Below are 72,089 nucleotides of genomic sequence, written 5' to 3'. Positions count from 1 at the left end.
TTCTCCAGCCTGCTGAATGGCAGTGAATGCACAACACCAGGAGAAGGAGAACCCGATTCCCCAATCGATGACGATGGAGCAGACGTTCCATTACCCGACCATGAAGAAGTTCGAATAGCAATTGCCCGCCTGAAGAACAACAAAGCGGCAGGGGCCGACGGATTGCTGGCCGAGCTATTCAAACACGGCGGCGAAGAACTGATAAGGAGCATGCATCAGCTTCTTTGTAAAATATGGTCGGACGAAAGCATGCCCAACGATTGGAATTTAAGTGTGCTATGCCCAATCCATAAAAAAGGAGACCCCACAATCTGCGCCAACTACTGTGGGATTAGCCTCCTCAACATCGCATATAAGGTTCTATCGAGCGTATTGTGTAAAAGATTAAAGCCCACCGTCAACAAACTGATTGGACCTTATCAGTGTGGCTTTAGACCTGGCAAATCAACAACCGACCAGATATTCATCATGCGCCAAATCTTGGAAAAGACCCGTGAAAGGAGAATCGACACACCACCTCTTCGTCGATTTCAAAGCTGCTTTCGACAGCACGAAAAGGAGCTGCCTTTATGCCGCGATGTCTGAATTTGGTATCCCCGCAAAACTAATACGGCTGTGTAAACTGACGTTGAGTAACACCAAAAGCTCCGTCAGGATCGGAAAGGACCTCTCCGAGCCGTTCGATACCAAACGAGGTTTCAGACAAGGCGATTCCCTATCGTGCGACTTTTTCAACCTGCTTTTGGAGAAAATAGTTCGAGCCGCAGAACTAAATAGAGAAGGTACCATCTTCTAAGAGTGTACAGCTGTTGTATGCCGATGATATTGATATCATCGGCCTCAACACCCGCGCCGTTAGTTCTGCTTTCTCCAGGCTGGACAAGGAAGCACAGAAAATGGGTCTGGCAGTGAACGAGGGCAAGACGAAATATCTCCTGTCATCAAACAAACAGTCGTCGCATTCGCGACTTGGCTCTCACGTCACTGTTGACAGTCATAACTTTGAAGTCGTAGATAATTTCGTCTATCTTGGAACCAGCGTAAACACCACCAACAATGTCAGCCTAGAAATCCAACGCAGGATAACTCTTGCCTACAGGTGCTACTTCGGACTGAGTAGGCAATTGAGAAGCAAAGTCCTCTCTCGACAAAGAAAAACCAAACTCTATAAGTCACTCATAATTCCCGTCCTGCTGTATGGTGCAGAGTCTTGGACGATGTCAACAACGGATGAGTCGACGTTACGAGTTTTCGAGAGAAAAGTTCTGCGAAAGATTTATGGTCCTTTGCGCGTTAGCCACGGCGAATATCGCATTCGATGGAACGATGAGCTGTACGAGATATACGACGACATCGACATAGTTCAGCAAATTAAAAGACAGCGGCTACGCTGGCTAGGTCATGTTGTCCGGATGGACGAAAACACTCCAGCTCTGAAAATATTCGACGCAGTACCCGCCGGGGGAAGCGGAGGAAGAGGAAGACCTCCACTCCGTTGGAAGGACCAAGTGGGGCGCCACGTAGCGAAAAGAAGAAACGACTGGCGCGCTGTTGTTAACTCGGCTATAATCGCTTAAGCGGTTTCTACGCCAATTAAGAAGAAGAAGCTTTATTTAATTTACTCCTCTTAGAGGTGGTGTCTTAATAATTGGCATTAATTTTAAAATTTGTTTATAATTATATAGAAAAATGCATATAAATAATTAAAAAAAAATACAATATAAGCAATACTTGCCAGCTCTATAACTCACTTAACTTCTGAATAATTATAGATATAAGTTGTTAGTATACTTTTAGGCTAAGGCACCATAAGTAATCTTGTATGGCGCAAAACAAGTTTTCAAAATAGCCAATTGTTTTTTCCTCTGTGTCCACCAAAAGATGATACTGGTGAAATAAGAAACTTTCCAAACCATATTATAGCAGGAACAGCGAAAAACGCTACTACCTTCCTCAGCTGCCGTCCATAGAATGCATAATGTGTCAAAAGTTTAGCCCGTAGAAATCAGAACAATGTTGCCATTGCTCAATACGCATATATAGTTTTGTACACATCTAAGTTTTTAATTACAACTTTTCATAATATAAAATATCAAAACTGAAAACAAACTATTTAAAATAGTTTATATATTTATAAATAATAGCATTCAACTCTGATTTTGAGTTAGTTTAAGAAAATTTCAAACATATTGAAGGCAATTTTTATAATTACTATAGTACCTATATCGAGACTGGCAACCCTACGTTGTGAGAGAGCAATCAGCTGACACGTTTCTACGGCAAAAATCCAAGTACCGTGGAAATCTACGGTATCCTACGGTAAAGCGGAAGGTAGAAGCGGTGTTTGCTGATCATTTACATTGCGCTCCCATAAGATGGGTCATATCAGCTGATTCGGGCCACGGGTTTACGGAATTCGCTGTTTGCGCTCTTAGTCAGTGGTTGTAATATGGTGAACAGTGTACTGCAAATGGCGTCGTGAAGCTTCCACATGAACATTTGTAAGACGGCATCTTCGGTTTGATGAACAGATTTTGTTAACTTTTTGCCCTTTTTCAAAAAAATTATTTAATTTTTATAGCACGCACAATTATGTACTCACTCTTTTATCAAGCAGAGTTGAGGAATAAATAAAATTCTAAGATCATCTACCTGTAAATGAATTTTATTATTTACAGTCTTATTACTTTATATGCACTAATTGATTTAATTTCCAGTGTTAGCAATTTTATCAGAAGCATTATTTATTTTAGGAAGATGGTTTTGCTAATTTATAAATTCGTCTGTGAATAAGTACCATTTAGATCCCCTTATTTGACATGGTTGCTTATTAGCACCTAACGTTTTTATGCTTATTTATTAATTTACCACAGTTAAAAAGATAATATATTAAAATAAACAGATTTTATTATAAAAGTATATTAACCAATATCTTTTGGACAACCTTTCCATAAATTTTAAGAAAATAACCAAATGTAACCATTTCCGGTCATCTTGGATGGGCACCATTCAGCTGTGTCTTTGTGTACACCTTATCAGCAGATAGTTTCTCTACTCCCCCTTGACGATAGTAAAATTACTGTAGTCATATTGGATCGATATAAAACATAATTTTTATTAAGATATTAAATTTTCCTGCTTGCTTCCGCAAATAAAACATTCATTTGCATTAGTCATCATCAGATACTTTCCATTTGTGAAGGCACAAGCTAAAACATTTGATAATATATGTATGTATATTCATACATAATATTTGCTATAAAATTCCTTAAATCTACAAATAGTTTCTTTGTCCGTTCCGGAAAGACATTTAAAAAAATATTTGAAATGCTGTAATAAATTTAGTATACATACATATGTAATATTATTAAGAGGAAGAGCTTCCCTCCTCGCCACTCCAAATTAACTATAGTTCGCCATTAAATCAATCGAAGCAACGAAAGAAGGACACCATCCACACTTCCTTAATGACCCTTCGCCTAGATTCACTTATAGTATGTATAATCAATATACTTGTACAAATTTACCATCGCATCAACACTGGCCCTCGTTTTTAACTGCGTTTTCACAGCCAGCAGTTGTTTTGCTGAAGACACGGGAATTTCGGATGAAGTTTTAATTTTTTTCTGGTATTTGAAATACTAAAAAATTTTGCATACTACAGTCGAGTCGCGATAATTCGTACCGTACGCTAATTCAAAATTCTCAATAATTCGTAAAAATTTCTGTTCCCTTGAAGAAAATTCGATATTCGAACTCCTTACGTTAATTCGTAATATTTTTCTCAACGCAAAGAATATTAAATCTCTTATAAATCGTAATTTTGTTCGTAACCTCTTATAATTCGTAATGCAATGTAAAATTTTTGGCAGTTAAGTCACCGTTAGGTTTTGTAGACATTATGCCGCCTTTATGTCGCTATACATGCTGAATTTAGTGCTGTCTCTCATTTTTCTGATTTTTTTTATTGATTTTTTCCCAAGCGTAACAGCGATGCGTTAAAATGTCGGAAAAACGTATGAACAACACATTATCATTCGCGAAAAATTAGAGATTATTTCAGCCGTTGATAATGGACCAAAAAAAATTGAAGTGGCAAAACAATTTAATAACGCTCCATCAGTTCTACATAAAAAAGATCTTATTATACAAGCTTCCTCTCATAGTAAACAGAAACGTCAGAAACAAGCTGAATACCCGAATATAGAGAAGTCTCTACTCTTGTGGCTTACACAATGCCGTCAAAGTAATGTTTCCATTGGAGGCGGGTTATTAAAAGAAAAGGCTTTGTTTTTGCTAAAGCTAAGAACATAATGGATTTTAAGGCAAGCAGTGGTGGCACGATATCACAGTTAACAAGTAAGGAAGGGCTAAGTTCGGGTGTCACCGAACATTTTATACTCTCGCATGGTAAAGTGATAATCGAGATTTCATTATTCGTCATTTAAATATTTTTCAAATACCGTATTTTTGTAAAGTTTTATTCCGCTATCATCATTGGTTCCTAATGTTTATACTCGTATTATACAGAGAAGGCATCAGATGGAATTCAAAATAGCTTTATATTAGAAGAAGGCGTGGTTGTGAACCGATTTCACCCATATTTCGTACATGTCATCAGGGTGTTAAGAAAACATTATATACCGAATTTCATTGAAATCGGTCTAGTAGTTCCTGAGATATGGTTCTTGGTCCATAAGTGGGCGGCGCCACGCCCATTTTCAATTTTTAAAAAAAGCCTGGATGCAGCTTCCTTCTGCCACTTCTTCCGTAAAATTTAGTGTTTCTGACGTTTTTTATGAGTCGGTTAACGCACTTTTAGTGATTTTCAACATAACCTTTGTATGGGAGGTGGGCGTGGTTATTATCCGATTTCTTCCATTTTTGAACTGTATATGGAAATGCCTTAAAAAAACGGCTCTGTAGAGTTTGGTTGACATAGCTATAGTAGTTTCCGAGATATGTACAAAAAACTTAGTAGGGGGCGGGGCCACGCCCACTTTTCCAAAACAATTGCGTCCAAATATGCCCCTCCCTAATGCGATCCTTTGTGCCAAATTTCACTTTAATATCTTTATTTATGGCTTAGTTATGACACTTTATAGGTTTTCGGTTTCCGCCATTTTGTGGGCGTGGCAGTGGGTCGATTTGGCCCATCTTCGAACTTAACCTTCTTATGGAGCCAAGGAATACGTGTACCAAGTTTCATCATGATATCTCAATTTTTACTCAAGTTACAGCTTGCACGGACGGACGGACAGACGGACGGACGGACGGACAGACGGACGGACAGACAGACATCCGGATTTCGACTCTACTCGTCGCCCTGATCACTTTGGTATATATAACCCTATATCTGACTCTTTTAGTTTTAGGACTTACAAACAACCGTTATGTGAACAAAACTATAATACTCACGTTAGCAACATTGTTGCGAGAGTATAAAAATATGTGCGGCGAAAGTTCTTCTGTGAGTGAAGGCGTCTGCTGTGAATGGAAGGAAAAGTTGAGTGATCGGATTAAAGATTACGAACCTAAGGATATATTTAATGCTCATGAAACTGGGTTGTTTTATAAATGTTTGCCAGACCTAACCTATTGCTTTTAAATTGAAAAGTAATGGGGGGTAAGCACAGTAAAGATTGAGTGACCATTTTTTTGCTGTAAACATGGATGGCACTGAAAAACTTAAGCTTAATCGGAAAGTCAGCAAAGCCAAGGTGCTTAAAAAATATATGTATGCGTGGATGACAACAACATTATTTAACAAATGGCTTCAAATGTTAAATGACACCTTGGCAGCCGATAATCGAATGATATTGCTATTCATAGACAATTGTACGGCGCATAATGGCTTCCCTCATCTTAGCCACTTAAAAATTGAGTTATTGCCACCCAACACTACATCTAAGCTGCAACGCCTTGACATGGGTATTATAAAAGATTTTAAGTCATTATACTGTAAGGAAATGGATATTAAACTGGCTAATAGCATTAATTGAACAATATTATCAGCTACAGAAATTTCTTATAAAGCTTGCGAAAATATTAGCACATTGTGTATACAAAATTGCTTCCATGCTTGCGGTTTCATTAAAACATTAAACAATAATTTATTGGAATATAGTCATTGACTATCTTTGTGAAACTATTTCTTTGAGCTCTGAAAATTCTATCACTTTCGATGAATACGTAAATGTTGAAATTGACGGTGCTGTAGCCGGTATTTTGACAGGTAACGATATTTTGGAAGAAGTTTCGCCTAACAATAATGAAAGTGACAAAGATGATAGCGCCGAAGAAGAAGAAATTTGAACGAACTTACAAGTTAATACCACAACTAAGACATTATTTTTCAACCCATGATGTTCCAAATAATGTCTTCGACAACCTAATACATATGTTTAGAAAACTCAGTAGAAAAAATAATAGAAAAAAACATGAAGCAACCCCAAATTACAAATTACTTAAAAACTTGAATTTTTGCTATTTTACTTTGATGTTTCTAATCAATTGGCTTAGTTTTTTGTTATTATAATTTTACGTTACTGTTTAGTTCGTATTTAATATATAAAATGTACGAATGAATGTTCGTAACTATGTATGTCGATTTGTTGAGTCCAACAATAAAGAAAGATATGGAAACATTATCTATGTAAAAGCCCCGTTAATTCGAATTTTTCTTTGTTGAGTCTCGTTAAATGGAAATTTCGGTAAGTCGAAGTCCCGCGCAATTCGTAAAAAATATGATCCCCGTGCTATTACGAATTATCGCGACTCGACTGTATTAATTATTAAAAGCTTTGTCAAACTAGAATTAAAGATTAGGTAAGGATCTTTTCAATTATTTTGAGACGTGGGTTAATTTTTATTACCTTTTTATCATCACAAATAGCTAACAGAAATATTCCATATCATGATGAACCATTGTCTCTTCAAAAAATATATTATATTTGACTAAAAATTTTAATACAATTGATTACCTTAAAGATCGGCGGAGCTAAATTCATTACCCGACATCTCATCAAAAATACTTTCCATTTTTCCTATAATCTAAATATATCACTTAAAAGTTGATATTGAAGAAATACTTAATACTATACCGGATGCGAAAATACATATGTTTAACCCTAGACACCCAACCCTCTTCTTCTTCTTTACTGGCGTAGACACCACTTCCGTGATAATAGCCGAGTTAACAACACAGCGCCAGTCGTTTTTTCTCTTCGCTATTGTGGCGCCAATTGGAGTTTCCAAGCGAATCCAGGTCCTTCTTCACCTGGTCTGTCCCTGAATGGAGGTCTTCCTCTGCTTCCCCCGGCGGGTACTGTATCGAAAACTTTCGGAGCTGGAGTGTTTTCGTCCGTTTGGATAACAAGACCTAGCCAGCGTAGCCGCTGTCTTTTAACTTGCTGAACTACATATGTATGTCAATGTCGTCGTATATCTCATACAGCTCACCGTTCCATCGAATGCGATGGTCGCCGTGGCCAACGCGAAAAAGACCATAAATCTTTCGCAGAACCTTTCTCTCGTATCGTCAAGTCATCAGATGTTGTTATCGTCTATGTCTGTCCACCATATAGCAGGACGGTAATAATGATTGACTTAGAGAGTTGGATTTTTGTTCGCCGAGAGAAGACTTTACTTCTGAATTGCAAACTCAGTCCGAAGTTGCATCTGTTGGCAAGAGTTATTCTGCGTTGGATTTGATACTGGTTCCAAGATAGGCGAAATTATCTACGACTTCAAAGCTATGACTGTCAACCGTGAGGTGAGAGCCATGTCGCGAGTGCGACGACTGTTTGTTTGATGACAGGAGATATTTCGTCTTGCCCTCGTTCACTGCCAGACCCATTTTCTGTGCTTCCTTCTCCAGCCTGGGGAGGCAGAATTAACGGCGCGGGTGTTGAGGCCGATGATATCAATATTATCGGCGTGCGCCAGCAGCTGTACACTCTAATAGAAGATTGTACTTACTCGATTAAGTTCTGCAGCTCCAATTATTTTCTCCAGTAGCAGATTGAAGAAGTCGCACGATAAGAAGACGCTTTGTCTGAAACCTCGTTTGGTATCAAACGGCTCGGAGAGGTCTTTCCCGATCCGAAAAAAGCGTTTGGTATTGCTCAACGTCAGCTTACACAACCGTATTAGTTTTGCGGAGATACCAAATTCAGACATCGCGGTATAAAGGCAGCTTCTTTTCGTGCTATCGAAAGCAGCTTTGAAATTGACGAAAAGGTGGGGTGTGTCGATTCTCTTTTCACGGGTCTTTTGCAAAATTTGGCGCATGTTGAAGGTGTGGTCGGTTGTTGATTTTCCAGGTCTAAAGCCACACTGATAAGTGTTGTTGACGGTGGGTTAATACGTTCGATAGAACCTTATATGCGATATTTAGGAGACTGGTCCAAAGGTAGTTAACACAGGTTGTGGGGTCTCTCTTTTTATGGACTGGGCAGAGCGTACTTAAATTCCAATTTACAAAGAATCTTATGCATAACCTTTGTCAGTTTTTCGCCGCCGTGTTTGAATAACTCCCCCGACAATCCATCGACCCTCGCCGCTTTGCTGTCCTTCAGAGAGGTAATTGCTATCCGAACTTCTTCATGGTCGAGCAATGCAACGTTTGCTCCATCGTCATCGACTGGAGAATATGGTTCACCTTGCCCTGTCGTTATGTTTTCACTACCATTCAGCAGGTTGGAGAAGTGTCCCCCCCATAATTTTAGTATGCTCTGGGCATCGGTTACTAGATCATCTCCATGGGTTCTGTAAGAGTACATTTCGGTCTGGAAACATTCTGTTAGTCGCCGCATTTTTTGTAGAACTTTCGGGCATAACCCCTGTCCGCCATCTTGTCAAGCTCTTCGTACTCAAGCATTTCGGCCTCTTTCTTTTTCTGTTTGCAAATGCGGCTCGCTTTTCTCTTCAACTCTCGGTATCTATCCCATCCCGGGCATGCTGTGGTCGGTCTTAACGTTGCGAGAAAAACAGTCTGTTTTCTCTTCACTGCGACACGACACTCCTCATCGTACCCGCTGTTCTTTTGCTTTTTCCGAAAACCAATGGTTTCGGTTGCAGCTGTGTGTAAGGGGCTTGAAATGCCGTCCAACAGTTCCCTTATACCGAGTTGTTGATGAATGCTCTCAGAGAGCAGGAGTGCAAGTCGAATAGAAAATCGCTCGGCTGTCTGTTGTGATTGCAGCTTCTAGACGTCGAACCTTCCTTGTGGTTGTTGACATGCGTGGTCCGAGTCGATTTTAGAATCTCGGAGCGTACGCACCTCTAGAACAATGGAGACGTGCCTTTTGTCTAACACAACATCATCGATCTGATTGGTGGCTTTTCGATCCGGAGACAGCCAGGTAGCTTGATGAATCTTCTTATGCTGGAATCTAGTACTACAGATAACCATATTTCGGGCCCCAGCGAAGTCGATCAGCCTCAACTCATTTGCGGATGTTTCCTAGAGGTGGCTGAATTTACCGACTATTGTGCCAAAAATACCTGCCTTGCCCACCGCCAAGCTCGATTTTGACATCGTGGCGGGGGCAGCCTTCATAAGTGCGCTCCAAGCACTCATAAAAGGCATCTTTGGTCACATCGTCCTTCTCTTCCGTCGGGGCGTGGGCACAAATCAGCGATATGTTGAAGAACTTCGCTTTGATTCGGATTGTGTATAGCCGTTCATCCATCGGGATGAATGACAGTACTCGGCGACGGAGTTTCTTTCCCATCACGAATCCCATACCGAATTTGCGCTACTTTATATGGCCACTGTAGTAAATGCCACAAAGACCTACTCGCCTTAGTCCTTGCTCCATCTATCGTATTTCTTGGACGGAGGTGATGTCAGCCTTCACTCTAATGAGGATTTCAGTGAGATCAGTAACTTTTTCATTACACCTAAATCTACAAAGTGCATGGATTCCAAAGGAAACTTGCTGATTCCAATAAAGATTTCCGTTCTCTATATTCTACTTTATGGTATTGTTCGTCTCGTCTATTTACATATGTATATATTTACGCTGCAGTTACAAGATCAGAAACTTGTTTTAAGTAGTTCGCGCAAACTACTCGTCTCCACAAACTTCATTGGTAGTTTGCGTGGTATTCTTCCCATATTTTTTTTAAGAATTTCAAAATATAGTGAATTTCTTCATTATTTTCACTCTTTTTTGAACAGCTGTAACTTATTTTCAACTCCCCCGAATTAAATTTTGGTATGACACAATGTGATTGGTAGCACTGGAGATATAAGACTGCAACGATTCTGATTTTGTTATATCATTGTCACGCATCATTGTCTCACGACAGCAACGAATAAACATACATATGTATCTATGTAAGAAGTTATAGAAGATTTAAATTTTTGAAAAACAAAATATTTACATATCAGTTGAAAATAAATGTCATTTACCTCAAACAGCTCTTTCGGCGTGAAATACAAATACTTCGAAATAAATGAAATCATTCGGCTTGTAAAAACGAAATCACAACAATTTCATTTGGTTTCTGGAACATGCTTGAATATCTTCTAGTCGAGAATTTTTTAGGTTTCAAAATTATTATCTTTTAATTCCCAACATTCGATTTTTTATACTATGTATAACGGTAGGTATATGCCCCTTACACATAATTAACATTTACTTATTTCATTTACATTCACATAATAACTTATCCAACAAACTGTTTAAATAGTAACTGAGTACCAGAGAGCTGCAACAAGTATGATAAAATCAGAACAAACAGTCGTGCCAAAAACAGAGTCAAATCAATTCAGTTCAGCATAAACAACATTGTTAATCAATTCGTGTATCTGCCAGCGTCAACTGACCTGATGCAACACGAACAATCTGTTCGTCGGCAATCACGATCGTGTAAACGTATGGCTGGCTTCGGTTGCAATCGTATCATATGATACTGATTTGAATCATGTGTCACTGATTTGAATCATGTGTGGCAAAAAATGTATCAGCTTTGAAAATGTGCGCGTGTTACAAATTTTCGAAGCGTAAACAATGAAAATTGCATCGAATACGTACATATGGATGTACATACATATATACATACATTTGTTGTATGTATGTATGTAATCGATGGAATTTCCATTTTACATATAACATATATACATTCATACATACATGTGTATACAAACATACATACATATGTAGTTGAAATAGAACAGAAGTGCACTAGAGAAAATCAGTGTCTAGGGGATGATATACAAACCGAACGCTGTCGATCATTTCAATCATTGAAGCATGAGTTTGCATCACTTTGGGTATTTTCTGCTGATACGAATGTTCATAAACAAATCAGATATAAGCCGATCGCTAGTGATACAAAGTTGTTCTCTATCGCTGATTTGAAGACAAACAGTTCGCTTCGTGTACATGAACTGAACTGAAAGAATCAGACAGAGTAACGGATCAGTACTTAAGTATACACAAAAATTTATTACTCGTTGCAGTTCTCTGATACATAGTACATTTACATTTGTTTCAGCCTCACATCTCTAAAAAGTCTTCATTTACAAACTTTCGATTTTCATTCTTTAGAAATATGATGATGTTATGGAATTAAACGAAGTTTGCCGATTCTCATTGTAGATTTTAGATGGGGTTATAAACATACAGGGTTTTAATCCGGAAAGTAATAGGACTGAGTCAATTTAAAAAAAATTATTGAACCAATCGTTATAATTCTTTAAAATCTTTCAAAATAGGCTCCTTCCGCATCGATACAGCGCTGCCATTGCGATTTCCAAGTATTAAAGGCATCACGGAAGACATTCTCTGGAATAGCCTTGAGAGCCGAGGGGCATGCTGCTTGGATCCCCTCTGTCATCCCAAAATTTTTGCCTTTCATTGGCCTTTTCAAGAAAGGAAAAAAAAGAACGGGGTGCCACATCTGGGAAACGTTGGGATGCCGTTGGTTAGGTAGCAGTTCACAAGACAGGCGGTGTGAGCCGGGGCGTTGTCGTGGTGCAACTTCCAATCGGCTGCGATGTCTTGTCGAACCCGATTGACCCTTCGTTTGAGTTTTGGACGAGGAGACGCCGGCGTGCGCCACTCGGAAGATTGTCTCTCCAGTCGGTGCCGGATAGCCGGATAAAAACCCTTAAAAAAAAGTGCTACAAAACTTTACGTTATTCCAAGGTATATCCAAAAAGTATCCGAATAGCCGAACTGACAAAAATTGCAAATGTTTTCTTTATTTGTACTTTATTAGTGAGTTTAGTTCAATGCTATTATATGTATGGTGCCAAAACGCTTAACAAATCTGTTGCAAAATTACCAAATTTGTTTATCATCAAAATATGGCGTTTTATTTCACTCCACAATTAAAAAAATAGGTAGCATATTCAGGTATCCTTTTTTAAATTTGATGTTTTAAAATAACAAATAATATTGTTAACAAAACGATTCATATCAAAGATTTTATGTTTGAACAAAAAAAGTTTAAGTTTAAAAGTTTAAACATATTAATATTTGACCCATATATTTTTATTTCAGTTTCAATTATTGCTAGATCTTTAATTTTCCCCATGTTGAGCAAATGTTGGCCGTTTGTGGCTATTTACTGTGAATAGTAAGCAAGAAAGCATGAAATTTTAATCGAATAAATCTTAAGATAAACTTGCATTGTACACACCACACTACTATTTAAAACTAAAATCATTAAAGTCCGAAATTTAAAAGATCATAACAAAAATGCCTAAGGTCGTTAAAATATAATTAAAAAAACGTTGCGTATAAAGATAAATGTTGCACCACCCATGAATTCAATAGATTAATTAGGTTTGGGCCTATTAACCATGTATTAAAATAATCCATTGGATCAATTTACCTAATTTGATTACATGATGTTTTGATATCAATATCATCGGCATACGCCAGCAGCTGTACACTTTATAGAAGATGGTACCTTCTCTATTTAGTTCTGCAGCTCGAACTATTTGCTCGAAAAGCAGGTTGAAAAAGTCGCAAGATAGGGAATCGCCTTGCCTGAAACCTCGCTTGGTATCGAACGGCTCGGAGAGGTCTTTCCCGATTCTGACGGAGCTTTTCGTGTTGCTCAACGTCAGCTTACACAGCCGTACTAGTTTTGCGGGGACACCAAATTCAGACATCGCGGCATAAAGGCAGCTCCGAAGAGGTGGTGGGTGTCGATTCTTGTTTCATGGATCTTTTTCAAGATTTGGCGCATGGTGAATATCTGGTCGGTTGTTGATTTGCCAGGTCTAAAGCCACACTGATAAGGTCCAATCAGTTTGTTGACGGTGGGCATGCTTTCGTCCGACCATATTTTACAAAGAAGCTGATGCATGCTCCTTATCAGTTCATCGCCGCCGTGTTTGAATAGCTCGGCCGGCAATCCGTCTGCCCCTGCCGCTTTGTTGTTCTTCAGGCGGGCAATTGCTATTCGAACTTCTTCATAGTCGGATAATGGAACGTCTGCTCAATCGTCATCGATTGGGGAATCGGGTTCTCCTTCTCCTGGTGTTGTGCGTTCACTGCCATTCAGCAGGCTGGAGAAGTGTTCCCTCAATAATTTAAGAATGCTCTGGGCATCAGTGACTAGATAACCCTTGGGGGTTCTACAAGAGTATGCTCCGGCCTTGAAAGCTTCTGTAAACCGCCGCATTTTTTCGTAGAATTTTCGAGCATTACCCCTGTCGGCCAGCTTATCAAGCTCTTTGTACTCACGCATTTCGGCCTCTTTCTTCTTCTGTCTACAAATGCGTCTCGCTTCCCTCTTCAACTCTCGGTATCTATCCCATCGATCGTAACGTTGCGAGGTAGGCAGCCTGTTTTCTCTCCGCTGCGACACGGCACTCCTCGTCGTACCAGCTCTTCTTTTGCACTTGCCGAAAACCAATGGTTTCGGTTGCAGCTGTACGTAAGGAGTTTGAAATGCCGTCCCACAGTTCCCTTATACCGAGTTGTTGACGAGTGCTCTCAGAGAGCAGGAGTGCAAGCTGAGTAGAAAATCGTTCGGCTGTCTGTTGTGATTGCAGCTTCTCGACGTCGAACCTTCCTTGTGTTTGGTGGCGCGCGTTTTTTGCTGCACAGAGGCGGGTGCGAATCTTAGCTGCAACAAGATAGTGGTTCGAGTCGATGTTAGGACCTCGCAGCGCACGCACATCTAAAACACTGGAGACGTGTCTTCGGTCTATCACAACATGATCGATCTGGTTGGTAGTTTTTCGATCCGGAGACAGCCAGGTAGCTTGATGAATCTTCTTATGCTGGAATCTAGTACTACAGATAACCATATTTCGGGCCCCGGCGAAGTCAATCAGCCCCAACCCATTTGAGGATGTTTCGTCGTGGAGGCTGAATTTACCGACCGTAGTGCCAAAGATACCTTTTTTGCCCACCCTGGCGTTAAAGTCACCAAGCACGATTTTGACATCGTGGCGGGGGCATCTCTCATAAGTGCGCTCCAAGCACTCATAAAAGGCATCTTTGGTCACAACGTCTTTCTCTTCCGTCGGGGCGTGGGCGCAGATCAGCGATACTTTGAAGAACCTCGCTTTGATGCAGATTGTGGCTAGACGTTCATTCACCGCAGTGAATGATAGTACTCGGCGACGGAGTCTCTCTCCCACCATGAATCCTACACCAAACTTGCGCTCCTCGTCTCTGTCCTTGTCCCGTCCATCGCATTTCTTGGACGGCGGTGATGTCAGCCTTTGTTTTTACGAGGACATCAACCAGCTGGGCAGCGGCACCTTCCCAATTAAGGAACCGGACATTGCAGGTCCATACCCTCAATTCGTAGTCCTTATTTCGTTTGCCATGGTCGTCATCAAAAGGGGGGTCTCTCATCCGAGGCTGGTTATAGCTATTCACTGGGGGTGTTTTTTTACTTGGCGGGTCCCAAACCCAGCGCACAACCCTATGTAGAGGATGGTTCGCCTTCTCACTTTAGCTCGCCTTCGAACGGATGTTCTTAGGCTACCCAGAGGATACTTGATCAAAGACCGGAAGTAGTAAGCTGCATTAGCCCTGTGTAAAAGAATCGTTTCTGGCCACTCCCAAGTGAATGGCGATCAGAGAACTTTCCTCACTTGCGTGAACTTCTACACATGACTCCATCCTCCGGAATGAACAGTTAAAGTGAAGAAATCATAGACCTGTTCGTTTTGTACATTTTTTGTTAGTATGCATGTTTGCTGCTACAGAGTCGCATTGGAAACGGACTTATTTTCAACACCCTTCCTCAATGTGATTCTGTTTACATAAAATCTTATTTTAATTCATTAACTTAACAAAAAGTAAGTGCTTTGTTTTCGATAGATTTTTTGTTAGGACATCAGCTATCATATTTTCGGTTGAAATGTACGTTAATTCTATGTCACTACTCTGGACAACTTCTCTGACGAAATGATATCTGATGTCGATGTGTTTTGACCTGTTATGGTAAACTGGGTTCTTAGCGAGATTCTGTGCGCTAAGATTGTCGCCATACATTATTGTTGGTGTACCAGCCTTGCCAATTTCAATAATTAAACATCTCAAGTGCAACGCTTCTTTGACCGCTGATGATAAAGCCACATACTCAGCCTCCGTAGTGCTAAGGGCTACGGAATTTTGTTTTTCCGATTTCCACGAGATTGGTCCACCTGCCAGGAAGAACACGTACCCGGTGTATGATCGACGGTTACTCATATCACCTCCCCAGTCTGCATCTACATAACCTCCAAGCGCCTGCCCACAACCGTTGTAATTCAGTTTAAAGTCTTTTGTTGCTGTTAAATATCACATTACATGCTTCATCCCTGTGAGATGTTCGGTGTAAGGGTTGTTGTTCCTTTGTGCTAATTTCACAACCGAATGGTAAATATTGGGCCTGGAAGCCAAAGCTAACCACATCAATTCGCCTATTGCTGACTGATAAGCCGCTGAATCCACTTCCTCACACGTTTTTCATTGCACGCTACCTGATATCCTGCATCCAATGGCGTCGTTGTTACCCTGCATTGATGCATGCCGTGGCGTTGTAGCATATCGTCTATGTAAGGAGACTGATTCAATGAAATATCGCCTGTATCGTCATCGCGCTGAATCTGCATACCCAAGAACATCTGAAGTGGGCCTTTATCAACGTATTCAAACTTGCTTGAGAGCATTGTTTTAATTTGTATTAAATCAGGCTTCTTCTGGCATGCTATAAGTAAATCATCTACATAGATTAATAATAAGCAAAGGCTACCTTCTATGTCCTTCTTATATAAGCACGGTTCATTCTGGCATTGAGAAAAACCAATTTCACACAGCACCGCGTTCAGTTTGGAGTTCCACTCCCTTCCTGCTTGCTTTAACCCGTAAATCGCTTTGTTCAATCGTAACACTTTTTCGCCACACATTCTGTCTACATACCCCTCAGGCTGCTTTATGTAGATCACGTCTTTTAACTCGCTGTTGAGATAAGCCGTTCAAACGTCCATCTGATGCAAGTGTAACTTCAGCTCGACAGAGAGCGCGAGTATCAAGCGTATCGTTTCATATCGACCCACCGGAGAAAATTTTCGTTATAGTTCACGTCGAACTTCTGCGCGCACCCCTTGGCTACCAAACGTGCTTTGTACCGCTCAGCTGCGCCAGTTTTATCTCTTTTAACTGTGTAAAACCATTTACCTCCCAATTACTTGTTCACCCTTTGGTAGGTCTGCCACAGTCCACGTGCCATTTGCCACTAAGGCCTTATGCTCTGCGTCCATAGCCGCCTGCCAGTATGAAGCATACTTGCCGTCAGTTGCCTCATTGAACGTCTGTGGTAATGGTATCTCTACTGATTGCACTGCCTATGTAACATTGTAGCTCTTCTTCGGACGTCCTCGTATACCGCTCCCAATAATTCTAGGTCTACCTGGTCCTATCTTACGTTTCTGCTCCAGCTCTGGCTCATCTGCACTGCCGTGTTCGTCGCTTTCTTTATTGTACAAACGTTTCTCCTGCTTAACTTCACTTCTGCACGGGATAAATATTTCTTCATTTGGATTTGAATCAGTTGGCAAAATTTCTGGTAATACATCAAAATCGATTTGATCATCTGACTGGGATTCGTTGAAATGTTCGTAGAACAAAACATCACGTTTTTCTACAATTTGATGCTTCTCTTGATCGTAGAGTCTGTAAGCTTTTGACGCCAAGGAGTGCCCAACGAATTTGTACTCTTTACCTTCCGCATGGAATTAGTTTTTTCGCGTTTTGTCTAAGTCAGCAGCCACGGACCCAAATGTACGCATATTTTTTACCTCATCTGTAGACTTGAGAAAAAATGTGAAAATACGCCGAGACATGTCATCGATGAATGTTAAAAAATATGATGATCCACCAAGAGAACGCTTTTCAAATGGGCCGCATACGTCGGTATGCACTAGCTCCAACAATTCTTTTGCTCGATTTTCAGACGCCGCTGGAAACGGTTGAGTGTGGATTTTATTTTTCATACACGTTTTACACTGCGTACTGTCTGCGAACTTCACATTTTCTATGACAAACACCATTTTATTTTTTGTTAGCTTCATCAAACTGTCATAATTTAAGTGGCCATATCTATTATGCCAAACTTCTGCACTGCACTGTGCTGCACCAAAACACGCGTTGTTAATACACTCAAATACAAACAATTTATTTCTTTTTTCTGCTTTTAAAATTTGTTCGCCATTCTGGCTTACGATAGCGTTTTCGTTGTTAAAGCTTACTGTACAGCCACGTTCGACAGCTCGACTCACCGATACAAAATTCCCCTTCATTTGCGGGACATGCAATACGTTCTCTAACTTTAACTAACAAAAATCTGTTTGAACTATAACGTCGCCTCTCCCTACTGCGCGTATAATGTTGTTGTCGGCCAACATAACATCCTCTGCTTGTGTAACATAATTTGTAAAAAGATTACGTGAGCCACTCATATCTGCCGTCGCGCCGCTGTCCAGGTACCATATCGAGTGTTTTAAGTCACCCACATCTGTCGCTGCTAAAACTGTAAATGACCTATGTTGTTGTTGCGATTCTGTAAATTTTTCTTTTCCTTTATTTCTGCATTGATTTTTGTGGTGACCCTGTTGACCACATTTGTAACATTTGATATGGCTCTTCTCCTCTCGCTTTTTCTCCATCGGCTTTGTGGTTGCTTGAAACGCCTGTTATTCACTGTAATGATCTGTTTTAGATGAAGTGCCCTTACGATCTCCTTCCTCTAATAACTTTATTTTTAATATCTCAAGGGAAGGCAGGCTATCGCGTGTTTCCATGGCGATCACGAAATTTTCAAAAGCTTTGGGCAAGCTTGAAAGTAATATTATTACTGCCAGCTCTTCACTGAGCTTAATATCAACCTCCTAAAGCTTGTCAACTGTTGTACAACATTTATTTATATAGCTGGTCATAACATCGCCTTCTATCATTCGCAAACCAAGCAACTGCTTTTAAAGCGACACTTTTCTTACTGGTCCACTGATGCACCTCTTTTAGCTTCTTCCAGGCACTAGCTGAAGTTGTGCAGTTCTTTAGATAGCACAATTGTGATGGCTTCACACTCAATGTCATCATGGCCAATGCTTTGCTATCGAGCGTATCCCAGCCCTCTCGGTTTGCTGCTGGTCTCTGTCCACTTATGACTTTCCACGTCTCTGTACGCTGCGCATTTGGATGCTCCAGGTATCGTAGTTACCTTCACTTAATTTTTCAAACTGATACATGGAACTCATTGCGATTGTATTCTTAAATGAATACTAGTATAAACTTTACTTTACTTTAAATATTATAAATATCAAAACCGCGGGACCCACGTGCCTAGGCCTATAAACTGTTGACATTCCGCTTTATTCAAAGTATTTAACAGGAATGAACAGTTAGAGAGAAGAAATCATAGATCTGTTCGTTTTGTACATTTTTTGTTAGTATGCATGTTTGCTGTTACAGAGTCGCATTGGAAACGGACTTATTTTCAACAACAACAAAATAGTGCTTAGTGCTTTCTGGAATGTACGAATGTGCCAAAACCGTCCGATGACTAAATATTGGTAAGAATTGTACGCGTGCTTAAGATATCTACAGCCATCGTCATAGCAAAAGTCGTTGTCTAGTCAACATTCGATATATGTAATCACTGCATCTACATATACATATATGTAAATTAAGATGTAAATTTAAGTTACACCGGAATTATAGGCCAATTTTTAAGGTATCTTAACATCCCGTTAGTTGAGTTTATTTCACATTTCTCGGTATTATGGCAAGAAATCTCAGAAAAATTATTAGTGCTTTCAAACACAACTTTGAAATCAAAAGTTGCTCAAATTTGTTTGGGACTATATACATACTGATTAAATTAAAGAATTTCTGAAATGTGCTTATAATAATATTTTAACACTTCCGGAATGTACGAACGTGTCAAAACAGTCCGACGGCTAAATATTGGTAAGAATTGTATGCGTGCTTAAGATATCTACAGCCATCGACAAAGCAAAAGTCGTTGTCTAGTCAACATTTGGTGTATACTACATATATAATCTCTGCATCTATATAAATAGAGATGTAAATTTAAGTTGTACATATTAAAAGTGGAGTTTATCAAGCAATCACACGTAGAGATGGGTTGCCGACAAATCAATTGTATTCTACTAGCATTACTTTTATTTCTTGCGTTCAAAAGAGTTGCTAACTTTGAAAGCAAATGGTAGAGTATTTATAATAAAATTTTCAAAATACAAATTAGAGAAAGTATATTTATCGTTTTCAGTCCTTTCGAAATCTATCAGCAATATGGAGCGGATCCCGGGGTCTACGTGTCCTCATCCGCAGCTGCAGCATTTGCAGAAGTAGGTGCAAGGAATCCTGTGGTTAACAAGAATTACGATATTAGTCATGTGGCCAGAACCATTGTCCCCAAATTGAATGATGTTATTTTTAGTTCCAAAGTATCCGATAAATTTCGATGCATTTTGCCGCCCTTAGATTGCGCAAGTAATTCAAAAAACTTTTTATATAGAACATTTGACGGCTCGTGTAATAACTTTAAAAACTCGGGCTACGGAATGGCAACTTCTAGGTATGTACTTTTAACTTTTTTCCCTTAGATATTGTGAAATTACGAAAAAAACTCTGGCAAACATTGTGATCTTAATATTAAGATGCCGCATTCTGAGTCACGGTTTTCCATATAAATAACAAATGAATACAGTGATTTTAACGATTTACTAAAAGGTTTTTTTTTATCTTTTTCACAAAATAAAGCTTCCAAATCGAAGAAAGTCTTCTTTGCCGCAAACTTATCGCTTTTATGGTGTTATGAGCACTATGATTATTACATGTTCATAAAATGTAATACTTTCTTATTTCCTCAACTTTCATTAGACCTGGTTGCGAATATAGTTTAATAATTCCCCTTCGATTCGAACTTTTTTGTTTTTCTGGAAATATCTTTTTTCATGTCCCATTGATTGAAAGCTTTTCTGATCCATAATATCAAAGAGTTCAATCAGTTTTTTTGAAAAAGATGTTGGCTTTTTATTTGAGCTAATGAGTTTTTTCTGTTTCGACATTTCTGTAAACTCTTCCGATCGCAATTTACTACAGCGATTTTAACGGCAAAATATAAAAATGATGACTAGGATCTGGATAGTCTTTTCAATGAATTTATGAAATAAAAACAACGAAAGTCAAAAAACGGATATTTTAAAATTTTGAGACATTATTTCCTGAAAAAATATAAGACATTGTAAAAATTAGCTTTAACGGTTTAATGTTGAACTTTGCCCTAGAATAAGTTTTGAACGAGTCGGTTTTGCAAAAAATCATATTTGGTCGTTTTTGAAGATCGTTAAATTCTGCAAGAACAATATTTCATTTACACAATACATTAATTTGTACAAATATATTAATATCTAAACTAATTAAGAAAACATTCACGTGTTATTTACATGGTAAATCGAAAATGATAACACCACTTATGCATATTAAGAGCTCAAAATAAGAATATAAAATATGTACATATATAAATATATATATATGTATATACATACATATACATATATATGTATATCATATTCAGTATTCAGTTGACATGACATTAAACATAAGTTTCGCCGTTCCAAATGATTAAATTATGATAGGTAGTGTTTTGATCATGAATCCATATATTACATTTTTGAAAGGTAATCAAAAACATTTAGAAGTACACAACTGGTATTATTATTATTATTATTATTATTATTATTATTATTATTATTGCTATATATCATTAAATCGATGTTTGGGTCAATGTGTGAGAGTTCGCATCATTGCGGTGAAGAGTGATCCATCTTCGTGTGTTGGTATTCCTGTTTTCTTGAAACACAACTGACAAACAAACGGGTGTATACCGCTTAGAATTTACTATTTTGCATTGTTCTTGTTGTATGGTTGCGACACGTCCAGTTTTACCAAAACAAATAGCCAACCATTTGCTTGGAACTGCTTCGTGACCGAAAAACCTTTGTTTGTTTCGGCTCATCTTTAAACACCCATGGGCTTAACGTCTGTTTATTTTTGGACTCATACATACGCGTCAATCCGTGATTAATTCACTTGATGATCTTGCAATATCAATCTGCGCACAACATAATATTTTGAATGTCACACTTTTACGCACTATGTATATTAACTGACAGATAGCGATCAAATACATACAAAGGATAACTTTGGGTACGAAATTGGGTAGAAATTAGTACAAAATTATTGATTGGTTGGCTTAGTTAAAACACGCATTTGAAGCTTTATATTTTATTAATCGTCAAGATTTGAAAGAAAAAGGTATTCAGGTTTTTGCGTTTAACGTTACCGTATAGAAATAATTTAATATTAACGCGAAGGGACAGAAAAAATAAAAAATGTGTCAGATGTTATAGTTATTTTTTTCTTAGTTTTATTTCTAATTAAGATTTATATTAATATTAATTGGATATTAGGGAATCGAAAAGACTGCATATATACCACATGAAAAGCATAAAATTGGTAGTAACAGAGAAAGCGATTATACCATCCTAAAATACAAATTATTAGTACAAAAAAAGTTTAAAATATTTAAATAGTGCCCATTGGAAAATTAAGTGATATAAATTCTTAATCTTTTATATTATATTTAAATTTATGTTTATTTTAAATGTGAATTAATATTTTAATCTGATATTGTTTTAAGGTGGTACTGATTAACACAACATTCAGTCCTATCTTATTTAAAACTTTGTGTAGTAGAAAGCTGAATTAAAAAGCTTCTGCTACACATAAAGTGTAATAATGATTTTATGAGATAAAAAAGGTGGCATCTAAATTAATTGTGCATAGCTTCGAAAATAATAAAATTACTTAAGTTTCAAGTTTAGATACTTAATTTAATATTCATATGTATGTATGTCCATTCTTTTTTAATTTTCTACAGATATAAGCGAATGTTGGCGCCAAAATACAGTGACGGTGTTTATTCTCCAACAGTTTCAGTTACAGGCGCTCCGTTACCTAACGCACGCCTATTATCTTTGGGTTTATATGGCGAAACTTCCTTACCGGATGACTTTCGAACGATGGCATTTCTTCAATGGGGTCAGTTGGTGGCGCACGATATGACAAGCTTTCTTAAAGCGAATATTACTGGTAACTATCATTCGTATGAGCATGATCTTTAAAATGCAATTTAATATAAATGTAAGTAAATTTTTACGTAAATTAATTATTATGTATATTATTTATGCGATTTTCAGGAGACTGTTGCTTACAACCGGAAAACAATTCTTGCTACCCAATTTTTCTTTATCCCCATGGTCCAATTACTCAGAGTACGTCTAAAAAATGTTGGCATTTTGAAAGAAGTGCTTCAGATGCGGATACTATGTGCCACGAAAATGGTTCGCCATATTCAGAAAAAATAACAACGACTTCGGCTTATTTGGATCTATCATTTCTTTACGGCAACTCTAAGAGTGAAAACAAAAAATTTCGTGTTTTTAAAAGTGGTTTAATGAAAACTAGTTTAGTGAACAATCGCGATTGGCTGCCATTATCAATGAATCCCGAAACTGACTGCGGGAAAGACATTTACCAATGCTTTATTCTGCCCGATATGCGAAACCAATTTATACCTACAATCGCAGTATTACATACGATCATTTTGCGCGAGCACAATCGAATTGCAAAAATTTTAGAACGTTTTAACCCTCAATACTCAGATGAACGACTCTTCAACGAAGCAAGGAAGATAAATATTGCACAGTACCAGAAAATTACATTTTACGATTGGTTGCCGCTACTTATCGGAACATCATATGCCTACAATATACACTTAATACACCACACTACAAATTATGAACATGTGGACGATTATGCACCAACGGTTAATGCTGCGCCTTATGCAGAATTTGCCGCGGCTGCTTTCCGATATTCACACAATCAAATACCTGGATGGTTTTCGTATGTATTTAGATAATAATTTTAGTTAATTTAAACTCCATTATTTATATAATTTTTTAAATACTTCATAGATTAGTCTCATCAAGACGAAATTTCAATCGAACTTTGCGATTAAGTAATCATTTTGATCGTCCCGAGAACTTGAATTTGATATGGGATAGTGATAACTTTGATTCACTTATCAGAGGTTTATCTACACAACTCCAAAAACGTCCGGACAGTAATATAGATAAAGAGGTAATAAATGTACATACATATATTATATTTACGTTTCTATTTTGCATAATTTATGAAAAGAACTTTTTGACATATTTTATAAGTTTAAGTATATAATATTTGTTAAGCCTACATAAAAAATCAAATCTTATAAAGTACTCTTTCCTTCGATATGGACTTGTATATATTGATTTACAATAAATAACTTAAGTATTCATAAGCTTAATATGTAAAATACTGTGTCATTATGAAGTGTAATGGATATGTTTGGTTTTTTGTCTACTACTATAATAGTACGACTTTGTTCATAATTTTATAACTCTTCATTTATTTTTCAAAATCTATGTCGTCCGACCCCAATACACTTCTGCCAACGGTTTTCTAATCCTCGAAACAGTTGTTAAAGTCAATTTCCGAATAGTCTTCAATGCGCGTAGCGATTCACGTTTAATGAATGCAGTATGCGACGGTTCGCGCAAACAACATATAACAACGTCAGAAGGAATTCGGTGTGCACCTTGATAATCGAAGAAAACTGTCAACATGACCTTGATTTTTAACCTTCTTTGACGCTATTTTTTCGGCTTCGGCTCACCTTTGCACGATATTCAGCCGATTTATTGTATGTTTCCAGGTTGTAAGCATAGATCCAAGATTCTACACGACGCGGTCTCTGACTGTTAATCGTCGATTCACAAGCACCAATTCCTTTATTTTATTGACCTGTTGATTATGAATTGACCTCGGCGTGATTGGTTGTCAATGCGCTCTCGCCCCTCTGTGAATAATTTGTACCAATCAAAAACACTTGATCTCGACAAACAATTATCACCGAAGGCCTTTTTCAACACTCAGAGCGTTTCGGCTCCAGAAATTTGATTTCGCACACCAAATTTAATGGAACTTCTTTGTTGAATAAATTATCACTTCGTAAAAATCGACGAATGCACTTTATGTACTACAGAAAGAGAGGCGCATACTAAACACTAAAATTATTAACTCTTACTGATTTATCTTCCTATTACATATAAAACAGATAAAACATTACTTTGACCGCAAAAGCTTTGAAGAATACGGCACTGACTTGAAAGCAATTGATATACAGCGTGGACGAGACTATGGATTACCCTCTTATAATGATATGCGTGTTTACTGTGGTCTTCCTCGTGCATACGACTGGGCCGGATTTTCAAATGAAATATCACCAGATGTGAGTAGAAATATTAAGACTGTATTTATATATGTATATACCATATATGTTTATTACAGAATAAGTGGTGTGTCAAAAAAATAACGGGAATTTTAAATTAAAATTTCCCGGATTTCCAATTGTCAAATTTGTTTACCCTGAACGGGGTATCTTAAGTTGGACGATGATGTTTATAATACCCAAAAAGAAAACTTCAGAACTTTATCAAAAAGCTTTTTGATGTGACAAGATAAATTTAAGAAGCTTAGCATGGATTTTCTCCTTAGATAATGATGCAATCTCCAAGAAATTGTCTAGATCTGCCATACAAACTGGACGATCGGGCTTGTAAGGAAAACTTTTTCATTTAACGAGATATTTTCAGGAAATTTTGGGTTATTGCCTAGGGCAATGATGTTATCTTCGAAGAAATTCGTACTTGTATTTAATAAGTGAACGCCTTTTTCTTTTTTATAGTCTTGCAACATGTTGCTACAGAGTATAATAGTTTTGTATATCTAAGGTTGTACGTATTAATTAAAACTAAGCGAGATAGATATATATAAATGATTCGGATGATGAGAAAATTTGAAATCGGGTTGACTGTCTGTCCGTTCGTCCGTGCAAGCTGTGAGTTGAGTAAAAATTGATGAAACTTGGTATGCGTGTGACACAAAAAAATTACGATTTCGTAGATGGTTGTAATCGGTCCCCTGGCACCCCACAAAACACCATTAACCGAATACCTACATATAAAGCCATGTCTAAGCATTAAGATATAAAACTGTAATTTGGCACCGGGTATCGCAGTAGCAAGGGGTATGTGTGGGCAAAATATTTTGAAAAAGTGGACGTGGCCCCATCCTCTAATAAGTTTAATATATACAGTGGCTCCATCGCATAATCGGACAAGAGTTTGTCTGAAAATCAAAATAAAACTTCGGTCGAAATAAGTCAACTGTGAAATTTAATGGTGAAGGTGAAACCAACCGTGAAAGCCACGGTATATCTCTTAAGCCACTTAAGCTAAAACAATCAATTTCCCTTAAGCCAAATATTATACAGACTTCTACAGTGTGAAATTGGAGGAAATCGGATTATAACCTCATTAACCTCACTCTTTATACTAAAAGCGTGAAAAATCAATAACTAAATACGCCAGCGACATTAAATTTTACCACCAATATGATATGACAGGGTTTTAACTTAGGGGTGAAAACACATATCCCGATACCCGCCCGACCGATTTCAATCAAATTCGGTACATGAAATTTTTCTGACTCCTTACCTTTCGCGGCCAACGGAAAGGAGAGTTTCATGACATTAATTTGTTTTGAAATTTACATTGGAGCTCCGCAATAACCGATTTGGGTATGCGTGCAATTGCTCCGTCTTGCTGAAACCAAACGCTATTGAAAGGGAGCAGTTCTGGGTAAAAAAAAATCATTCAACATATTTAAATAACCATGTCCATTGACAGTTTCTTCAAAGAAATATGGCCCGACAATATACTTTGATGAAACTGCCTATCACACAGTAACACCTTCTGGGTGAAGTTCTGTCTCGTGGTTTATTTCTGGATTTGATTCACCCCATTATGGTAATTTTGCTTGGTTACATTTCCGTTTGGATCAAAATGGTCCTCACCAGACATAAACAGGTCATTTATCAAGTTATTGTCTTCTTCGACCATTTCGATTGTTTTTTGGCGAAATTCCAGGCGAACAGGGAAATCTAGAATGTTTAACCGGCTTGTTATTTGAAATTTGTATGGAAACAGGTTTATGACATCACTTGTCCGTTGTAATGATTGCCTGCTAACTCCAAGATGCGCCGATAAGTTGAGAGCCGTTATTACAGTTAGTTTTTGCAGAGATTAAAAGCGAATCGATGAAAGAATGGCAGTGTTTTCTTTCTAATTGATTTTTTTTATTACTATTATTTCTTTCAGAAAATTATGTTTATTCAAAAGATGTACGCCTCTCCAGACGATGTAGATTTGGCTATTGGTGGTTCCTTGGAATCACACGCACCTGAATCTATTCTTGGACCCACATTTCAGTGCATAATCGGACGTCAATTTGTCAATGCTCGGACGGGTGATCGCTTCTTTTTTGAACGTTACCAACCTCTTAGTGGATTTTCAAAAGGTTTGTTGCGCTTTTCTATAATTAATACATTATACATATAAGCCAATACATAGTCTGAGGAGACAGGTATTGCATTTTTATGAACCATGCCCATAAAATGGCGTTATTCTAAAAAACCAGCATTACGAATAACCCACCAATTAAGCTATAATAGATATAGTATATTAATAAATATGTAAGTCTATTCGCAATTTCTTCATTATTTTTTATTTATTTCATAGATCAATTGGCTGAAATCCGTAAAGCTAGCTTAGCACAATTATTTTGCAACAATGCCGACTTTTTGCAAGATATTCAAACTAATGCTTTTATTTTTCCTAATATTAGGTGAATATATAATATTGTCTTTATAATTAAATTGTATTCAATTATGTAATCAACAAATATTACACTTATTTTTTATTAATTTTGCAGAAATAATTTGAGAAATTGTAAAAGTCTCCCTCAAGTGGATTTATCAAAGTGGAAATCACCTGCACAACAAACATCTAACTCAAATTAAGAAATATGTTTTATATACATATGTACATAGTATGTATATTTTCCTATCGAAAATAATGTTAAAAATTAATATGTATATAACTACATTCGATTTTGCGCTTGCAGAAAAATGTATAATGACGTTGAGTATAACACGAGTGCTAACAATTTCAAAAATGTGTAACATACTAGGATTATATTACTCTAATCTTATATTATTTTAATAAAAAATTGAATTTATAACTCATTTATAAAAAAAATGTGAAAGTTATTCAATTCAGAGTATTAAAATCACTTCTAACACCTTAAATTTGGTGATGATTGTTTTACTTTAAATAGGAACATTTGAGAAGGAAAGAGTTGAACAACAATATATAAAAACTGTTTAAAGAATATTTATAAATATATATGTATATACATATGTACATATATAAATACTTACATTTCCGGTGTTGAAATTAACAATGAAGTAACTTAAGCTATTTAAGTGTAAAATCGTATACCCATACTAGTTAAATATACTTGTGCTCATATAATTAAGTCACGCCAGTAACAGAACGAAAGTTTATTCAAAGTAACTTCTATGGTACAGGAATGAAACTTAATTTTACAAAAAATGGAAGAAATTTTAATTCAGTTCAAAACAGAATACTTATTTTTTATTTAACTTCTAAAATAATAAAAATATTGCGTTTATTCGCTTAGCACATGCAAGTTGTTTTGCTCATATTATTAAGTCACCTAAAGAAAAATGTAGTTATTCGAAGTATACGGCATTTTTTTGCAGTTTTACCTTACCTAAGACTAATACTTGGTTGGATATCCTTTATTACGTAGCACTTCAGTACATCGCTTAGGCATTGTTTGGCGCTCTACCTGTATTATTTCCCATAAAGCATCTTTGTTGCGAGGTTTTCGTGCAGCTACGGCTCTTTTTATAATCCCCCATAGGTTTTCTATGGGGTTTAGGTCCGGACTTTGAGCTGGCCAATCCAGAATTTTAATATTTCGACTACGTATCCAAGTTTTAACGAACCGCGAGCAGTGTTTGGGGTCGTTATCGTGCTGGAAAATCCAAGCTAACGGTAAATTGTCCACATAGTCAACGTCTAAATTGTTCTCCAGTATTCCTTTGTACATTTCACCTGTAATTTTCCCGTCTATTTTAACTATCGGGCCAACGCCTGATGACGTGAAGCAACTCCACACCATCACCGATGAACCACCATGTCTCACGGTTTTTTTTAGTGTACTTGGGATTGAGTTCTTGCAAAGGGGGTCGTCTTACATATGTTTTCCCATCATTACCAAATACATTAAATTTGTAAATTTGGATTCGTCACTCCAAACCACCAAATTTCAAAATTTAGAGGCCTTCCAGAGATGGTCTTTAGCAAACGCTTTTCGCTTTTCAATATTTTTTTTCGAAACGTTAGGTTTTCGTCTTGCTAAACGGCCATTCAATGAATTTTCTTGTAGTCGTCTTCGTTCAGTTTGCTCAGATATTTGTACGCCGTGGTATTCCTTTAATTGAGCCCTAATTTCTGTGGAGGTTAAAATGGGTCAGACTTACTTAGCCTTACTAAGGCCCTATCCTCAGCACGGGTGGTGTTTCTAAGCTTTTTACGCGGTAAATTTTCAAAAGTCTTTTTTTTTTTATAAAATTGAACAGCGTTATTAATTTTGCCTCCAGAAAATCCTAAAACATCTACAACTTTGGCAATATTTTGATATTTTTGAAAACATTCACATATGACCCTTGTTTCGCTTGAAGTTGTGCTTTTATTCTTGCCCATGACGACGATGACTACAAATTTTGTTAAAAATAACTTAATTTAGTAAAAAAGAACAATATTGATGTAAATTGTGGTGAAAAAATTTTAATTTACCCGTTTCAAACAGAATGACTTAATTATGTGAGCACACTTTTATTGACAAGAAATGTGTTTAAATGAGTTAAGCCTCATCACTCACTCAACCTGGGAAAAACTGGCGCACCCTAATACGACAGCGCAATTCACCACAGCTGACGACATTACAACACAACACCAATACAACTCACCACTCTTCTACATCATCAAAAAGGCTGGGCGAAAGGATGGCGACCACTTTTCGTTTTGATACACCTTCCGGTTGCAACACCCATCCCGCGCGCGGCATCAACGTTCGAATCTATACTGCGCCTCGTCAAGACCTTTGGATCTGATCGACATCGTTCCACCCGCGCCGACATACAGCATTGCAAAACATTGGACTGTGCTTCGTTACCAACACAATTTTATAATATACGAGGTGTGTTCAAAAAGTATCGCGAATTTTGAATTTTCGCGGGTTACGTATATCCGAATTTCGAATTTTTTGTGGCGTCTTTCACTTATGCCGACAAACGCGACCATTTTGAATATTCTTTAAATTGCTGACAGCTGCTTTGCTTGCACGTGTTTTGGATCGTCTTCGATTTTTACCTATTCAAAAAAATGGATCAAAGAACCTGTATCAAATTTTGTGTGAAAAACGAAATTAAGTGCGCGGATGCATTCCGAATGTTGACTGTGACATACGGAGAAGCTACCTTAGACCGAAGCAACGTTTATCGGTGGTACAAAATGTTCTCAGAAGGCCGAGAAGATGTGAACGACGAAGAGCGTGAAGGACGCCCGAGCACTTGAACAACAGACGAAAAAATTAATGAAGTGGAGAAAATGGTATTAACCAATCGTCGAATCACCGTTAGAGAAGTTGCTGAGGACCTAAACGTATCGATTGGCAAGTTATGCGCAATTTGCGCGAAGCAATCCGCCAGAAACGCCCGCATTTGTGGAAGAACAAAAATTGGCTTTTGCACCACGATAACGCCCCTGCTCACACATCGTTGCTTGTGCGCGACTTTTTGGCCAAAAACAACACACTAATGATGCCGCAGCCACCGTATTCCCCAGATCTGTTCCCCTGTGACTTTTTCTTGTTCCCTAAACTGAAGAGGCCCATGAAAGGACGACGTTACTCTTCTCCTGACGAAATAAAGACGGCATCGAAGGAGGAGCTGAAGAAAAAAACAAAATGATTTTTTGAAGTGCTTCGAAGATTGGAAAAACCGTTGCCACAAGTGTATAATATCTCATGGGGATTACTTTGAAGGGGACAAAATAGATATTCATGAATAAATAAATAATTTTTGAAAAAACAAAAAATTCGCGATACTTTTTGGTTTGGTTTTTTGGATTGGTATTTCTCAATAAATTAATAAGTTATTACATAATTGTTCAAAATGGAAAACTGATTAAAACTCTCCCAAACGAAAATACTTGAATGTGATGTTGGCGTTCTTAGAATAACGGAACTTTTTGCTCGCGCAGTATTGGGAATGTTGCATAAAGAAATATACCTTGTTTTTTTACATGTTGTAAAAAACTACTGAATGACTTAATTATATGAGCACAAGGTATATTGTTTTTTTAATATGTATGTGAACAATAGCTTCCCAAAGATGACACCGCTAAATTTCTTCTTTTAATTTCACTTTAAAAGTCAGAAGCCACAACAATGTATCATCTGTATGAACATGGGCATGACTTAAGATATGCAAATATTTCCAATGAAAACATTTGATGGAGCAAGGGCAGAAAACAAAACCTATCTCTTTTCTTTCATAATACAATGATTTCTAATGTTTAGCTAACGAATTATATGTACATATGTATGTGTATGTATTTGTATGTTTGATTGTTATGTAATAAAAGTATTTTTTATACATTTTAAGCACCGTAATGTATTATCTTCAAAAGCGTTCAATTTCATAAAGCGTGTTCTCAAATTTGTTATTGATATGTTTGCGTTCTAAAATAAACAAAAGTTGAGTTATCTGAATTCGTAATTAGAACTGAATGTATTTATTGTGTCAGAAATAATAGATACTAAGCATTTTATTATTTCAAGTTTTTTCTTTCTTTTATAATTGCCAATTTATTTTGAGAAAGCAATAAGTTTGTAAGATTGTCGAGAATTTGATTCGGTGTGGCCTTTTATTGACCGTTCAGAAGAAATATTCTCTTCATAGTCTGCATCATTGATACTTATATTGGTTGCGGGTTTTTGCGTTCGGTATATCTGCATATTTTCTACGGAGTCATTAGGGTCTTCCCTCATATCTTCTGAATCTTCTCCATTTAGTTGTATCAAATCATTAAAGCCACGTGTACTGGGGGTCTGTCGGTAAATCCTAATGTCCACATCATTTGTTACATTATTTCTATTATTATTGTTTATGTCGATATTAGGATAATTGGTTGCGTTCCAGTCTGGCCAACGGTTAAATGGTGGTGGGTAAGGATATGCCGGTGGACCAGGTACGGGTATTATAATTGGAGCTGGAGCACCGTGATCATAGTGATGAGGATAGGGATGATGGCTATAGCTAGATAGACCGGGAGGGCCAATTGGTCCAAGACTCCCTGGAAGACCAAAATACCCATCCCGTCCTTTGTGTCCTCTTGGCCCAGGATCTCCCTTGTCGCCTTTTGGGCCTGGGTGTCCTTTCTTACCAGGATGTCCGGGTATTCCCGGTTTACCATTATTCCCTTTATGACCGGGATAACCAGGTGATCCTGGCGGTCCAGGTGGGCCTGGTGGTCCCGGAGGACAATGGCAATGGCTTGATTGGTAAGGATATAATGACGGTATAGAAACAATTTGGTCCTGCTTATATGGTAAACTAATATGTCTTCCAGATCCTTGTTCTACATTGTAAGTTCTGCCCAGAGTGCCGACAATCCACAAACCTAATAAATATGCTAAGAGTATTTCACTTATTTAAAAATCTAGATAATAAATAAATATAAATATAATATTTATTCCCGCTTACCAGGAATCGGATTTGTGCTTAGGTGTGACCTCATAGTGCGATGGCTGATAAACGACATATGTAGTTTACGCTCTGCATCTGTTCGTTATATAAAGGTTTTTTTTTTTGATTTTCTGTCAATCATTCTTAAACTTACTCATTCATTGACAGAAAAGTCGCATTAATTGTGCAAATACCGCTAAATATTATAGAATGGCATTATTACTTTTTTGTTATATTTGTACACATATGTATGTATGTATGAATTATTGGTGTTCGAAAGATACGGGAACTTTGTTGAATTTCGTACTTTAAGAATATCTTTCTTTTGACCTAAGAATTAAGTTAAAAAAAGAGGTGCGAATTCAGGGCGATACACAGTTAAGTGAATACATTTCTATGGTCACAACTACTTTTCAGTTACTTTATATATGTATGTATGTATAAGTAACATAGTTCCCTTCACGCTCTATATGCATAAGAATAATAAATTAATATCTACTTCAATAACATTTAACTGATTAGTGTGAATTAATGGGAATGTAATTCCAAAGTTTAGAGTTTATCTCGTGCAATATATTTTTTTTTTTAACATAATATCTTTCAGGAAAGCCAATGCTCTTTTCCGTCGTTCCGCGAAACAGGCCAAGCGTAAATGTTTTCAGGATTTCACAAGCAAAATAAATCCTTCGTCTTGTCCTAAGTTAATATGGAACGCTTTAAAAAAAAACTTTCTGGAGTGCCTAGAAATCTAACCATTCAATGCGTAAAGGGGCCAACAGGTTTGGTAACCAATCCATCCGATATTTCCGAGTTATTTGCAAACCACTATTCTGAAACAAGCTCAGATATTTCATTCAGCACACAGTTTCAAACCTCTAAAACCACCACACTGTCCGACACTTCCTACTCTGTCTCTCCTTTTTCTTTTTCTGCTAAACAAATAGAAACCAGCATTTCACTGTCTGAATTCGAGTTCGTTGCATCTACCGTTAAGGGTAAGTCCCCGGGGCAAGATAAAATTTCTTATCCAATTATCAGACATATGCCAAAAAGTCTCAAGCTCCGAGTGGTAAAGCTTTATAACAAAATTTTCAATACTGGTGTCTACCCCCAATTTTGGAAAACGTCCTGTGTTATACCAATACTTAAACCACACAAATCCTCCGATGAACTTGCTAACTATAGGCCGATTTCCCTCCTTCCATGTATGGGCAAAAATTTTGGAAAAGATCGTGGCTAACCGCTTGATGTGGTATGCTCAGCGAAACAAGTTCATATCACCGAATCAAGTCGCCTACAAAAAAGGTCAAGGCACGTTAGATGCTTTAATCCAACTAGACTACTTCATTACTATCGCTTTGTCCAGCAAAAACCACGTGTCCGTACTATCTCTGGACTTTCACAGAGCTTTCGACAAAATTGGAGCCCATATTATTATCCGACAACTTAGAAAATGGAAAATAGGCCAGAATATGATACGTTTTATTACTAACTTTCTCACAAACAGAAAACTCAAAGTCAACGTAAATGGTTTTCTTTCTTCAACACTCCCGCTTTCTAATGGTACGCCGCAAAGCTCACCTCTTTCAGCCCTCCTTTTTATCATTGCTTTCGATTATATTAGTAGGATGATAAAAAATTACATAGGAGTTGAGCACCAGATCTATGCTGACGATGTCCTAATCTACACAAAAGTCTCTGACGTTAATTTAGCTCAATCCTTATTTACTAATATACTCGCCAGAATTGAGACTTGGTCACTGGAGTCTGGTGCTTCACTTTCCTTAGACAAAACACATATCCTTCATGTATGTAGGAAGCAAAATTGCAACGGTATTTCACTAACCCACAACCAAACTAACATCGAATGTAAAACACAGCTGTAAATACTAGGATTAATTTTTGACTCTAATTATAATTTTAATGCTCACTGTAAATATGTCAGAAACTCGTTAATGTCACGATTAAATATTGTTAAATATCTCTCGTCTAAGCATTCATTTATTCATCCGAACACACTAGTCAATGTTGTCAGAGCTTTGCTAACTTCAAAAATAGATTATGGACTCCCCATCTACGGCAATTGCTCCAAAAGCAGTATCAACCTTTTAAATGCACCATACCATTGCGCAATACGGCGAAGTCTCCGGGTCTTTCCAACCTCGCCAATAAAAACGATAATGGCTGAATCTGGTTTACCAACTATTCAAAATAAAATTATAGATTCTTCGCTTCAAATTCTTGCGAAAACGGCTGAGAACACCAACCCATTACTAAATACAACTATCACCTATGTCACGAAAAAAAGAAAAATTCCAAGAATACAATCGGCTATTTCGAGATGCTTAAGTTTCGCTGAAGAAAATAATATTTTACGTAACGCAACACGCAAATTCACCACTCGACATCCTCCCTGTCTGATCAATGATAAAATACTACAGAATAAGCTTATGTTTTTGTCCAAGCAAAACACACCAAACGAAGTCTTCCAACAAACCTTTGCTGAACTGGAATCTAATTACACAAATAATGGCTGGAAGTTATTGTTTACGGATGGCTCCAAGTCCATCGATTCCACTTCGTTAGCAGTTGTCACTGCCACAGGAGAAATTATTTGCAATTGGCTTCTTCCCTCAACGAGCTCTGTATTTACCGCTGAAGGATCTGCTATCCTTCATGCAGTTAATTACGCAAAAAAAACGAAAGGAAAGTTCCTCATCTGTACAGACAGCAAATCGTGTATGTCTGCAATAACGTCTCCTTCCAATCGCAATCCCATAATAGAAGTTATCAGGGACGCGGTTATTGGTGCCCCTCAGAAAATCCAAGTAATGTGGATCCCTGGCCATGCTGGTATTACAGGCAACCACTTTGCAGACCTCGCTGCGAAAAATGTAGCCAGAGCTCCTGCCTTAACATACTACGTCTCAACCAAACAAGACATTTCTAATCTTATTAAGCACAAAAGGCATCAAAAAAACGCAAGCGAATGGAAAACATTTAAACATCACTACGCGGTCATAAACCCAGCCAGAAATCGTATAATCTACTCGTCAACAGTTCCAACTAGCGCAATGAAGACATATACTCGATTAAGGATTGGACACACTATCATAACACACGCCCACTTACTATCGGGTGAAAGCCCATCCATTTGCCCCCTTTGCGATGACACCGCTTCTATCAAACACTTACTCACACTCTGTCCGATGCTTCACCCAACAGCCCACAACTCTGGCAACATTGATCTCATAAAACTACTAAGTGAACCTTCAGAAAAAAACGTGATGATTGTATATAGATTCTTAAAAACCAACGATTTGTTAAAATATATTTAAGCAACTTACATCTTTACTAACCCTTAGCAAATAGAATTTTTCACCTAGATATAATTACAAGACGGCTGAAGGCCTCGTAGCCAGTGCTGCGTTTATGTATTTATATAATAAAACTCTTTTTGTTATATGAATTATTATAAATAAATAAAATAAATAAATAAATTTGAAGATAGTCCATGTGTTGAAAAAATATAAAACGAGTTCAGCTATCATACGAGTAGATGACTGTTTACAAGAGGCAATGCATTTTATTAACTTAACTTTTTTCTATGTAGTTAAAAAGTAGAATGAATAATTATATCAAATATGAATCTATTTGGGAAAAGTATCTTGATTTTCATGACAAGCTCGTAGTCTCTTTTTAATTGCGCTTATCTACAATTTAATATTAATATTTTTCTGATACTGGATGTAAGAACCAACTATTTTCTTAACAATTAATTTAAATGAACACAAATAGTTAGTTAATTATAATGTTAGAAAATGTAGCGCAAAAATTCCATATTCATTATTCGAGGAAACCGTTAAGGAATTCCAATAATATTCGGTAACCTACTAATTGAGATATCTGGAGTTAATTTTGTTGAACATAACCACTGTAAATATATAATGTAAGAAGGAATAGGCAAAAGTCTCCAATGATGAAAACTGGAGAGAATAAACATATATGTGTATATATGCATATGTGTGTGTAATTGCCTGGTATGCCGCGATCGGCATCTGTCGTTAGTTTTAAGTCTTTCGTAGGAGGCGAGCGTGTGCAGACGTGAACAGTTAATAAATAAATGTCTATTTGAATCTAAATCTGATGTTCCAAGTATTTTATTTACATAGTTGTCTGTGGGTTTGCTGAAGTTACATGGTCTATTTTTGTATATAAAAACAACAGGTTATGGGCCCAGACACATGTGGCGGTTATTTAATTTGTTCTTTGGTAATATTAATAAAATAAGTGCAAGTGTGGACTAGTGAAGTGGCTGTGCAAAGAGTTGCAGTGAATAGATAAATATTGTGATTTATAATTTGCATACTTGCAGACACACATAAAAACATAAACGTTTGAGTTTCACAATATTGCGTATTGCGTATTGCATTTTACACACAGCGGGCATTTCTTGGAACGTAGCTTGAACTGTACTTGGTTTGCTTGTTTGTGTGTATACACAGTGATATACATCCAGACGTTTTGTGGTTTTGCTACGCCGTTATTCTTTGCTACGCCGTTATTCTTTGCTGATCGAAATGGAAAAACCAAAACGAAACATAAAACCATTCGACGGAGATAAGTATTCAACTTGGAAATTTCGTGTTAAGTCTTTGTTAGAAGAAAGTGAATTATTAGAGGTAGTTGAGAAGGTGCCAGAAAAAATAACTGATCAGTGGCAAAAGAAGGAGCGCAGTGCGAAAAATATAATTATAGAATATCTTAGTGATTCTTTTCTAATTTTTGCAAACTCCGAAAATAGCGCTAAACAAATATTTGCAAATTTAGATGCTATATATGAGCGCAGAAGCTTAGCTTCACAATTATCAATCAGGAAGCAACTGCTGGCATTGAAGTTAAAAGGCGACACAAATTTATTAAATCATTTTAATGTATTTGACGAGCTAGTGACAAACTTAATTGCGGCAGGTGCTAAAATGGATGAGATGGACCAGGTATCCCATTTACTTTTAACTCTTCCATCCAGTTTTGATGGAGTAATAACAGCGATCGAAACCTTATCAGAGAGTAATTTAACGTTAGCATTCGTTAAAACCCGTCTCCTCGATCACGAAATTAAATTAAAAACAGTCAGTAAGGACACGAGTGGTAAGGTATTGCAGGCTGTTAGTTTAAAAGAAAATAAAGAGATTAAAATAAAGCCAAAATTTAAAAATAAGAAACAGCCATTTAAAAAGAATTTTAAGCAAGATTCTAAATGTTTTCATTGTGGCAAGGCAGGCCACTATAAAAAGGATTGTTTTATTTTTAAGAAAAGTTTAGATAATCAAAATAAAGAAAAGCAGAAACAGGCTCAATTAGCAAATACTCAACCAAATCAGGGATTTGCTTTTATGATGAGGAGTATGAGTAGTTTGCCAGAAGAGAGCGACATTTTGTTTATAATTGATTCAGGCGCTTCTGATCACCTCATCAAAGATGCTGCATTGTTTGCTGATTACCATGACTTGACAACACCTGTGGAGATTGCTACGGCGAAGAATGGTATATGCATTAAAGCTACAGCGAAAGGCATGGTTCATCTGAAATGCTGTGGTAATGAAATTGCTTTGAAAGATGTGCTATACAGCAAGGAGGTGCCGCACAATCTCTTATCAGTGAAGAAAATGCAAGAAGCTGGCATGACCATTGAGTTTAATCCAGGAGGTGTCAGAGTCACAAAGAATGGCCAATTGGTTTTCGATGGAAACAGTGAGTATAACGTTTCGGTTATTAAATTTCAATTAAATCATAAAATATATCTATCAACAATTAAAAACAAGGCTGAGTATCGTTTATGGCATAGAAGGTTGGGGCATATTAGTCTTGGCAAATTTATGGAAATTAAACGTAATGATTTATTTAGTGATAATCATTTGATAAAGAAAATAGAGTTAAATACTGAACTATGTGAGGCTTGTATTAATGGAAAGCAATCGAGACTTAAGTTTGAAAATATTAAAGATAAAGAAAATATAAAACGACCTTTATTTGTAGTGCATTCGGATGTTTGTGGTCCGATAACACCTTCTTCAATTGATAATAAGAATTATTATGTAATTTTTCTAGATCAGTATACACATTATTGTGTGACTTATTTAATAACATACAAGTCCGATGTATTTTCTATGTTTAAAGATTTTGTTGCAAAAAGTGAAGCTCACTTTAATGTGAAAGTAGTAAACCTATATATTGACAATGGTGGGGAATATCTTTCTAATGAAATGCGAGAGTTCTGTATAGAAAAAGGCATTAGCTATCATTTAATATCATTTAACGATTCCCCACGCTCCACAATTAAATGGTGTAGCTGAGCGTATGATCAGAACGATAACTGAAAAGGCTCGGGCAATGATTAATGGAGCTAATATGAGTAAACAATTTTGGGGTGAAGCTGTTTTAACAGCGACATTCTTGATAAATAGAAGTCCAAGTAGATCATTGCATAGTGTAAAGAAAACACCATATGAGATGTGGCATGACAAAAAGCCAATTTTGAAATACCTTAAGATATTTGGTTCAACAGTATATGTTCACAATAAAGTGAGAAAGCGAAAATTTGATGAGAAGTCAATTAAGTGTATACTTGTTGGATATGAACTAAATGGTCTCAAATTGTGGAATGTGGAATCAAGAAAGTTTATGACAGCTAGAGATGTTGTGGTGGATGAAACGAATGTTTTAAATTCTAGGACTGCAGATAGCTGTCCTGAACAGCTTGAGGACTCTGTCATGGAACTTGAAAGTAATGATCAAGTTGAAGGCTCTGTGTTGGAAAATGCGGATAAAGAGCAAACAGTTGAAACTTTGTATGAGAATGCAAAGAATGAAGAGTCAGTTATTCCATTGGGAATGGAAGGAAATATTGATAAATCTGATATTTTAAATACAGATGAGCAGCCTAGTGAAAATTCCATAAATCTAGATAATGCCGATCCAGTTATAAATACTGGAGATAACTCGCAACATTCTGACGTAATCAGAAGAAGTGAAAGATTAAAAGATAAACCTAAATTGTCATATAGATTATTAGAAAAATGTCTAATGAATGCTCACACATGTTTCAATAGTATTCCAACTAGTTATGAAAAAGTAAAACATCGAAGTGATCGAGTTTATTGGGAAAAAGCAATTCAAGATGAATTGCAATCACATTCTGAAAATAATACTTGGTCATTAGTAACAAAACCCGATAACAAAAATATTGTTGATTGCAAGTGGGTATTTACAATAAAACAAGATGAATGTGGTAATTTAGTTAGGTACAAAGCTAGACTTGTAGCACGAGGCTTTACCCAAGAATACTTAACAGATTATGATGAAACATTTGCACCTGTTGCACGAATATCTAGTTTTCGCTTAATGCTAGCGCTTTCAAACCAATATGGTTTAAAAATGCATCATATGGATGTAAAAACAGCATTTTTAAATGGAGTTTTAAAAGAAGAAATTTATATGAGAGTTCCTGAAGGGTTAGTACATAATGATAATACAGTCTGTAAATTAAATAAAGCTATTTATGGTCTTAAACAAGCAGCTAGGTGCTGGTTTCAAATGTTTGAGGATTCTTTAAAAGAAGTAGGATTTGTAAATACAGGAGTCGATCGTTGTATTTACATAAAAGACAAAAAAGATATTTCTAAAAATATCTATGTATTATTATATGTTGATGATGTTATAATAGTTACTGAAAATATTGTTACAATGTCTAAATTTAAATCATATTTAATGAGTAAATTCAAAATGATTGACTTGTTAGATATTCGATATTTTATAGGAATAAAAATAGAGAGAACAGAAGATCAAATGTATATGAGTCAATCAGCTTATATAAATAATGTGTTAAGTAAATTTAATATGCAAGATTGTAAACCTGTCAGTACACCACTTCCCAGCAAAATAAACTATGAAAATTTAGCATCAGATGAATTGATGGATGCACCATGTCGGAACGTGATTGGTTGCTTAATGTACATAATGTTATGTACACGTCCAGACTTAAGTGCATCAATAAGCATACTGAGTCGCTATACAAACAATAATAATAAGGAACTATGGCAATGCCTAAAAAGAGTTCTGAGGTACCTAAAGGGTACGGTTGATTTAAAATTAACTTTTAAGAGAAATCTTAATTACGAAAATATTATTATTGGATATGCAGATTCTGATTGGGCAGGAAGTGAAACAGATAGAAAAAGTACAACTGGCTTTCTATTTAAAATGTTTGATAGTTGTTTGATTAGTTGGTGTACAATGAAACAAAGATCAGTAGCAGCTTCTTCGACAGAAGCAGAATATATGGCATTATTTGAAAGTGTGAGAGAGGCATTATGGTTGAAGTCGTTAATCTCTGAAATTAAACTTAAATTGGATAAGCCAATAAATATCTATGAAGACAACCAAGGATGCATAAGCATAGCCAATAATCCAACTTGCCATAAACGAACAAAGCATATAGATATAAAATATCACTTTACTAGAGAACAAATCGAATGTAATCTTATATCTCTTGAGTATATCCCTACAGAAATGCAGTTGGCTGATGTCCTGACAAAATCATTACCTACAGCCAGATTCATTCAACTACGGCAGCAACTGGGACTTAATGAATAAACTTAATTTTCACAACATGGATATTCTGAACAATTCATAAATTTTTGAATATAAAATATATTAAAATGAATTTAGCTTTGGATCTTTAAAAACTTTAATGAATTTAATTTTTTTTTGAAGATATAATATGTTAAAATTAATTTAACTTAAGATTTTTGAACTTTAATGAACTTAATTTTGCTTTTGAATATAAAATATGTTAAACTTAGTATATGAATTTATATTATTATGTATAATTATTAGTATTACTAATTTTGAATGGTCTGATTAGGTTTTACTGGGTTTTCCTAATCCTTGCAGCAAATGCTGGACCATGAATAATTGTATCTCCCCAGAAAGCACATGCTCGTCGTATAAGAAATATTGTAACTTTTGAATAACATTTAAATTTTTTTTTCATTGAAACTTTTGAGGAGGTGTGTTGAACATAACCACTGTAAATATATAATGTAAGAAGGAATAGGCAAAAGTCTCCAATGATGAAAACTGGAGAGAATAAACATATATGTGTATATATGCATATGTGTGTGTAATTGCCTGGTATGCCGCGATCGGCATCTGTCGTTAGTTTTAAGTCTTTCGTAGGAGGCGAGCGTGTGCAGACGTGAACAGTTAATAAATAAATGTCTATTTGAATCTAAATCTGATGTTCCAAGTATTTTATTTACATAGTTGTCTGTGGGTTTGCTGAAGTTACATGGTCTATTTTTGTATATAAAAACAACAAATTTCATCCACTTTTGGCATCATGACATGCAATTATCTTAATAAGACATTGTATTATTAGATTCCTATATTACAGTGGGAAACCCCAACTTAAATATCCATCTCATCCTTTCGCTTTTCAGTATACAAACCAAGCAGTACTGGCTGTATCGCGATAAAACTTTGCACGAATAATGTCTTTCTAACTAAAAAGCCCCTAGCCGTTATATTAACAACTTCTTAATTTGTACACTGTAAAGGGAAAAGTCACTCCCCTTTAACAGAAATCTGCGAGGAAAAACACAACACCAAAAATTATATAAAGAATTCTATCAAGCAAAACTTCCTTTGGAAAGCCCAAAAGTACTTTAAGTCACCAGCAGACTCCAACATGCCTCTAAGGCAGTTGAATGTTAATTGGGCACGATAATATTACTCCGAAAAGGCTAATTAAGTTGCCAAACCTTGCCAGGCGTTCGATAAGGTCTGGCATGGAGAACTTTTATGGAAAATCAAAAAAGTTTTACCTTACAACTTCCATAAAACTTTGGAGCCATATTTAAGAAACAGGAAATTTACAGTTAAAGTAGCAGACTTCATATCAGAAGAACGAGCAATAAGGGCTGGTGTACCTCAAGATAGCGTGCTAGGCCCTACTCTGTATATAATACTTATACGTATGTATTACTGTGATCACGTTGAAAGATTAATTTAGATTAAGAATATTGGTAATACTGTTAGTGACATTTATGCTAAATTTCACGTCAAAATATTGATTAGTATTTGAGATACGCCTCGGTTTGAGAGGCTCTAAAGTGAGTTCTTCGAAAACAAAGAAGTGCGTAATACACAATCTCATACTGAATTGGTTATTCGTGATCATTTCGCCACATTTTCAACTAATATACGTATCGTGCCGCAAACACTGCATTCGCCTGATTTACCTTCGTGTAAATTCTGGCTATTCATCAAATTCACATGACCACTCCGAGGACACCGTTTTGACTCAATTGAGGATATAAAGGCTGAATCAAAGAAGGCTCTGATGGCCATCACGACGGAGGATTTTTCCAAGTGCTATGATGACTGTAAAATTCGTTGGCATAAATGTATTGCAGAGGGAGGGGATTACTTTGAAGGAGATGAAATGGACAAAATTCATCTTTCAATTTGATCACAGTAGTATATAGCAGACATTCCAACAGTATTAACATCCACTTTCACGGATGACACAGCTCTGATAAGCCGTAACAAATGACCCATCAGAGCATCAAGAGTATTCGAGCAGCACTTAACATCGATTTCGTAACAATGAACCTTGCCTTGCGCCACCTTGCATGTACATATATGCAACCTATATAGGAGGCGGAGTCACGCCCGCTTTTTGGAAATGTTTAACCCACAGCCCTTGTTACTGCAATCCCCTGTGCCAAATTAAAGTTTTATATTTTAATTTAGTTCTTAGATTATGGCTCAACTATTAGAAGGTTTTCGCTTAGTGGCTTTCTGTGGGTATGGCTGCGGTCCGATAACGCCCATTTGCGAACTCGCCTCGTTTTTTCCAAGGAACTCGTATACCAAGTTACATTAAGATATCTGAATTTTTACTCAGGTTACAGCTTGCATGGACAGACGGAGAGATTTAAAGTATAGCAGATAGTAAGCTTGATATGACACTCAAATATTTATTTCAATTTGTACTTGAATCATATGTTTTCTTTCTCTCTCATTTTAATAAATTCGCAATTATAGCAAAACGACTCAGCGTGTCTTTATACATAACTTCTCGAAGGCATTTTGTACTATTGTCGTACATGAAATCGCTTTAATTGCTTAAAAAGCAAAACTTTTTAATTTGTAATCGTCCTTTCCCATGTTAAGTAACACCCACGATCAAAACAATTTTTTACTTTTGTAATTTGTGGTAATCACAAAACTTGGTAAAATCGGTTCAATAGGCTCCCACTTAGCATATAATAGCTGATACTATACTATAATACTATAGTTTATTGCCGAACATATGTGAAATTGGTCTGTGAATTATCTTATCTCCCATACAGTTGCGTAGCTAGGGAGGGGGCCGTCGTCCCGGGCGCAATGTCTTGGGGGCGGCAAAACGATCTTCGCTGTTTTTTATTATTCAGAAAAATACTTCAATAAATTTTTTTTACAAAATTTATTATAAAAGATAAAGAGTTGTACACTCACAATGTAATAATCTGAATAACAATGAAAAATATTAATTTTTACTCGAATACTCTTCAGTCTTTGAGTTTGTCTTATATCTTTTGGCTTATATCTTTCTTAAAAATAGTGATAGAACTTAAAGACGCTCTTTTCTAGCTTTGTCTAGCGACGTGTCACTCACACAGTTACCCTATGCTTTGAATGTAACAAATACTTTTATTTCTCCAAATTTTCAAAAATGGTATTTAAAAACTCCAATTCGGGCAAAACTTCCTGCAAATTGTGTCAAAAGTGTACAAGATATAGGGCGAAAATGGGTTTTTTCTATGTCTTTTAATAAGATGTCTTGTAAATTTACTATCAATTTCCTCAAAAACCGTATTGTGAGAATTTTGGAACTTCAGAATTTGCGTGGCTTCTAGTTTCTAAATTGTATATACTTAATATCGAAGATATTTTCTAAAAATTCACTTTTGTTCGAACCACCTCATGATAGGTAGATAAAGGGGGGCGGCAGAACATCCTTGGCCCCGGGAGCCCGAAGTTGTAGCTACGCCACTGCTCCCATATTTACGTATAACAAATATTATGTACATGCATATATACAAATATGTCGGTCAGTGTGTGAGTTATTTAGATATGTATGTATAAAATTGCTTCAAAATATGTTCTCAAGTATATCTGAGCAATGTCAAAGTTTAATGCAGTTTATATGTAGTTATTGCATTTGAAGAATAATAAAATTATATTGATAGTTTAGAGTTGCAAATGAATGGTGTTTGTGTAGACCTTGATATAAGTAAGCTTCATATCCGTATTACATTAAATTTCGGTCATCTGCTTGACCTTTTTTACATCATCTCAATATATTAAATTTATCGTCTTCGTTTGAGTTAATATCACATATGTATACTATATGTACATACTATACATATGTATCTCATTTGAAGATAATTTTAATACAATTTTAGCTGTCGCGAAGTAAAATATAACAAAAAAATCAGTGAGTCTATAACGTGTAATATTCTTAATAAAATACCAATTTTGATTGTAACCCATTTCGTGAAATAATGAATATTGAATTCTTTCACAACATTTTTTAATCTAAATTTTTGTCAACATGAAAATATTTCTCCAGTTTCGATCTTATGTGATTGCGAGAATATAAAATGTTCGGTTACACTCGAACGTATCCCTTACTTACTTGTTTTAAATTGTTATTATTCTATTATTTTAAATTAAATCTCTTTAAATTTTTCGTAAATCAAAGTTTTACCAAAATAATAACATTTTTTTATTTTGGTTGTTTAATTAATCGTATTATATGCTTACAATTTAATTCTGCTGGGATTTGGCTGTGCTTCGATCGCCCCATAAGGTATTTATCCTCGTTGTTGCTATCTTCAGAATCATATATATCTTCGACACTCTTCCATTCTTCTATACCATCTTCCTCAAAAGAATTGTTTGTATTTTCTCTTAAATCTGTAGAACCGTCTTCATTTTTGTTTGATTTCAAGTCTTCAGTAAAGTATCGATCTGTGTTAGTTGGTCGATAAATATTAATATCAATATCATTTATAATATCGTTGTCATTTGTGTTATCGATATCAATGTTATATCTAGTTGTATTCCAATATGGCCATCTACGATAGTTTGAATATGATGGAGGATATGGGTATGGGTAAGGCTGGTGATAGATGTCGGATGGGGGCAGGGGTATTATATATGGCTGTGAAGGACCGCGATCATGATGATGATGTAGACCATATTCTCTATGGTGATAGTTATAGTCTGTGTGATCCGGTGGTCCGATTGGTCCTGGCAGTCCCACGTAGCCATGACGTCCACTGTGCCCTATTGGACCGGAATCTCCCTTATCGCCTTTGAGACCTTGAGGTCCTTTCTTACACGGGAAACCGGGTATTCCAGGTTTACCATCATGTCCGTTATAACCGGTTGGTCCTGGTGGCCCAGGTGGCCCTGGTGGTCCAGGTAGACAATGACAGGGACCGGAATGACCCGAATATGTTATCGGGACAAGTTGAACTTGTGAAGACGGCACTCCTATATATCTGCCAGTTTCTTTATTTGCGGCAACGGTTTTTCCTTCAGTACTGGCAGTCCTTACCCATAATGTGTAAACTGAAATTATATAAAATTAAAATAAAGTTTTGGGTGCATAAAATTATAAATTTCGGCTTACAACTAAATATAAATGTCCAAAGAACTAACTTCATTTTGGAACTGTTCGTAATAAAGCATTAATTTTCCTTTTATAAAGATCATGGAGAATTTCTTTTACACATACACAAACTTAGAAGACATTTCTCTTTTCAGTTCTCATTCCGTTTCTAATGTACTGAATAGCCATCTATCGGTAGTTGCTCATCCAGAGAACTTTTAACATTTCAAAGTTCTCTGGCTCATTTTCATAAAAATGTCATTCATTGTGCATACATACATATGCATTCAACGTACCTAAATAGACTTATACTTGTATACAGTGGACCAATAAAGTTTACATAACCTAGTTTTATTAAATTACGACACGTTTATTTGTTATAAAATGAATAAATTTTGTGGTTTTTTTCTATCCATTTCAAAATACACAAATAAAAAAAATTAATGCTAAAGCTGAAAATGTGCCTAACTCATATCAAAAAAGGTTACGTATACCAATCATTATTTATATAAATCAAAAGTAATTACAACAGTTTTAGCGGTTTTTGGCCAACATTTTGTTGCAATTTTTGACCCTAGATTTCTCCCCACTCGATTTCTAGTATTATTTCCGGTTATTTTGACCCACTTAATCGATGATCCAGTTTTTGGCCTTATTTTGAAGAAATTCGATGTTTGGATCAAATAAAAAAAATTAATGCTAAAGCTGAAAATGAGCCAAATTCATATCAAAAAAGTTTACATGCACCAATGATTATTTACATAATTCAAAAGTAATTACAATAGTTTTAGCGGTTTTTGGCCTACATTTCCTTGCTATTATTGTCCCTAGACGTCGACGTATGCTCCCTACTCGAGTTCTGGTATCATTTTTGGATATTTTGATCCACTAAGCCCATAATCCGTTTTTTGACCTTATTTTGAAGAAATTCGTTGTTTTCGAATACGGTTTCCAAAAAGTCTAGTGGTTGCGGGATTATTGGAGTTATTTTTATTTCCATAACAATCATTCACGTAGAAGATAAGACGTGCGTTTTGGGTCGTTATGCTGTTGTAAATAGAAGTGGCTGCTATTAACAGCCGATTTAAGCACATTTCAAATTTAAATTATTTTCTTAAAATGTTCAGATACATATGCTTATTAAAAGCTTAAAGCTTTAGCATTAATTTTTTCTTATTTGTGTAAAAAAAGAATATTTTGATATGCTAAGTATACATAAAATGGATAGAAAAAAACCACAAAATTTATTCATTTTATAACAAATAAACGTGTCGTTATTTAATAGAACTAGGTGTATGTAAACTTTATTGGTCCACTGTACGTATTTTATATGCATTTTCTTTATTTTAACAATGTGATTTGTATCAAAGGTGCGAGTTTTAGCGAATATGGAGTAAAGAAAAACCGGCACTCCACTTGCCTTGGTACCGTTTCTCCATAGCAGAAATGTTCGTCACTTACGTTCCCTAAATTTTCGGGGAAAAATCCAGAAGGGAGTCCAGAAAGTGAATTTTAAGGGACATGTTACATCCCATTTTTTTATAGGCAGTAAGTAGTTCAGTCACAAGATCTTTGTAATAATTGTCAACTTTCACATTTTCAAGAAAATTTTTAACAATGCTTTTAAAGGCACTCCAGGCTCGTATTTCAGTTTCTTTGAGCATTTCCTCAAATGTTTCATCTTTCATTAGTTCTCCTATTTTGCTTCACTGACTCTTGGAAATTTTTGTTTGAGATACAGAGCCCTCTTCCATTTCCGTCCATTGCCTTTACAAAATTCTTCATTAAACCCAATTTAATATGCAAAGGTGGTAGTAATACCTTTTTGGAATCAACTAGAGGTTCATTGGTAACGATTTTTTGTCGCAGAGTGAATGCCTGACGTACTGGCCACTGCTCGGTGTGGTCATGTGAATTTGCTGATAAGCCTGAAGTTACGCGAAGTTAAATGAGGCGAATGCGGTGGTTGCGGCACGATATTAATTGAAAATGTGGCGAAATAATCACGAATAACCAATGCAGTATGAGATTGTGTATTGTCACACTTTTTTGTTCAATAAATTCAGACATAATGAAAGTCGAAGAATTCCCTTTTAGAGCCTCAAATATTAATCAATATTTTGAGGTGAAATTTAGCATAGATGTCACCAACAGGACTACCAACTTAGAGAAAAAAAAAGTTACTGATTCGAAAAACACGCGAAGTATAAATAAAGTCATCTTTCAATTTGATCATACTAGTATTGTAAAATCTAAAGCCGCAGGTTACTGAATATCTGTGGGTGATAGAAAAATTCTGTTTTGTTGAAAATTACAAAAAGTGCCGAAATTCACTAATTCCCATATATAACAATTAAACATTTTTGATCTTTTGGTAAGAATATGTGGGTCCTGAGAATAATGTGTCAAAACTGGGAAAAATAGGATCAATACTTACAATAGCCTCCACATACCTAATATAAAGATTTTCGAAATTTGGTTGGACTTTTGAATGCATATGTATATCGGCAACATGAAGTGATTCTATGACCTATAATATAAGTAAATAAGATGACAAATATTATGTAATCAATCTACGATTTCGTTATATAGTGAATGTTAAATTCTTACGCAACATGTTTTAACATACAGTTTGAATGTTTTTGAGCATTGCAAATTGCGGGAATATAAAATGTAAGATTACACACGAACTTAAGACTTCCTAACTGGTTTTTATTTTATACCTTATTCTGTCACTTAATCACGAGATTTAGGCTGTTGAGTAGATTATCCCACTAAAGTACTAGATTTAAAAAGATTTAGACATCCAAAAATAACACTTGTTATTCCCTGAAGAGATTTGAAACTAATCTATTCGAAATTTCCATATGCGACTTCGATTTAATGCCATCTATTTGTCAATATGGAAATTTATCGCATTATCACAGCTCATTTATAGCCCTGACAGACGAGCAAAATTAATGCGCCTTAAGCAACGCTAATGCGCATTTCAATTTTATGGTGACAGGCGGCAGACTTGTGCATTTGACAGCTGATAGTGAAATTTGTTTATTTATTAAAAAAAAGTGAAATAAAAGTGTGCGAAAAAGTGAAGAATATTGGAAAAATGGATAGCAAACTGTGCGTTGTTTATTTTCTGTCATCTAAAAATATTAAAATTTGTTTTTGTTAATATACTTGCACATAATTTAATTAGCAATATAAAAACTGTTTACCTCTGAAGCTGTAAACACAAACAAGGCGGCAGATTTCAAGCGACATCTGTCAAACAATATCAAAAATCTGTCATTTTTAACCAATGTTGCCTCCTAAATTCAGCCAAATGCACGAAATTCTTGTGCATTACAAACTTGCATTCACATGGGTCAAATGAGTAAATAAATGTAACTTACCGTGCGATTCTGTAACTTGAGACAGTATCAAGTCTCTAAATTTGAGATTTTAAGTTAGAGAAAATTTTTGAGACTTGAGATGATATTGCTATTCTGTAAGTGACAGTCACAAAATCTATTACATTTCATTATTCAGAGATGTTTTTACACTTGAATGAAAATAAATATGTCGATAACAAATATTAAATTTTCTATAACATAGTCAAAAACATAATTATCAATGAAAATAAAAATATATGTTGACTTTGTTTCATAATATTTACGAAATTTATGTAAAATTGATTTATTTTTAACCTTTTCGTGTTTGAGTTGCTTACAAAATATAAAGAAACGACAATCGATTAATATCTATGATGATCTCTATTCAGTATATTCAAAATGGCAGACAAGAGTTCTTTTTAGTTTTGTGACCTGCTAACTACCAGATCTCAATATTTTGAGACTAACGCTAGAGACTGTTTAGTGAATAGTAACTAGTCTCAAATTGAGACTTTGCCTCAAAATGTCTCAAATAGAGACTAGAGACTGGTTACAGAATCCCGCTATTAAGCTCGCTAATGCATATTAGCGCTGTCGTCTGTCAGGGCTGTTAGACACTACAAGGAGAAAAAAAAAGAAAACCAACAAACGATTTAAAAGCAATGCAAATAAATTAAAATCCTCCGAATAAAAAATGCTTCCATATTTCCATTAAATATAAAATATTTAAAACAAGACGAATTTTATAACATTTATTTCTTTTAATAAATATTAAACGACGTGATTTCTTGAATGTCAAAACTTATGTTTTATAAATCTCCAATAGTAGCGAGAATAGTGTAGATTAGTTAATAGATAAATGTGATCTATACACTTAAAATTTTAGGTCCGAATATATTATATTTGCAAATAATCATCATATATGTAGTATGTACGTGCACGTTGCTTATACGAACTTTACCCTGCAAGACGGAGGTAACAGATTGCACAAACACATTAGGGGTATTCGGGATCTGTTGTATTTGCCATTGTATTTTTGTATTCGTGGTTTCTGTGGTTTTTTTAGTAAAAATCCAACAACAAAATATACATACCATTCAAATACAACAGTGTAAGAAAATACAATAGTGCGACCCTATTGTAATTGTGGTTTTTGTTTCGTACATTTCTCACAGCTGATCACATTTAAAAAGATGGCTGAAATGATGGACGCTGTAAGTTTTTATTGCTAAGCTTTTTTTTAAATATTTTAATAAAAAGTCTATTTTACAGAAGTTAAAAAAGGATAAAATAAGGCGGCGGGAAAAACCTAATAAGAAATGGACAGAAGAAGAAGTGGGACAAGTTCTTAACTATTTGCAGGAGCATCCGTCATTTGAAGTAATTTGCAGCTATTCCTATTTTGTTTGTTTATATTTATTTGTATGGACGCTTGTATATCTTTTTATACTACAGATGCCTTCTGCACAAATTTTTTACAAAAAAATTACTATTAGAAACAGGAATATCAGCAGATTGGAATTTAGTTCGGTGGAAAGTACGCAACATCCGCAACGCATACAACAAAGCAGAGCAGTTTAGAAATGGGACAGGCACCGGCCTGTTAGAGGAACAAGGTATCGAAAGTATTGATCGTAAGTATAATGAATTTCGAAATTTATATTTTATTAGTAATTTATTTTATGCTTTTAGAAAAACTGAGCAAGATGCGTCCCCATTATAAGCGATTGCAGAGCATATTTTTTAAGAGCAAATCGGCAGACTCGACACAGTACGTGTTCCAGTCCGAAGATGGTACAACTAATCATGGTGAATGTGAAATTATTCAGCAGAGCGAATATGACAGTGGTAGTATGTTCGTTGACGAAATTGCGACAACGACTGAAAGCGAACATGATAATGTATTTTATACGTTGCCGAATGATACCTATCGAAATTGCAACACCAGTTTCTTCTAAACGAGCTCAAAATATAAATGACAACAAGGCAGTAGAATTCGCTGAAAAGATGAGGAAATCGGCACCGAAAACAGCAATTAGCAAATTATTTGCACTACAATCGGAAAGAAATGAGCTACAAATGCAACGCTTAGAATTAGAAAAGGAGAAACACAGAGACTACATTGAAAGGGAGGAAAAACGGATAAGTATAGAAAAGGAGAAGTTTGTTTTGGAAAAAGAAAGACACGAGAAGATGTTTGAGCTGGAAAAAGAAAAATTAGCCATAGAAAAAGAGAACAATAAGGATAAATTAAAAATAATATAATTAAAAAGCTATTTATTTATAAGTATTTAAGTTACCTACCGTTCACATCAGCAATTTGATTTTCACAATTATCAACAATAAAATCTAATATTTTAGTTTTTTCGCTTTTTCGCGGCATATTTCTCACTTTTGTTTATTTGTTGTGGCACAAAAATCAGCTGTTCGGCAAATTTTACAACGACATTATAATGGGTGTGTTCGCGATTTTCTTGTGTATTTCTGAATTCGTTGTAAAAAGAAGGACCCAGAAGGAATCGTCGGAGACCCAATAAAGTATATATAAAAGATCAGTATGTCGAGCTGAGTCGATTTAGCCATGTCCGTCTGTCCGTCTGTCTGTATATATATACGAACTAGTCTCTCAGTTTTTAAGATATTTTTTTAAAATTTTGCAAACGTCATTTTCTCTTCAAGGAGCTGCTCATTTGTCGGAACGGCCGATATCGGGCCACTATAACATATAGCTGCCACACAAACTGAACGATCGTAATCAAATGCTTGTATGGAAAACTTTCACATTTGACAAGATATATTCACGAAATTTGGTATATGTTAATTTCTAAGGCAACAATGTAATCTCCGAAGAAATTGTTTAGATCGGTTAACTATAGCATATAGCTGCCATACAAACTGAACGATCGGAATCAAGTTCTTGTATGGACAACTTTCACATTTGACAAGATATATTCACGAAATTTGGTATATGTTATTTTTTAAGGCAACAATGTAATCTCCGAAGAAATTGTTCAGATCGGTTAATTATAGCATATAGCTGCCATACAAATTGAACGATCGGAATCAAGTTCTTGTATGGACAACTTTCACATTTGACAAGATATATTCACGAAACTTGCTATATGTTATTTTCTAAGGCAACAATGTAATCTCTAAAACACTTGTTTAGAACGGATTACTATAGCATATAGCTTCCATACAAGCTGAACACATAGTTACTAACAGAAATGCACCTGTGAAGGGTATTTAGCTTCGGTGCAACCGAAGTTAACGTTTTTTCTTGTTTATAATTAATTTCTTATACATATACATACATATGTATATATAGTAGGCCGGGTCGATTTGCGGGGAGACAAAAAAATCGCCCATTGCTCTATGAAAATCATATTCTAGGGATCAAAATAAGAAACTTTGCCAAAGGAACCATACCTCTGAAACGAGTTCTGATGTCCCCCAATTTAGGTCGAACTTTTGGGTAGGGTCAAATTTTGAAATAAAATTGAAATTACCATTTCATTCTTATTACCTCTGAAAGTGAGGAGAACTAAAGCAATAACCACTACGGTATTTCAAAAAAAATAATAAGTGAAGTGACCATTCCAAATCAAAAAGTTTACAATGAATCCACCATCCTCTACACCGCAAGATGAAGCAACTACATCAACAACTATCGAAAACCCAATGAGTCATATACCCAAGCACGATGTTACTGTTTTTGGTGTGTCTACTGATTTGACTGATCTTCATTTACCAACCCATCTGGATATCTTGAGATATTATTTTTACTTAAGCAAAAGTGCTAAAACAGAACAAAAAAAGTTTTCCCATAAATCATTCACTATTCAAGTACAAGATAACCCTTTCGCGGACACGTCGGCATAATCCGACACAACGAATGTCTTAAATTGGACACGTCGGTATATGCCTACATAGAAAAAAAATCGTATATAAACACGTCGGACATAGGGGACGTCTACTGCATTGGTTTTATATGTAGTAGCTTATTGTGTGCCACTGCAGAAGCAATCAGATTTACATAAGTTAGTGTCCCAATTCGATTTGTTTTTTTTTTTTTTTCTTAACTATAAGGGAAATTTTCGTGAGTGGGACAAAAACATCACGTCGGTTATAGCCGACGTACTTATTTGTATTTTTGCACAGTTGCAAAAAGAGTGTCATTGCGTGAGGACGTAATATTTTTGGTAAGTTTTATTTTTTTACTTTCCCTGTTTTTCCTGTGTTATTTTTGCTTTGACGCTGAAAAAATTAACTTATAGAAATGGATCACGAAAAACAACAAGAACATTTACAAAAAATGTTTGATGAGTGCTGTACCGACGATTCGTCAGAAGAGGACCCGTATCAAACCGACGGCGATGGCGATTCGGACGTTGATAGTGATGAGGAAAGTGCATGCATTGCAAGCGATGGTGAAGCCAATGACTCCGGATCGGACGATGTAGAAGCGGATGAAAATATTGATTCCGAAACGGACGATGTAGAAGCAGATGAAAATATTGATTCCGAAACGGACGATGTAGAAGCGGATGAAAATGACAAGGATTGGCATGACACGGTTAGCGATATACCAAATTTTAGTTTCGATTCTACTTCGTCTGGTATAAAAATCGAAATAAGTGGCACATCGTCTCCAATTGATCTCTTCAATAAAGTATTTAATAACAACATCATGGAGCTACTTATTAGCTGTACAAATGAATACGGACTTAAATTAAGTAACCAGCAGAGAGGTAGCAGATTCAAAAGGATGATGAAATTTTCACCCGTTGATCGTCCTGAAATGTTAAAATTTTTAGGTTTGTGTCTACTTCAAGAGCAAATTAAAGTACCAAAGATTCGTCAGTTATTTTCGAAATCTGCACTATACTATCACCCGGCATTCTCTGCGACAATATCCGGCAGAAGGTTCGAACAAATCTTGAGATGTCTTACTGCTAATCATGTGCGAGGCGAGTCACATATGGCAAAAATATTTAATTTCGTAAAATTGATAAATCAGAGTTTTCAAGCTGCTTTGTGGCCGTCTGAGCAAATTGTCCTAGATGAATCGTTGTTACTCCATAAAGGTAGACTCGTTTTTCGTCAATACATTAAATCGAAAAGGGCACGATTTGGAATACAATTCTTTCAACTATGCGACTCATCCAGCTATGTTTTAAATATTGAAACTTATAAAGGTAAACAACCAGATCCAACGAAAGTTCAAAAATCGACGCAATTGTTAATCGACTTGTTACTCCATACTTTGGGAAGGGTCATCACCTATTTTCGGACAGCTATTATAACAGTATAAATTTATCTCATGATTTATTGCTGCACAAAACTCACACTACTGGAACGTTAAGAAGTAATCGAAAAGGTAATCCAATTGAAGCGACAGAAAAGAAATTAAAAGCAGGTCAGTATATTTGGAAAAGACAAGGAAAGGTGTATGTATCAAAATGGTACGACAAAAGAGATGTCCTATGTATCACCGGCTATGTATACCGGCTACAGTCCACAGATGGTTATAACAAAGAACCGATTTGGGGTAGGAAAGTCAAAACCACTTGAAATTGTGAGATATAATGAATTTATGGGTGGCGTTGATCGCACTGATCAAATGAATTCTTATTATTCAAGTCCTGGTAAGACGATTCGGTGGTATAAAATGGTTATATTCCGAATGCTAGATTTGGCAGTACACAATTCATTTTTGTTGTACAAAAAAAGATTTCCGGCAAAATCAAAAATGGAATTTTTAACTTTTTTGATAATTGATATATGCTATGATAGATTTGCCGAAATCAAAATTTCATCCAGAAAAACCTAGTCGCAAACGTAGATTGACAGTTCCAATTCAAATTGATCATTTTTTGGAAAACATACCCCGCAAAGGTACAAAAAAATAATATATTCGATGTCGTCAATGTTCTAAGAATGGCGTTCGTAAGGAAACCAGTGTGTGAAGTTAACCCTGGACTATGTATTGGCGAGTGTTTTACTGATTGGCAACAACAGCAATCGTCAAATCTAGATTAACTTTTTTAGGTTCCCTTTTTTTATTCTTATATATTAGTTTTTAGTTTAAAAGTATTTGGAGATATATGCATAACCTGCTTATTTTATAAACATAAATTTTATATAAGTATGTACACAAAAACCAAATGAATGGACTGTGAATCGAAAATTTTTATTTTTCTAAAATAAATGAACATTTATTCTATGAAACTGAATATTCTTTCATATTATTTGTTGTATTTTAGCCTAATTACACAGAAAGAAAAATACACTTTTATTGTCAGATAATGACTACGTGTCCCACAGTAACATCATATTGCATGAAATAGGACATGTCGGCTCTGTCCGACGTCGAGCATATCCGACGTGTCCCTATAACAAATCAAAGTCCCTAACTAGGACACGTCGGTGTATGTCGGCATAGTATATTTTTTTTGTTTTGAGTAAAAATTAAATATTCAATGAACCACAAACCCAAAACTGAAATCGGAATTCAATTATCGGCTTTATAAGCCAAATAAATGCATGTGTCATTCTGATGACATTTACTAAAGGGATAAGTTGATTGGAATTTGGGAAAAACTTGGTATGGAAATAATGCTGAAAAGAAGTGTATGTAATAAATTGAATAAATTGCTTGACAAGTATCAAGAGCAAATCAAGAGAAGAAACAACACCCAACAACGTACGGAGTATCTAAAATCTCTGGAAACAATTTTTTACATTGGAACACGTAAATGCGATTTGAAGGCAGCTCCATGTGCATGCGGCTGGGTTCCCGAACGCCTCAAAGAGTTCATGCACGATCAAGATAATCAGAGAGGACTAACAATGAATGCATTTATGATGGAAACTGAAGAGCAAGGAGCAACGTCTATGTCATCAATGCCAACATACCAAGATCCCGATGATTCAACATACGCACCGCCACCGGTTCAAGAAGATATGGATAGAAGCACAAGTTCACAATACACAGAGAGATACGATTGTTTTAACTTTGCCTTGGTATGTGACAGATTTGGTGTGCCTGACAGAGTAGCATCAGCATTGGGAACCGCTCTTTTGCAAAATTTTAAAATTAAAGATAAGCATGGGAAACCTCTCATCATGGATAAATCGAAAGTTCGCAGTGAAAAAGAGAAATGCAGACAAGAAGTGCTTCGCAAACGGTTAGATGATACCAATTTATTAGCGTTTTCATTCGATGGCAGAAAAGATGATACTTTAACGATAGATAAAATTGATGAGAAGTATCAAACTAGTAAAAGAACCTCATCTTGTTATTTTGAGAGAACCCAATTCTGAATTGATTGGTTACGTAAGACTGGTTTTTTCAACGATAAAAATATATCACTGGATACATTAATTGGAATATGCACTGACGGTGAGCCAACAAACACTGGCCCACTCGGTGGAATTATACGACGATTCGAATTGCTGTTAAAAAGACCATTGCATTGGTTTGTTTGCCTTCTACACTTCAACGAACTTCCGTTTCGGCATTTGTTTGAAGCTTTGGATAAATCAACCAGCACTGGACCAAGATCGGCAACCGGAAAACTGAGCCGTCAAATCGAAACTTGTGAAACTCTTCCGGTAAGTTATTGCTATCACTCATTTATTATAATTGTCAACCATTTTTAATTATTTTATTATTATATATTTTTAGGTGGTGGACGGCTTCCAGAAAATTGAGTTGCAAAATATGCCCCCTGCTCCAGAAAAAAAAAAAATTTCCACCGATTCGAAGTACTTATACGACATGGCCCATGCAATTTCTAGCGGCGTGGTTCCGGTGGATCTGGCTAACATCAAACCAGGGAAAATTGTACATTCTCGGTGGCTCACCAAAGCCGCTAGATTATTGCGATTATATGTGACAACGGAAAATCCAGATGCAAATTTAAGAATTCTGGTTGAATTTATAATTAAATGTTATGTGCCAATGTACTTCAATATCAAGTATTACAGCTCTGTCGTGTAGGGCAGTGCATTATTTTTAAAGTTCATTGGTTGGTCACGATTTCTAGAACCTCGTTTACGCAAAATTGTCAATCAAAAAATATCTTGTTATCAATGTTGTTTGATGATAGGAAAGAAAAGCGCGACTGTGCCATCAAGAAAATTCTACGCTATCGAACCGATGTTGACGAGCCAATGGAACTTAGAGTTTATGAAAAACCAGATATAAACTTTAATTGCACAAGTTATACGGAAATGATCAATTTGAATGATATAAATATAGTATTTGAACCACCATTCACGCGAAGCATTCCTTACGATACATTGAAAGAATATTTAAATCAAGATGATTCACCGTTTAATGATCCAAAAATTCCATCACGCATGCAAGGAACGGAACGACATGTTCAATTGCTAGCTAGCGTTTCCAAACGGGTTATACCGGAAAATGTAGAGGCTGTTATGGCGACGACATTAGAGAGCCGTGCGAAATTGCCCAGACTTGAAGGTAAAAAAGACTTCAAACAATAATTTTTTTTAGTTTCTTTTCTATAACTCACTTTAATTAATTTTTTCATTTACATACAGTGGGTGTATGTTCTGACTAAATAAATTTCTTAAGAGAAAAAATATACATTATTATAAGTAAATAAATAAAAAACATAGCCATTTAGCTGATTTTTTCATGTACAGGCCAAAAATGGTGATTTTTTGAAATGATTGTATGGGGAACCCCCCAGGGGAGTTCCAGGGGGTGTGCCACTGGCATGGGTGGATCGGCCGTCCAAAGTTAGTGGGGGTCGGTCATACATTTGGACTCGATTGAAGCACTCTAAATGGGTCAAAGTGGGATTTTTCAAAATTTGCCCCTACTCAAAAGTTCGACCCAAATTGGGGGACATCAAATTTCGTTTTAGAGGTATGGTTCCTTCGACAAAGTTTCTTACTTTGATCCCAAGACTATGATTTTCATAGAGCAATGGGCGATTTTTAAATCGACCCGCCCTAATATATGTTAATAATTTCTTTTATATGGAGCAAACAAAAGAGCTTAACAAGGAGAAAAACGTAAGCAATGTGAATTGAATGTCGTGTGTGTAATTAAAATTTTTAATACTATAGAAATCATTTGGAGCATTTGGATGCGTATAACAATTGCGTATAACAAACAAATAAGAGAGTAAGTTTTAAATTATTAAAGTTAAATAGTGCGTATTTAATTCAAATAGATGTTATAATTTGTGCATTTTTGTGAAATATGTAATTTGTGCGTTAAATCTACATAAGTATATACATATATACATACATACATGTGTAAATGTGTAAATGTAAAAAATTTAAAATCTAAATTTAAACGAATTGTGCGGTTACAATTATATGTAATTGTGTCGACTTTAGAATACCGTCCCAAGATTTCGGGAATAAAATGGGTATGGTCGGATAGAGGAGGTTCTTCAGATCCATATTGCAATCCTTTAGTTTGTGTTAAATAAATATAACTGAACAATAAGTTTAATATTAAAAAAAATTCACACAAATTAGTGAAGTGTTAATGAACATAAAAATGCGAAATTTACATAAGTGTAAACTTAGTTTTAAATCGAAAAAATACGTTCTTCAAATAGTGGTAATTTTGAGCTTTAAACGCAAACATCTCGAATATTCCCGCGAGTATAACTATATATATTAATGAACTGGAGAACCTCCTCTATAACTAAAAATGTTCATTTGTTTGTCCAAGATATCTGTTCTGCTCCGAAGCATGATTTTAAAAATTAAATTAAAATTAAAATAAAATAGAGGGCGATGTTTTTATAGGCCTTCTTTTTTCTGAGACTTACGATTAATTTCAAAAGCCAGTTGCTTCTGCAGATTTAGGCATACTTGTAGGTAAAGTTTCAGAAAATGAGGTAGTTTCAAGTAGGTTAGATATTAAATGGGAGGATGGAGTCATGTGTAGAAGTTCACGCAAGTGAGGAAAGTTCTCTGATCGCCATTCACTTGGGAGTGGCCAGCAACGATTCTTTTTACACATGGCTCAACCAGCTCACAACTTCCAGTCTTTGACCAAGTATCCTCTGGGTAGCCTAAGAACATCCGTTCGAAGGCGAGCTGAAGTGAGCCGAAACACCCCCTACATAGGGTTGTGCGCTGGGTTTGGGACCCGTCACGTAAAAAATCACCCCCAAGGAAAAGAAACAACAAGCCTCGGAAAAGAAACCCCCTTTTGATGACGACCATGGCAAACGAAATAAGAACAAGAGGAATGTCCGCACCCTTAATTGGGAAGGTGCCGCTGCCCAGCTGGTTGATGTCCTCGCGAAAATAAAGGCTTGCATCACCGCCGTCCAAGAAATGCGATGGACGGGACAAGGACTGAGACGAGTAGGTCTTTGTGACATTTACTATAGTGGCCATATAAAGGAGCGCAAGTTTGGTGTTGGATTCGTGGTGGGAGAGAGACTCCGTCGCCGAGTACTATCATTCACTCCGGTGAATGAACGTCTAGTCACAATCCGCATCAAAGCGATGTTCTTCAACATATCGCTGATTTGCGCCCACGCCGCGACGGAAGAGAAAGACGATGTGACCAAAGATGCCTTCTATGATCGCTTGGAGCGCACCTATGCGAGCTGCCCTCGCCACGATGTCAAAATCGTGCTTGGCGACTTTAACGCCAGGGTGGGCAAAGAAGGTATATTTGACACTACGGTCGGTAAATTCAGCCTCCACGACGAAACATCCCCAAATGGGTTGATGCTGATTGACTTCGCCGGGGCCCGAAATATGGTTGTCTGTGGTACTAGATTCCAGCACAAGAAGACACATCAAGCTACCTGGCAGTCTCCGGATCGAAAAGCCACCAACCAGATCGATCATGTTGTGATAGATGTAAGACACGTCTCCAGTGTTCTGGACGTGCGTACGCTCCGAGGTCCTTTCATCGACTCGGATCACCATCTTGTTCCAGCCAAGATTCGCACCCGCCTCTGTGCAGGTAGGAAGGTTCGACGTTGAGAAGCTGCAATCACAACAGACAGACGAACAATTTTCTACTCGGCTTGCACTCCTGCTCTCTGAGAGCACTCGTCAACAGATCGGTATAAGGGAACTGTGGGACGGCATTTTTACGTACGCTGAAACCGTTTTCGGAAAGTGTCTGAAGTGCCGTGTTTGGCATCCCCGCAAACGATCGACCAATACGGCTGTGTAAGACTGACGTTGAGCAACACGAAAAATCTCCGTCGGGATCGGCTTACAGAAGGTTTCTCTCCGTAGAACCCCAAAGGTGTAAAAATCGATACCAAACGAGGCCTAGTCAACATTATAAGGTTCCATCGAGCGTATTGTGTGAAAGATTAAAGACCACCGTCAACAAACTGATTGGACTTTATCAGTGTGGCTTTAGACCCGGCAAATCAACAACCGACCAGATATTCACCATGCGTCAAATTCAACCACCTCTTCGTCGATTTCAAAGCTGCTTTCGACAGCACGAAAAGGAGCTGCCTTTATGCAGCGATGTCTGAATTTGGCATCCCCGCAAAACTAATACGGCTGTGTAAACTGACGTTGAGCAACACGAAAATCTCCGTCGGGATCGGGAAGGTTCTCTCCGAGCCGTTCGATACCAAACGAGGTTTCAGACAAGGCGACTCCCTATCGTGTGACTTCTTCAATCGGTTGCTGCAGAAAATAATTCGAGCTGCAGAAGTTAATCGAGCAGGTACAAACTTTTATAAGAGTATACAGCTGCTGGCGTATGCCGATGATATTGATACTCGGCTATAATCGCGTAAGCGGTGTCTACGCCAATTAAGAAGAAGAAGATGATATTAAATATGAGTATTTTTCCATACCTATAGATGATAAAATTCTTTTAGTTCCACTCATTCATCACCTTTTTTATTGATTTTTCATAGAATGAATTTCGATGACCTCGTGGAAGGAATGGATTCCGAAGTGGAATGCTCACAACCGTTGAGCCCCCATAGAGGTTGTATTGAACATAAATATTTTTCGTTTTTTAATAATATTTTTTACAGATAAAGTGTTCAAAAAAATAGCTTACATTCTCGTTTGCACTTCTCCAGCAGAACCATCCCATTGTAGTACCGTCACCATCGTCTGGCGGCCATGCAGGTTAATGTATATATCGTCACCTGAAATGCAAAATAACGTAACAACATTTTCGGAAATTTACAGTGGCAAGAATGAAACACGGAATAAAATGGAACATGAGTGAAAAATTTAAAATTGATTAAAACTGGTTTATATCTGAGCACAGAACCTGAAAATGTTGGACATATGTAATATTATGTATACAATTTTGAATTTTTTGATGATACGTTATTTTGCATTTCAGGTGACGCTATATATAAATATATTAGTATTTGCTTAGTAAAAATACATTTATGTTTTTCAGATATAATCCAGAAGCTGGATGCCATTGAGACCCGTCTCACTGCCATTGAAAAGTCCCTAACAGACAAAGTAAGTAACGCAGTATTACATTGCCAAATTAAAACAGAAGCTAACTTTTATATTTTAATTTTCTAGATGCCAGAAAAGGCCGAGTTGCAGGCACAAAGTAAACTATTGCGCGGATGCCGCGTCATAGCTGCAAAGACGCACCATTCAATTAGCCGCATCTAGGGATGCGAACGATGCATCGATGTTTCTGTTTTTGTCAAAAAGTATCGATGTTTGCCATCGATGTTGTGATTCAAAAAACATCGATACATCGATGTTGCCTGGATCGATATTTTATGTCGATGTTTTTTCAAATTTTACTCCACATCTTTGCAGCACTTAATGCGAAAACATCTGCTTCGAAACGCTTTAGGAAACTGGCATGTGTTTTGTTGTAAAATACGGAGAATTCGTTGGTTGAATGTTCACTTGAATAATACTGAGAATTCGCTTATGAATTAATGCGAAATAAGTTTTACAACAAATGGAAAATACATTTTGCGCGACAGTCTATTTCGTGCTATGTGTGTTAGAAGTTGTTTTTGAGCGTTTAATATACATACATATGTAAGTTTTGTTTCGAATTCATCTGTTGTCAATCACAACTTTATTACAGGTGTAGTGAATATAAAATATATGTAAATAGACGTTTAAATATGCACATAATATTTCAGATTTTCAAAATGCTGCCTTCAAAATTAAAAAGCATGGTCTGGAGCTTCTTTATAAGAAATTCAGATGCTTCCGCCACATGCAAACTCTGCCACAAGAAATTAAAAACATCAGGTAACACGTCGAATCTTCGCTGTCACGTTGAGAATGTACATAGAAAGGTACTACTCGATCAAGTTGATAATGCAGAATGCTCCTCTAAAACTACGCCGCACTCGGAACTAAAACCGCGAAAAATTTCTAAAATAATTAACATATCACCAACCGCTGGGACGACAGCGTCAAGTGAGTTATCCGAAAATAGGAATAAGAAGACTGCATGTATTGAATCGTCTCCTAGTACATGTACTCCGTCAGTACTGCAAAATAAATCGGATCAGTTGCCAGCGCTGATCCAACCTAATGTGAAAGACTTTTTTGAGCAGGTCAAAAGTATTTCTTACCAATATGGCCCTAAATCAAGGAAAATTACTAAAGGAATTGTGAAATGTATTATAATGGCCAACAAGTCATTTTCCACCGTAGAAGGAAAAGGTTTTCTGCAGATGATGAAAGAACTGGTTCCGCTTTTTAAAGTTCCAAGTAGAGAAACAATAAAATTACGAGTTGATGAAAAATATGACGCGCTGTCTTCAATTTTCAAAGACTATATTCGTAAGTGCGACAGTTATTGCCTAACGTATGACATATGGACGGAGAAAATGAAAAATCAGTCGTTCCTTGGGGTAACAATTCATTTTTTGGACAATTTACGTTTGTTGAGTGGGACGTTAGGAGTAATACAGCAGCTTATTTAGAAGAAACCATGTTTAAACTTTTCAACGAGTGGAACGTTTCCATAAATAAAGTTTCTGCTTGTGTAACTGATAATGATTCCACCATGATGAAATTAAATAGAAGCTTGTTTGTTAATACCCTGCTTCGCACACACGCTTAATTTGGTTGTAACGCAATCAATAGATAAGTCAACGGAAGTATCAGCTTTGATAACTAAGGTGCGCGACATTGTTAAGTTTATTAAAAGAAGTGTTAATGCCAGTGATAAATTGCGGAAGAAACAAATAGACAGTGGGGTTTCTACATAATACCAAGAAAATGATTTTTGACGTAAGAACGCGTTGGAATTCATATTTTTATATGTTAGAGAGATTTGTCCAGTTAGCCCCTATTTTAAGTGAAGTACTGCTCACTCGCCCAGAAGCACCCTCTATGGTTAATGCCTCCGAGCTGAACAAAATTAAGGAGGTGATTGGATTATTAAAGTGTTTTGAAATTGTGACCAGGGAGATTTCGGCTGATACCTGTTTAACTGAAGCTCTGACGAAAATGTCAGCTCAAGACGCTATTGTAGGGGAGCTAAAGAGTGAACTGCAAAAGAACATGAATAAGAGATTTGACAAACTTGAATTTAATTCAGTTCTGGCGTTGGCTGCTGTATTGGATCCGAGATTCAAATTTCTGCATTTTAAAGATGAACTGGCTAAAAACAAAACAGTTTTGTATTTAAATAATTTCATAAAGGATGCAAATAATGCCGTTAGTACGTCGGAATCTTCGGATGAGTGTGCAACAGAAAACCCGTTTGATAGTTGGAGCCATCATAAACAGTTGGCCCACCAAAATATGAAATGTAAGTTTTCCAATTTATCTGCTATTACAACAACGGAAGTTGAAGTGCAAATGTATCTTGATGATATGAAAAATGTATTTCCTGAATTGTATAAACAAGCTTCCAAATATTTATCCATTGTGGCCACTTCAGTCCCTAGTGAACGACTATTTTCTAAAGCTGGAGCAACGATCACACAGCAAAGAAATCGCCTGACAGGGAAAAGACTTTCGAAATTGTTTTTTTTAAATTCTGTTTTAAATAAATTATTTGTTGTTTGTTCAAAAACTATTTACATATTTTTTTTATTGAGAAAAGGTTTTAATGGGTAGCTAAAATATATATCAATTAAAGGCGTACTACTGTATTTCACCTATTTATGATTCTGAAATAAGCTTTTTATGCTCACTAATAAAATACGTTAAAAAGTTCAAAAATCCATCGTTGTTTCGATACATCGATGTTTCAATTGCCGATGTTTTTGATTTCGATGTTGTTTGAAGAAACATCGATACATCGAACCATCGATGTTTCATTTCACGATGTTTGCATCCCTATCCGCATCACCGGTGACTTGGAGGACGAGCATTACGTGGAGCTCGCTTCGAAACTGCCCATGCCATGGGAAGAGCACGTGCGCTTCGTGGAAGACAAACTTTCACAAAAGGAAAGCACGGATGCTATGGTAAATATTTCGTTTTTAAATATTATGCGATTGTAATATAATTACTGTATTTTTCTGTTTTTACAGATGCGGCTAATATTGAAGTCAAAGGGCGCAAAAGGCAGTGTGGACGGCGTACTGCGTGGTATGTTTTCTGACGATCTAATGTACCACTACAATGTAGAGGGGCGCAAGGAGAAGGAATCCCTACTAAAGCTAAAGTGCGTAGGCTTAGTTTTTGATAGGTTTTTTAACTTATAACGCTTCATTTTAGATATATTTCCTGACAAGGATAAAAACACTATCTGTGGCCTTAAGCCACAATCGTTTCAAGCAAAAAAAGCATAAATTTAAGGCACAATTAATATAAGTTTTCCTATTATTACTTATATATATTAGTTTTAAGTTGTAAATATTAGTTTTAAGTTTTATAAATTAGTTTTCAGTTGTACAAATTAGTTTTAATTTGTAAATAGTATTAGTTTTAAGTTACACATATTAGTTCTAAGTTGTAAGTTGAAGTTTCTAATTTTACTGTTACAAATATGAATTTTTAGAATTATAATTTTTATACTGAAATAAACTTAATTTCTATTATTTTTCTGCCGAATGTAATAATAATAGGCAAATTATTAGTTTAAGTAAATATTTGATTATTTTGATTTTATTATTAAATAAAGCGAAATAATAAAAAACTGAATTTTATTTAAAAGAATTGAATTTGCTAGAAGTAACAAATGAGTAACAAATAATCTTGTTACTGCTTATTCCTTCTAACATGTTTTTATGTTATAGGTAACAAACTGATAACCAAAATAATAACACTAACAGATATTCGGGTAACAAATACTTTTTGTTATCCATAACACATAGGTAAGCTATGCGCTAACAAAAGAATTTGTTACCCGTAACATACTGTGAAGAGATTTGCTAACAAATGTATGTATTCTTTTAGAACAAGGCAGCATGCGATATTTGCCATTGGTTAGAGCGAGATAACATTAAATAGCTATGTGTTACTTTTTTCCCACTCTCTGAACAAAAGTAACAAATATTTTAACGAATGCAAAAGTGAACAAGAACAAGTCGCTTACACGTTTGCTAACAGCTACCCGTCTTGCGGGGTTATACGTCTTCCGTAGTTGTTACACATTAAACTTTTGTTCAACAGATAAGACTTTTAAGGTGCGACATCTACCGGTAAATAGCTGAATAATATTATGCTAAAATTTAATTTGTAACGTCAGAGCAGAGAATGTTAACAAATAAAGAAGACGCAAATGTTAAATAAGATCTTTTTGAGTACTACAAGTTTTTGTTAATTTGTAGTTTCCACAAGAGGGAACATCAAAAAATATAACTTCGAAAAGAAAAATGAGTAACACGGGGAAAAGGGTATAAATAGTCACAACAAGTGTTCTTAAATGAATTATCGATGCGCATGACTATTTTCAATTTCAATGGTATGAAAAAAAATTACTTTACGAAAATGTAAATTATTATGAAGGAACATCGAAAAAGCGCAAGTTCGAAAATGAAATTACACCACTGCACGAACGTACATATGTATGTAAGTTAACGGCAGCCTCCGCATTTAAACTCAAATGTAACAGTATACCAAATTATATCTTTTAAATCCCCATTGCGTTTCTGCATAGTTTGGATTCATGCAGCAACACAATTGAAATTCGCTCTAAGCTAAATTAATAAGAAATCAATATCTTTGTTCTTTGTTTAGAGTCTAGCTTTAATATTAACAATTAAAAATGTACAAATGTATGTAAGTTCTTAAAAAAATAAAGAGCAGATTGAGAATAGATTGGACCAGAACTAGATATTCATAGCGCAACGGCCAATGGGCTAATAATAAAGTCATCTCACATTTGACCCAGAAAATAAAGACTGGATCAGTTGTCAACGTGTAGCAGAATATATTTGTAAGTTGTATTTAAAATTTGCTGTTAGTATATTATATACATTTAGGGAATAGCCCAACTATCAAATAAAAGAAATTATCACATTGCGTCTTCTGTAAGGTCGCTCATGACACTACGTGTTCAAATATCATTGAACATGCTTACTTATCAGCAAAGCCGAAATTTTACTAATATAAATATCTATTTATATATGTATTAATATACAAGTAACATTAAACACAATTATTTGAGTTTAATTTAACACATATTTATTTATTATTAAAATGCTATTCGTAGCTTGACTGTTGACATCAGACTGAATTAAGTTTACCTTATGACAGTGAGTCAAATTCCCGGGAGAGAGCATATAGCGGTAAAATAATACAGCAAATAAATATATTATATGTACATATGTTACTCCTCTCGCCACAAGAAACAGCAATATCCTTATTGCGTTAGTTTGTATGATACAACTGTTGCTTAAATTAAATTACAATAAAGAAAATCTGTACAGTTTCAATTTAAAAACATAAGACATAAACGACAAACTTACAATAAAAAAATTGCTATTTTAACATTATTACTTAATAACTTCATTGTATCTTAAAAACAATAGATATACAACTTTACTTAACGATTTGAGTAGTTCTGTACAACATTGTTAACAATATCATAGAATTGTAAATTTAATAACAATTTATTTATTAGTTTTTGTACAACAAACTAATTAATGTTTTTTGGTAATTTAATTCTCTTGGAATTTATTTGGTTTTTATATTTCCTTACTTTACGATTATTATATTTAATAACAAAATGTTTATTATCGTATTCTGCGTTGACTAGCTCTACTTTTCTAAACGGATTATGTGTTTTTTCCAGACGTTTTCTTGAATTTTCAGCGTTGATTAAGTTAGTGTCTATAGGGTTTTCTGTTCGTGTCTTATTCGCATTATTTATTCTATTTTCTTTCATAAGTTGAGCATTAAATTTCGGTGCTAGATGATTGAAGAAAATATATATATAATATGGGATTTCACCGGTTGTAGAATGTATTATATTATGGTTGTATGTAAAAAGAGTTTGCTCGATTTGCATGTACTTTAATTCTTTATCACCCGATCTACTAATTATTCTTAGTTTTTCATTAAGGGTTTTCTGAAGACGTTCGATATCTGCAATGCCAGTCTTACCAGTGGTTACTTCTATTTGGATAATAAGCTGCTCACACCAGTTCTTATGTAATGTTAACATTATTTATTCCATGATCTTGATCGATTTTTAATATTTTTGGGGGTCCCATCGTATTAAAAATTTTTATTAGCGCTCTTTTTGTTTCTAACCAGTTCAATGTTTGTACTTCCTCAGCAGTTCCAAATTTTGAAAACAAATCAATACAGGTAAGGTAATGTCTTTTCTCCCATTCCCAAAAATCAATTACAAATTTTTCTCTGATTTCGTAAACAGGAGGTGTGATTTTAAAAGGCAATTTGTGGGTAATGTAATCATATTTACACCTATTGCATAATTCACATTCGTTAATAATTTTACTAGTTTCTTTTAAATAGTTCGGATAATAATATTTATGTTTAAAACGATTAGCAATTTTTTCTATGCCTTGATGAAGGCCTTCTAAATGAATTTCATGAATTTTAGGTTTAAATTCCGAATAATCTCTAACATTTTCGAGCTCTTTAGTTGCTCTAAATATTTTGTGTCTTGTATTGTTGATTAGAGTTTTAAAAATATCTTTAAATTTCACAAAATCTGCTTCATTAGGCATGAAAATTGTAGTCTTTTTATCAATAAAAAATTTCTCTATTATATTTTTTATTCGATCGCTAGTTAAGTCAATATATTTAATTGTTGTAATACTATTTCTAAAAAATATTTTCAGTTCGCAAACTATTTTCATTGCTCTTTATCAATCTCAGTTGTCTTTTAATTATATTCAATGGTCTTTCCGAAATAGGAATATAAGATTCAGAATCTTTTGTTGCGGAATGAATAGTAGCAATATTAGATTAAGTATCACCAAAATAACAATCTTAAAGTTTTATACGTGATAAAGCATCCGCTACATGGTTTTCATTTCCTGGAATATATTTCACATCAAAATCGAAATCATTAAGTTTCCACTTCCACCTTTGCAGCATAGCGTTTGGTTCCTTCAAACTGTGGAGCCATTGGAGAGGTCTATGGTCACTATGTATTTACGATAAATTTTCTACCTATTTTCTATAAATATGGGCGAAAATATTTTGTTGCCCAAACAATAGCCAGGAACTCTTTCTCCGTTGTGGAATAATGTAACTCATGTTCATTAAAAGTATGGCTTGTAAAGCAAACAGGATGACCTTCTTGACTCAAAACAGCTCCAAGAGCTACATTTGATGCGTCGGTGGTTAGAGTAAACTTTCTTTCATAGTCCGGGTATGCTAGAATTGGTCCTTTTGTTATAAGAAGCTTCAGTGTAGGTATCTACAGCGTTTATATATTCTTCATTAGTTACGACTTTATTTTCTTTTTTTAAGCACTGAGTTAAAGGTTTAGAAATTTCAGAAAAATCCCTAATAAATTTTCGATAAAAGCCAACTAATCCCAGAAATTGTTTAATTTCTTTTGCAGTTTTTGGCAATGGGTACTTTAGTATGGAATCTATTTTATTAGGGTTGGGCTTGATTCCCTCTGGGGTTACAATATGGCCGAGAAATTCGGTTTCTTTCTTTAAAAATTCCGTTTTTTCAATGTGGATTTTTAAATTTGCTTCATTAACTTGTAAAATACTTTTTCAAGAGCATCCATGTGTTCTTGAAGTGAAGTACTGAAGACAATTATATCATCCAAGTACACCATACAAACTTTTCCGATCAAACCATCTAAGACTGTATTCATCAGTCTTTGGAATGTCGATGGCGCATTCTTAAGACCAAACGGCATACGTAAAAACTCAAAATGTCCATTCGGTGTAGAAAATGCTGTTTTCATTCTATCCCCTGTATCCATTTCTATTTGATGAAACCCCTTTTGTTAAGTCAATTGTACTAAAGTACATGCATTTCCCAAGTTTATCTAATATTTCGTCAATAATAGGAATAGGATAGTACTTGTCACTTACACTAATATCGTTTAATTTACGATAATCTACTACAATTCGCCATTTTTGTATATTAGAAGCATCCGGTTTCTTAGGTAAAATCCAGATTGGTTCAGAATATGGCGATTTGCTGTGACAAATTATACCTTGAGCCAACATTTCTTTAATTTGTTTCTCAACTTCTAAGTTATGTACTTGAGGATATCTATAGGATCTGACGTATATAGGGTCTTCGTGTATTGTCTTGATTTTATGTTTAATTTTATTAGTGAATGTTAATGTATCACCTTCTTTATAGAATATGTGTTTGTATTTACATAACAGTTTTTTTATAGTCAAAATCTCTTCTTCGTTGAGATGCTCGAGCCTAAATGGTGAGTCCTTCGAGTCACTGGTCATATTTAAATTTTCATAAAAACCGTTTGTTTTTGGATCAGTATTATTTACAAATTTATGCTATTTAAAATTAAGTTTTTATTAGCAAAATCAATTTTAGCATTAAGTTGCTGAATGATATCATAGTCTAATAAACCATCGTATTTTGTAGAAAAAGCATATACATATGTACATATGTACGTAGAATATCAATTCAGCATTTACATTTTTATTACTTGTATACACCTTTTGAATTTTATTTAACGTTACTTTTCCTGTAACTGTTGTTAAGGTGATTGACTTTGTATCAAAAATTTGAGTATTAAGAACCTTAGATCTAATTAGACTTACTGATGATACTGTATCCACTAGAAACGTAAATGATCGATTTTCAATTATCAATTCTACTTTTGGTAAGTATCCGAGGATTTTAGCCGAAAATTCTCGATATCATGCTGCATTGGTTCAGGAATTCCGTAACGTCGAATCCTAGACTGATTTGAACTGTTCCCTCCAGTATATGTTGGCCGTGACTGTATTCTTGTATTATTACTTGGATTTTTAAGAGTATTACCAAAATTGTCATTATTATTATAAGGAGTATTGAAAATAGGAATTTGTTGTTGAAAATTAGTAAAACTATTATTGTAAGGAAGACATTGTTGCGCATTAGCAGAGTAATTATTATTTCCGTCATTATTAAATTGTTGTTCTGTTTGTGTTACATTATGTTTACTTTTAATATTCTTCTCTACTACAATATTATCGTAAACATCGTTTTCTTTTAGTATTCTAGTAGCGGATTTCACGTCTGTAACCAAATTGGCATAAACTAATGCTACTAAATGGATCGGTAATTCTCTCTTTAGGGTTTTTTAGACTTATACGTTGTAATTCAACATTAAGAAAGTTAATAGTCGAAATGTCTGATTCTTTTAACTTAATGCTATCCTTAATCTTACATACTGCTGCATTTATTTCTTCACATAGTTACTTAACGCTACCTCTGTATTTTAAATTACTTACTAATAATATCATAGTAGTAATAGGTGTCGGATCTGCAAATTCATCAATTAACAGACATCTCGATATTTCCCAACTCGCAGGTTGCTCTCTTCTCACTACATCTAACGCCAGCCCACGAAGGGTACTTACAACACATTGAAAATAAAAAGGTTTTTCCTCTTGTGTAAGAGATGATGACGCGGGCATTACAGCATTTAAACCAGGGATCAGGGATAATGGGATGCCCAACTTATTCCAGTGTGAGAGCGCCTCAAAATAAGCGTTTATTATAACATTTTCCATTATGGCCAAATCGAACAAAATAAGAATTTTTGGGCATTTTAAATTAAAACACCCTACATTTATTACGATTGCAAATTATTATATATTGGACTTTTAATATATGACGAAACTACTTAACGTAAGTGTGCCCAATTACGGCCTAATACCTAATCCCGTGCTATTTCGTTTACAAGTTTTTTAAATAAACAAAATAAGTCAATGCCACCCACCATTCAAAGGACAGTTATTTTAAATTGTCAAAAATATATTCAACTTTACATTTGAAAAATGTCAAACCATAAATCATTTTATTTCATATTAAATTCACATATGTTAGTTGGCTGGAAGCAGTTGCCTAGCGCGGTGGTGATAATTAACAAGTTTTGTTGTGAAAAGTGCTAAGAGTTGTGTAAAAATTATTTAAGACTGATATTATAATTGGGTAAGTGCATATATATATATATACTAAAATATTTGTACATTATAGCATTTTTTACCGAAATATATGTTTTAATATGAATTTTATATAATAAACTCATAAAGATGTTAAATGCAAAGTTAGAACGGAATTTG

General features: G+C 35.6%; 3 protein-coding genes across 4 annotated transcripts; 2 read left to right on the top strand and 1 right to left on the bottom strand.

Annotated features, from left to right (window-relative positions):
• Window positions 1-19,612: 19,612 nt before the first annotated feature.
• On the top strand, window positions 19,613-27,793 carry LOC126751419 (peroxidase). Its single transcript, XM_050461666.1, has 9 exons — window positions 19,613-19,698; window positions 19,762-20,070; window positions 22,438-22,649; window positions 22,757-23,462; window positions 23,534-23,699; window positions 24,715-24,888; window positions 26,819-27,017; window positions 27,239-27,344; window positions 27,432-27,793. Exons 1-9 carry the CDS (start codon window positions 19,613-19,615, stop codon window positions 27,517-27,519), a joined length of 2,046 nt encoding a protein of 681 aa, XP_050317623.1. The 3' UTR covers window positions 27,520-27,793.
• Window positions 27,794-31,355: 3,562 nt separating this feature from the next.
• Window positions 31,356-51,833, bottom strand: LOC126763737 (collagen alpha-2(IV) chain). 2 transcript variants are annotated; one of them, XM_050481487.1, is made up of 3 exons: window positions 51,748-51,833; window positions 45,220-46,032; window positions 31,356-32,287 (listed from the first exon to the last, which is right to left on the bottom strand). In XM_050481487.1, exons 1-3 carry the CDS (start codon window positions 51,824-51,826, stop codon window positions 31,461-31,463), a joined length of 1,719 nt encoding a protein of 572 aa, XP_050337444.1. In that variant the 5' UTR covers window positions 51,827-51,833; the 3' UTR covers window positions 31,356-31,460. The 2 variants fall into 2 exon arrangements, with proteins under 2 accessions (XP_050337444.1, XP_050337454.1); XM_050481497.1 differs by lacking the exon at window positions 51,748-51,833 and adding an exon at window positions 46,094-46,303.
• Window positions 51,834-61,350: 9,517 nt separating this feature from the next.
• LOC126751418 (uncharacterized) lies at window positions 61,351-65,163 on the top strand. The gene is made up of 5 exons (XM_050461665.1): window positions 61,351-61,423; window positions 61,853-61,920; window positions 61,987-62,072; window positions 64,739-64,865; window positions 64,932-65,163. Exons 1-5 carry the CDS (start codon window positions 61,351-61,353, stop codon window positions 65,103-65,105), a joined length of 528 nt encoding a protein of 175 aa, XP_050317622.1. The 3' UTR covers window positions 65,106-65,163.
• The last annotated feature ends 6,926 nt before the right edge of the window (window positions 65,164-72,089 follow it).

This window comes from Bactrocera neohumeralis, chromosome 2, assembly GCF_024586455.1.
Source record: "Bactrocera neohumeralis isolate Rockhampton chromosome 2, APGP_CSIRO_Bneo_wtdbg2-racon-allhic-juicebox.fasta_v2, whole genome shotgun sequence".
Lineage (NCBI taxonomy): Eukaryota > Metazoa > Arthropoda > Insecta > Diptera > Tephritidae > Bactrocera > Bactrocera neohumeralis.
The sequence above is the reverse complement of the archived record's forward strand: the minus strand, read 5'-3'. Positions and strand labels throughout refer to the sequence as shown.

Excerpts from the sequence above, each read along its gene's own strand:
- LOC126763737 (XM_050481487.1), bottom strand. The coding sequence starts at position 51,826 with ATGCCGCGAAAAAGCGAAAAAACTAAAATATTAGATTTTATTGTTGAT. Across the intron at positions 46,033-51,747 it reads TCAAATTGCTGATGTGAACG|TTTACACATTATGGGTAAGG; the intron begins GTAGGTAACTTA and ends ATATAATTTCAG. Across the intron at positions 32,288-45,219 it reads AATCCCAGCAGAATTAAATT|CATATTTATTAGGTTTGTGG; the intron begins GTAAGCATATAA and ends AAATACTCTTAG.
- LOC126751418 (XM_050461665.1), top strand. The coding sequence starts at position 61,351 with ATGAATTTCGATGACCTCGTGGAAGGAATGGATTCCGAAGTGGAATGC. Across the intron at positions 61,921-61,986 it reads AAAAGTCCCTAACAGACAAA|ATGCCAGAAAAGGCCGAGTT; the intron begins GTAAGTAACGCA and ends TTAATTTTCTAG. Across the intron at positions 64,866-64,931 it reads AGGAAAGCACGGATGCTATG|ATGCGGCTAATATTGAAGTC; the intron begins GTAAATATTTCG and ends CTGTTTTTACAG.
- LOC126751419 (XM_050461666.1), top strand. The coding sequence starts at position 19,613 with ATGGGTTGCCGACAAATCAATTGTATTCTACTAGCATTACTTTTATTT. Across the intron at positions 22,650-22,756 it reads TCTTAAAGCGAATATTACTG|GAGACTGTTGCTTACAACCG; the intron begins GTAACTATCATT and ends TGCGATTTTCAG. Across the intron at positions 27,018-27,238 it reads TCTTAGTGGATTTTCAAAAG|ATCAATTGGCTGAAATCCGT; the intron begins GTTTGTTGCGCT and ends TTTATTTCATAG.